This window comes from Prosopis cineraria, unplaced genomic scaffold (assembly GCF_029017545.1).
Source record: "Prosopis cineraria cultivar Desert tree isolate PC_DT_omini unplaced genomic scaffold, ASM2901754v1 PC7, whole genome shotgun sequence".
NCBI classification, from domain to species: Eukaryota; Viridiplantae; Streptophyta; class Magnoliopsida; order Fabales; family Fabaceae; genus Prosopis; species Prosopis cineraria.
Window position 1 is genome coordinate 28,467,287 of NW_026555338.1, and position 72,089 is coordinate 28,539,375.

The 72,089-nt window shown below is 30.3% G+C and overlaps 4 protein-coding genes and 1 long non-coding RNA gene across 16 annotated transcripts in view; all 5 read right to left on the reverse strand.

Annotated features, from left to right (window-relative positions):
* Positions 1 to 27,772: 27,772 nt before the first annotated feature.
* On the reverse strand, positions 27,773 to 30,724 carry LOC129315404 (basic leucine zipper 24-like). 2 transcript variants are annotated; one of them, XR_008594480.1, is made up of 3 exons: positions 29,270 to 30,698; positions 28,362 to 28,600; positions 27,773 to 28,218 (listed from the first exon to the last, which is right to left on the reverse strand). XR_008594480.1 is itself a non-coding variant. In XM_054959064.1 (3 exons), the coding sequence occupies exons 2-3, from the start codon at positions 30,043 to 30,045 to the stop codon at positions 28,576 to 28,578; spliced, it is 801 nt and encodes a 266-aa protein (XP_054815039.1). In that variant the 5' UTR covers positions 30,046 to 30,106; positions 30,629 to 30,724; the 3' UTR covers positions 27,773 to 28,575. The 2 variants fall into 2 exon arrangements, 1 of the variants encoding a protein (XP_054815039.1); XM_054959064.1 differs by having other exon boundaries at positions 27,773 to 28,600; positions 29,270 to 30,106; positions 30,629 to 30,724.
* Positions 30,725 to 35,056: 4,332 nt separating this feature from the next.
* Positions 35,057 to 44,369, reverse strand: LOC129316692 (putative disease resistance protein At3g14460). Its single transcript, XM_054961089.1, has 3 exons — positions 40,574 to 44,369; positions 39,610 to 39,901; positions 35,057 to 35,571 (listed from the first exon to the last, which is right to left on the reverse strand). The coding sequence occupies exon 1, from the start codon at positions 44,325 to 44,327 to the stop codon at positions 40,623 to 40,625; it is 3,705 nt and encodes a 1,234-aa protein (XP_054817064.1). The 5' UTR covers positions 44,328 to 44,369; the 3' UTR covers positions 35,057 to 35,571; positions 39,610 to 39,901; positions 40,574 to 40,622.
* A 4,751-nt stretch (positions 44,370 to 49,120) lies between these two features.
* Positions 49,121 to 50,337, reverse strand: LOC129316350 (uncharacterized). Its single transcript, XR_008594779.1, has 2 exons — positions 50,202 to 50,337; positions 49,121 to 49,676 (listed from the first exon to the last, which is right to left on the reverse strand). It is a non-coding gene; the product is annotated as an uncharacterized LOC129316350 (long non-coding RNA).
* Positions 50,338 to 52,014: 1,677 nt separating this feature from the next.
* On the reverse strand, positions 52,015 to 58,308 carry LOC129316349 (putative disease resistance protein At3g14460). Of its 5 annotated transcripts, none has more exons than XM_054960717.1 (4): positions 54,561 to 58,308; positions 53,620 to 53,910; positions 53,416 to 53,496; positions 52,015 to 52,833 (listed from the first exon to the last, which is right to left on the reverse strand). In XM_054960717.1, exon 1 carries the CDS (start codon positions 57,693 to 57,695, stop codon positions 55,023 to 55,025), a length of 2,673 nt encoding a protein of 890 aa, XP_054816692.1. In that variant the 5' UTR covers positions 57,696 to 58,308; the 3' UTR covers positions 52,015 to 52,833; positions 53,416 to 53,496; positions 53,620 to 53,910; positions 54,561 to 55,022. The 5 variants fall into 5 exon arrangements, with proteins under 5 accessions (XP_054816692.1, XP_054816693.1, XP_054816696.1 ...); XM_054960718.1 differs by having other exon boundaries at positions 52,015 to 52,838; XM_054960721.1 differs by lacking the exon at positions 53,416 to 53,496 and having other exon boundaries at positions 52,015 to 52,679.
* A 7,725-nt stretch (positions 58,309 to 66,033) lies between these two features.
* LOC129316351 (putative disease resistance RPP13-like protein 1) overlaps positions 66,034 to 72,089 on the reverse strand; it is a 6,570-nt gene continuing 514 nt past the window's right edge. Inside the window, exons 1-4 of one of the 7 annotated variants that reach the window (XM_054960724.1) lie at positions 69,465 to 72,089; positions 68,840 to 68,961; positions 67,885 to 68,725; positions 66,034 to 67,221 (exon numbers count right to left, since the gene is read on the reverse strand). The exon at positions 69,465 to 72,089 is cut by the window's right edge and continues 514 nt beyond it. In XM_054960724.1, coding sequence (XP_054816699.1) covers positions 70,174 to 72,089 — 1,916 coding nt within the window. In that variant the 3' untranslated portion in view covers positions 66,034 to 67,221; positions 67,885 to 68,725; positions 68,840 to 68,961; positions 69,465 to 70,173. Of the gene's footprint in view, positions 67,225 to 67,884; positions 68,978 to 69,464 lie in introns of all 7 variants that reach the window. The other 6 variants (XM_054960725.1, XM_054960729.1, XM_054960728.1 and 3 more) reach the window with 6 other exon arrangements.

Here is a 72,089-nt window from a genome sequence, read left to right on the forward strand (position 1 = left end):
ACTTTAATGATATGCAGATTTTTTAAAAAACTGTTTATATTTTGGAGTAAAAAAAGTATACTTTGTATAATTAAGAGATGAAATCCAACCTCCTATATGAAGTTAGTTGACCAAAAATATATTTTAAATTTTAAAATATTATAACGTTTGTATGGGAGTCTGCAACCCACGCTCCAACGGTATCTGTGATGAGTGTGGTGGGACCCAGTCTGTAAGACATCATGATGATCAGTGATTGGAGCGTGAAGTACACGCTCTGAGGTTTTCGGCTTGATTGGTTCATCATGTGGCACGGTCAATGCCCCTCCCCTTCTCCAAAACCGTAACTCTGAATTTTTTACCTGGAGAAATACTTAAATAAATTAATTGTGCGGCGTCATTTGTAATATGTTTAATAAAAATATAATATTTAAATAATATTTAAATATAAATTAATTTTAATATTAATGATAATAGAGAGAGAATGAAAAAAATTAAATGTATACTTTACTATAAAAATAAAATTAATTAAAAAATATCACACCAAATTTTATTTAAATTATTTTAAATATTTTAATTGATCAGACTATAAATAATGTGATCTAACTAATTTATCCAAATATTTCTTCTGTTAAGTGTCAACATATGACATATCATACTTGCTAGGTCTCAAATTATAAATTTTTTTTGAAGGTATTATGTTGTTCTAAAATATAAGAAAATTTAACAAATTTAAAGTTTTATTAATAATACTTTGAGAAAACATAATATTTGATCTCTATAATTTTATTAAGTTTTATTTGCAATCCTTATAATTTTTTTCAGTATTTTCAATCTCTATAAGAACTAAATCATAAAAAATAAAAGTTACAAGGACTTGAAAAATAAAAGTAACCCAATCTTTTTGATATTATAGAAACTAAAAATACTAAAAAAACTATAAGAATTAAAAAAAACTGGATGAAACTATAAATATCAAAAATTATATTTTTCTTAATACTTTTTAATATTATTCTTTAAGTAAAAAAGTTAAAATAATATTATAGTGTACTCCATCCCAACCATAATATAAAACATTGACAATTAATTTACTATTTTTAAAAAATATTAGTTGAAATTTTAATTTTTAAAACTATTTATATTTTTTTAATTTTACTCTTATAAAATTTTATATATAAGTGCTTTGATAATAATAATTAAAATTTTGATGCATCATTTAAAAAAAATAAATGAAGTAGTAATATAGTTAAAAAAATAATTATAAAAATTATCAAATATTATATATTTTGGATTAAGCAAAGATTTTAAAAAATATTCTATATTATTATTTGAAGAGAGTAATAATTAAATATGTAGGATTATTTTTAAAAGTTTATAATTTTATTTTGAAAAAGTAAATTTGTAAAGTAACATTATTTTATTGGTATGTGTAATCTAGCTCAAATTATTTTATAATTTGGGATGTTGGAGTACTAAATATTTTTAAAATGATCATCCCTATCACGCTATCAATCACATGTAATCCATTAATTTCAAAATATTTTGGCCAAAAAATTAATTTCAAAATAGCAGTCGTTTAATATTTTTATTTTTGTTACATTATTTTAATATTTTAGTATATGTATTAATAAATTTAATTTATATATTAATCACATTATTAAACTTGTTCGCAATTTAATACATTAAAATATGTACTCATAATTCATAAATAATAGTGTAATAAACGAATATTAATAAATGATGCTTTAGAATTCTAATAAAACAATATAAATTGAAACAATCTTTTTTTCTAAAAAATGATATTATAAATAGAAAGAAGTATTATCAATTTTGATAATTAATATTAGCATTGATTCGTAGATGTTATTATTCATGACTGATTGATATTAGTCATTTATAAATATTATGACTTAATATAAATTCTATATTACTCTATATATTTATATATAGATAAGGTGATATGATATGAAATGATTACCAAAATAGTAATATACAGTGCGTACTAGTAATAAATAAATAGCATTTTTGAGGTCAAAAAATGGATAGTAACTTTATTTCAAAAAAATATTAAATTTTACTTTAAATCTCATAATATACAATTTTTTTGAATTTTTCAACAATAAAAAATACAAGTACTTTTTCCTTTGTTTTGGTTGTGGAGGCAAGTTACTTTGACTCAAATTTTTATGCATTTGTTACTTATACGATGTAACTCAATATATGATTGACCTATATGAAAGTTTGACCCATCAGTTTCCCCTTTTATGCTGGTCATTTTCTGATTTAATTCTCTTATTTTGATTGAAAATATTCAAGAGAAACGGATCCTTTAAAATAATAATTACAAGGTTTAGTTTTAAATAATATTTACTCCCACATTTCCAAATTGCTTACGTGTTAGTGAATGTTATAATATGTTCTGACTAGACCGAAATATGTTAATTCAGTTATTAAAAATTTAATTTATAGTTTACAAAGTTGTAAATTCAAATCTTGTTAGTGATATAGGAATTTTGATGGTAGTTGATTTATAAATACCTTGCAAGTGCTTAACAAACCGAGATGCATGTCTCAATCCTAATAAACTCCTCACGTACCTAATCCTTTTGTTATTAAAAAAATATATTCTATACTAACTATAACAGTATTCATCTTTTTTTTATTGAATAATAATCCGTAGATGTTTGTGGATGACACTGATTTATTTATATTTAGTTTTGGGCATGCTTGGAAAATGTTTAAAAATGCATTCAAATCACATTTAAGATGTGTTATTATCAAATTTAATAAATAGTTGGATCTCTTAAATATTTTTTTGTTAAATATAAATTGAAATTTAAATAGGCACTTCATATTTTAATTTTATGATTGTATTTTATTATATATATTTTTTATTTCAACACTCAATGTCTAGGAAAACTTGAAAGTATTATCACATTTCACCCAAATTAATTTGAACCTCCATTGTGGGAGACCGTTACTTTCAACAGCGACCTCATGGATGCTTTGAGAATGTCATTGACATATTTATCTGATACGATTACATATCTTAAGGCTAAAATTTGAGAACCTATAATAAATTGGTTCAACTTCCTCCATCAGTGAAACCAACTACCCCTCACGATTTTTGTCTAATTTTAAAATTAGCTATCCAAGGTATATCGTTGATTTATTTTTGTCTAGTTTTATCAATCACTTTGAGCTTCACTTTTTGCATGTAAATAAATAAGTGGTGGGTACAGGAGAGAAAGAGAATGAACAGTTTCCTCTTGATGCTTCCCACGTGGGTGTGGTTTTTGTTTTAAGAAAAACTATTAATTGAGAAATTCAAACTAAAATCAATTATATTAAATAAAAAATAACTTTCAAATTGAAATTTTTGAACGTAACTTTCTTTCTTTCTTGAAAAGCATTTCCAGATATGCCAAGCGACATAAGCATACAACTCAATTAAATATACGTCGCTTTCTCCTCGTCTCTAGTATCCAGGGCGATTGTTTCCTAGTTGGAAAAATATCTACAAACATTAATTGCAACCTTATGAACTCTCTCTCTCTCTCTCTCTCTCTCTCTCTCTCACTTAAACAGTTAATTTGAGGATTATTTTATATATATGATAGAGTTTAAGTGTTGCTTGGTATTATACTATGCTATTTGGCATCTAAAATATGTACTAATTACTCTACAATTTTTATTCATAAGACAATAATTTTTTTAAGGGGTATAGATTTTTTCCCAATGTACCCAAGTATGGGTTGGATTAAACGCTCTTCTTAGAGGCATTGAAGCAAGATTAAAAAAAAAAAAAGAGTTTTTTCTAAATATAAGCTCTTATGAGTACACCCATAAAATAGTTATTTTAATAGAATCCTCTCTCTGATTCTAATTATAGAGTGCCTTTTAACAAAATTCTTTAGTTCTTAATATAAAATACCTGATTAGTTATTAATTACATTTTTCTAATATTATTACTATTTAAACTCATTAATTATAAAAAATATAATGTAAACTTGAGAATTTTTCATTTAAGTAAAGGTAAAATTGAAAGTTTATTATATTTTTAACCAAAATTAATAACTTAACTACCTCAATCTCATTAGTTCTTGATGAGTTAGTTAAATGTGTCTTATAATAAGGTTTAAGTCTAATTACTCAATGAGCATTTAACGTGACATGATAATAGTCATTTGATTTGATTGAATACCTATAAAAAAATTTTATTATATAATATTTAAAAAGTACTAAATTTTAAATTTTTAGAGGGAATTGGGAAGTACTAATCATGATAATTGTTTTGAATTTTTTAAGATAAATGTATCTTAATTGTTTCAATTATTGATGAAATTCAATTTCCATAATATGTGAAGGCACATGATTCAAAATATATGACACTTTTAACTAGATTCACAAAAATAAAGAAAAGCATTCAAGAGTGGTTAGCATTATTAAATAGGTAAAAAATCATCACTATCTTCCAAGATTAACCTCCAATTTAAATTAATTTATCGTAATTACCTTTAATTTCTGTTATATAATCAGTTTTAGCCCATTTTAACCAATAATAATTAATAGAAAATATTTTATATTTAAAATTTTGAACTTCTAGAGAATACTATATAAAATTAAACAAAAAAATATGTACTTTGAAAACGGGGGGAGTAAATATACATATAATAGGTGGGGGCACAGAAATCAAAAATGTGTGAACAAGGAAAGAAGAAGAAGAGAGGGGTGGGGGGGACAACATTGTATAAAGAAAAGAAAGGAGGGAAGAGAAGGTAGCGTTTGGACAAAACTAGGCTGCCCGTTTGCTTTGGCGTTACTCTTAAGTGCTTCTCTCCACTCTCCACACTTCGATCTTCTCAACTTTCTTGTCTTCTTTTCCTTCTCTTTTCCCTCCATTCTAGTGAACCAGAGTATAAAACCTTTTTTTTAAAAAATCTTATTTCATTCAAAATATAAAATATTAGTATTTAAGTTAAAATATAGAACATCGCCCAATATGTCACAAAACTATTTGAATTGAATAACGGAAGAGTTAGGCCCAACTTGGATAAAAAAAGTGGCCCCCAGTACAATAGAAAGTCATGATAGAATAAACATATTGAAATCCCGCCAACTGCAAACATTGAACTATTGGCATATAAAGACATGATCCCAAGTAATTTCAAAATCCTCAGACATTGTGTCCAAGTATCTCAATGAGCTAGGCTAATTGCCAAAAATAAAGAACACTGAGTAAAGACTGTGCCATGTTCTTTCACATTTCAATAAAAAAAAATCAAAGACACTTGTTCTACCAAATCTTGCATATCTTTTACATTCAAGTGAATTCTGGTAAAGGAATTTGGAATCCTTTTGTTATCAGTTGAAACTCAACGTATCTGACAAGTCTAGTATTTGTTATTAATTTACGAACAATTAGATTATTTTTTGTTCATTTTTTAACTATGTTTCTCCTTTATTTAAAAAATAATATATTAAAATTTTAATTGTCATTGTTGAAGTATTTATATAGAATATTTAGACATAATATAATCAAAAATATGTAAATTTTGTAAGAAATTAATGTTTCGGGTAACCTTTCTTTTTAACAAAAAACCGTGAAATAGCTATTATTCCCTCAGTTCTAATTAATGATTTTAGGTCTGAATTGTAATTAATAATTTTTAAAAAGACTCTTAATTAAGAGTGTAGTTAATAAGGTTTTTCAATTGAGAAACTCTATTTTTTTTAACAAAATAATAAATTTTTAAAATAGGAGTAAACATACAAAGATTGTTTAATTTTAAAAAATTAACAAACCTATGAAGAATGTAATTCAGTTAAAAATATCTTTATAATACTGATTGAAGTGAGTAAGTAATACTCTCTCAATCCCATATTATAAGACAATTTTAAAATAATTTTTTATCTTAAGATATAAGATAATTTAATAAAAATAATATTTCATTTTGCTTCTCTGGTATTACCTTTCAAGTGAAAAGATAATTGAAATAATATTATAATGTAATGAATGATGATTAAGTCTGTAATGACATTCCTATTTTTATTATATTATAAATTTTATAGCTATATTGAGCTAATAATTGTAATTGTAATTATTACAATATTTATGGAAAGAATTATATACAAGTCTTATACAAGACATTTAAATATAACAAGATTCATTAACAACTTAGTAAAGGGAATTGACCTTGTGGCATTTAAATTTATTGTGATTGTGAGGGATCTCCAAATAATTCTTTCATATTTATATTCTAAATTTTGCACTAAATCAGTATTAAATTATTTTTAATCCCTCAATTTATGCTAGTTGTCTCTTAATATACTTATAAAATATAAATTTTTTATTCATTATTTCACTTTAAAAAATATAACATTCGAGCAACCAACAAATTGTTAAATTTTATTTATTATGTAGGTGATCACTTAAAGTTTGTAGGCTTATGAACTTTAAGTCATATAAAAATATAAATATATAATTCCTTAACATAGCATGCTTCATTAACATTAACATTAACAGTATATATAAAAATGAATGATCAATGTTTGAAATATTATTCACGTAAACTTATAAGTTTAGAAGATTCATTATCACTTTTAATTTAAATAGTCAGAAAGATTGTACACACGTGATCTAAAATTTTTCAAAGAACACCAAATTAACTTCTCTTTCTAAAAAATCACATGAAACACTTTCTCACATCGTTTCATAAGTGTTCAAAAGTTTTTCCTCAAAATATAATTAAATAATAAAGAAGATAAGTATATTAATGGGGATCTCTTTGAAGGTTCACTCTTAATTTAATTGCATTAATTATTGTTGCAAATGCTTGTCAGCTCTTCAACATGAAAGAAACTGACATTCTAATCTTATAATTAAATTGGATTAATCACAGTTTAAGATCACATAAAACGACACAGTGACACACTCCCACATGCAGTTACAGTTTAAGTAATCAGTTTATATTAACTTTAAATCTAATCAAAACGATTCCCTGATAAAAAAATTATTATATATATAGCCATTAAAATATATCCATCATGCTTACTCGTGATCCCTAATGCCCCATAAATTATTAATTATTAAATTTTATATTTTTTTATTCCATTGCCAAGTACTCCCTCTATTTTATATGAAGTGTTTTTAATTGAATTTTGTATATCAATAAAATTTTGTTGTTTAATTAAATTCACATAAAAATACAATAATTTTTTAATTTTACCCCTAATAATATCATAATTATATCATAATGGTGGTAGGAAAAATATACAATTAATAATCTATTTTATTTTTTAAGATAAGGGTAAAATTGTCTAATTATTCAAAAACATCATTGACACTCCTTATAGTTAGGGACAAAATAAATTTCTAAAAAATGCCTTATATATTGAAATAGAGGGAGTATCTTGAGAAATGTAAAAATATTATCACCACTTGTTTAAATTAATAAAACCCCATTATGTGAGATCATTATTATTAATTATAGCCTCACGGGTATTTTGAGAATACCTTTAATATTTTTATTTAATGTAATTGCATATTTGCGTATCCTATAACTCAAACCTTAAATCCCAAGATAAATTGATCTAGCTCTATCGGCCAATGGAATGCATCTCGGTAAATCTTATAAATGACAGTAAACAAATATTTCACTGTTGCAGCACAAAGCCCCAATGACCCCCAACAAAATTAATTAATTAATACCAATAAATAAATTAAGGGGTCGTTTTGATACGGGAGCAGTCAGCAGTGTTATTATTTTCAGCTCATGTACTGTGTGCCTCCCCCAAATCTAAGAAAGCTATTTTGTTTTATTATTTTTCTAATTAAAGCTGCAGATCCACGGGAATAAATTAATGCTTCTGATTCTTTTAATACAACAAAATAATCCAAAGGGTTAAATAATCTCAGATACTATTTCAATAGAAACAGTCCAACGTTAACGATACAAACTGATTCATGTGTGATCTTTACCTAATGTATATTTAATTAATCTTTCCACTATCTCCTTAATTTCTAGCTTCACACAGTAATGGAGTCTAAAACTCTTTCTAACAGATGAGTAATTATTAATAAATAACCTTAAGTTCCTTGTGAATATTTGATCATTAGTAGCTGACTAAAACACACTATCATTATGCCCCTATTATTAATTTATTATAGCCAACCCTGCAAGTGCTACGTGCATGTGAATCATCTAGCCACACACGCGCGCGCGCGCGCTCGATCGGAGCGCTGGGCAATTTTTGTTTTAATAAAAAAAAAATGGCGCACACAACAGATCTTTAAATGAGTTGTCTTTTCCCTTTCTAATAATATATAGGGTTTGATGGGGAAGGTCAAATTTGGAGATTTAGTTTAAGTATATAAAATTTTGTTAAGATTTAATATTCAAACTTTCTTTTCATAGACTCTCAAAATTGTGAGATTTAATATCTGTATAATTTGCATGATGAATAGCTAGCGCAACAAATCACTGGCTAGTAATTAAGTAAAATTTGAATGCCTTATATTTGTTGAGGGAGAATTACTTTAATGTCTCATTCAAAATAATTAATTACTTCCTAACTCATTAACAATTGAGTTTTAAAGTAATTAATTATCTTTAATGAGACTTGTGTGTAATTCTTTCCATTTTTTAAGACACCAATTTTTTTACTAAAAGTAGCGTAGATTAATTTCTTTAAAAATGTTAACAACAAATAATAGAAGGGAGAAAAAACTTATATACTCAACCTTATATATTTAATATATTTGTTTTTAATTAAATCATGAAGTGTTGATCTTTTATAAATTATTTATTCTATAATAAATTTTTATTATTAATTTTATTAACACATTAAGTTTCACTTGTCATGATTTAATTGAATTTAAGTATCTTTAAGTATATAATACTAAACACAATAAAGTCTTATTCATAATAAAATTCCATTTATGTTTAGGTTAATTTGCTCAATACCCTGAGTTTGAAAGTTGAAATATAATTATTAACTATTTATATAAGATAATGAGAGTTCCCATCTTACATGTCAACCTGAATTGGTTATTTAACTTGTTTTTTTAATCACTATAAATTATAAATAAAACAAAATTTATAAGTTAAAAATAATACAACTCATTTTAGAAACTAGCCTGCATAATTTATATTTATAAAGATGTTTGATCGTGATAGATAATAAAAATCTTGATAGGAATTAAAGATCACATAATTGCTTGCTATTGTAATCGAACAGTTTAGAGATTAATGAAAGTCAAATACCATAATAAAAGCAGTGTCGTAGTTTCAAACCTTAGATTGAAAAAGATACTCCACTCTCCACGATTGAGGGTTAACTGGTAAGGAAAATTAATATTAAAATAATGAATACTATTAATTAAAAATAATGGATTCAATGTACTCAAGTCAAATTGTAAAGTACAGAGCTATTCAAAAAAAAAAAAAAAAAGAAAAATGAGAACCAATTTGGGGAATTGTAATCATATGAAGTTGATACCTGCATAATTACACTACACTCGAACTTTCCAAAAATCGAAAAAGATGCACTACATCGGCCTACAACATACAGTACAATCACGGTTTTACAGTGAAAAAAGTGGAAACAATATATATATATATATATAGAATTATAATACAAATAAAAATATATTTTATTCCTATACTTTTAGCGCAACTCAATCCTAAAAAATTTAACCAATCTAATTTATTCTCTTATGTTTCAACCGCATAATCTTTACATTTGTACAAAATCATCTCATTCTTTGAAGGTTAAGTTGTAATCTAATTCATGAAAAAAAATTGTAATCAAATTTTTGCTCAAAAAAATTTGTAATTGAATTACAAATAAATTGTAGAAAAGAACATATCAAATGGCTAAAGTTTGAAAGATTGAATTTCATGCTAATAAATTTTGTCCAAACGGAACAAAAAGCATGAAGACAAAAAGTGAAATAGAAAAAGAATCATGAGACTTAGGGTGTGCTTTAAAAACTATTTTTTATTTTTAAAAATAGAAGAATTTAAAAACTTATTTGGATAAGTGTTTTTTATTTAATTTTTTTTAAAACTGATTTTATTTAAAAAAATAAAAATAAATTCAATTTATTTTTATTTTTTTATTTTTAAAATACACTACATTTGATTTTTTTAAAATTATAGCTACCTTAATCAATTTCTATTATTAATTACCATCACTAACCATTTATAACCATCACTACTAGATTATTTTCAATTGACATAATCAAAATAATTTTTATTTTATTTTAAAAAATAATTTTAAAAACTTTATTACAAAATAATTTTTTTAAAAAATAAAGAGAATATAAACTAAACAGGCCCTTACACATTTTGTTTTTAAAGTTTTTTCTCTCTCTCTCTATTTTTTTTAATAAAAGAGCAATTTTATTAACAAGTGAAACGGAAATACCAAATCAAATGTTCAAAGCTTAATAATAAAAACATAAGTAGAATAAGAGAATTGTGGTTAGTATAACTATAACCACATTTCTAATAAGAAACATGAGTAAAATATTGGAGTATCTGTTTTATGTCTTGATGAACAATACACTGACTTGAGGGAGGAAATGAGTTTTTTTTGTTGAGTTTTAGCACCAAGTCACCAAATTGGATAGAGGAATTTCGATGATTTTGCTAGAAGCTAAAGATCCAAAGGAGTGCACTTTGAAGACAAACTACCATGAAGATGTTAAGTGCTATCAAATTAGATCCATAAAGCATGAGATGCTAAAGTTTTGTATCATTCAAGGAAGCGTTCACTGAACAGTAAGGTCTTTTTATTTTCTTGAACTTACATATGTGAATTTCCTAATATGGCAATGGATGCAATGATTGTCTCATCCTTTTATCATTTGCAAATTATGCATTCTGTATATGATGAGTAGAAAGATCCATAAAGCATTAGATGCTAAAGTTTTGTATCATTTTAAGGAAGTGTTTATTGAATAGCAAGGTTTTTTCATTTTCTTGAACTTACATATGTGAATTTCCTAATATGGCAATGGATGCAATGATGTTCTCATCCTCTTATCATTTGTAAACTATGCATTCTGTATATGATGAGTAGAAAGATCTAATCTATTAGCATGTTTCCAACTACAAGTAGATTAAATGAAGAGTAGATCTTCTTTAAAATCTTAAATAAAAGATCCAGCCATTTTTTTTCATATTTTGATGAAGGAAAAGATTCCTAAATAACCAAATTTTATGAAGTATGAGGAAAATATTTACTAACAACTTTGTTTCATGGTTTTGATACAAAACCTTTAAAACTTACAAAAATCATTGAGAGAGACCAATCTCTAAAAATGGATGTAAATCTGATAGATAGAGCTCCAAATCAAATAGTTTTAATGACTATACATTCACAGAAGAGATGATTTATAGTTTCTTAGGTGTAACATCCAAAAATGTAGTATTGAGAGCAATTTAAATGATGAGTATTTAAAATATCACTTGCAAGAATAGTCATGTGAATTAGCTTCCAAATGAAAAGCAAAATCTTCTAAGGAAGGTGTAATTTTCAAAGAAAATTTCAAATACATTCATTTGCATAAGGGCTAGTTGCTATAACAAGCGCTAGCTTACTAAAGCCCTCTTTAGTGAAATAATATCCTGTATCCCATATGAGTTTATCCTTTCTATCAGTGAATGATATTGAAGTGCTAAATGTGGACTTAGCAATTGCTTCATCGTACAAAGCTTTGATAATAAAACTATTCACAATAAGTAGTGCAAGACTTGGGATTTTTGACAATAAGATCAGACACTTATCAGCGTTATAATCCTTTAAAAGATTTGATTGAATGAGTTTTCACCAATAAGTATGAGTAAGAGAGATATCTTCTCCATTACTAACCTTCCAGTGGAGATGTTTTTTGTTGATGTTTGCAGTCTTGTAAATCCCTTTCTAGTACCATGAAGCATTATATAGTGATTTGAAACAAGAAGCATTAGTATTTGAGCAATACTTAAGTTTTCAAAGTATTACTAAGAAGAGAATTCTCCTCTCCTGTCATCACCATCCAAACCTGTTTAGCCAAAAGACTAATAGTTACAAGAGTAGTTTTCCTTAAATTGAGGCCTCCTAATTTTGCTAGGCTAACAAGAATATTCATTTTGGTGAGATGAATATTTTTCTTTTGATCACAAATTCCCAAAAAAAAAAATCAATTAACTTAGAATCAATCTTATTGTATAATCATTGGTTAAGTTTAACATGAGAAAGTGTATATATAATTGAAGCAGTAAGCACATGTTTGATCAAATTTAAAGTCTTCTCTTTAAAAATAAAGAGATTTTGAAGACAGATATTATCATTGTGAAAGTAACTTTTCTTTTCTTTTATTCATCCAAATACAAGGATATATGTAAAAAATATTTTTTATTATCTCAGTTTATTTCCAACCATTTTCTTTCATATTCAATCAAAGCATTAAAATTCGAGTACACGTGCTTATAAAGATTAAAAAAATTATTACACGCGCTAAACTTAAAAGCACCACAATTTAATCATAGTGTGAAGACACACTCATATATTAATGCATGCATCTATATATGCAATTTGTTCAAGAATTTCGCCACTAATTTACATCTCTCTTCTTAACTGACCATATATATATATATATATATATATAGTTATATTAGAGAAAGAAAATGTAGTGCCAGGACATGCACTCATTAACATGATGAACCAAATCCTTATTAATCACTTGAACTAGAACTAAATTGAGTTGAAATACTTAGACATTAAAGATGAGTCGGACGAATTTTACAACCACATCAACATGGGATGCTCATTAGTAGCTTAGACTGGACAATCTAGATTTGATTTAACTTTATTTTATATTACAAAACTTTTTTATTTAATAGCTACATACTGTAAAAATAATTTATTTTTTTTGAAAAGAAATTAATTTTAAATAATTTAAATCTCATCACAATCATAAACACACAAGCACAATAAACAAATATCGGGCCAAGTCGAACTGAGATGCCGTGAGGCGTACATGGGCAAGTGGAGTTGAAGTTGAAAACGAAGACATGCTTTGTCGGTTTGCGACTACAAATAATATCCAAATTCAGACATGCATGTATAACATGTACTGACATTTTTAATTATTTTTATTGTTATTGTGTATTTTCTTTGATTTAAAATACAAATAATTTTTTTAAAAATATATATACTAATAAAATTTTTCATTCTCATAAAAATATATTTTTTTATACTCGATTTCAATTATTAATATACTTTATAATAAATAAGAGATATATTCATATAAAAACTTAAATTAATAAATATAAATAATAAAATAAAAATTTTTATATTTTAAATTAAAATTAATTGACCAAAAATGCTTATATCATGGAGCAAAGAGCGTATAATCATTTTTTTTTTCTGACAAAACAAAAACAAAAACATATCTTTTACGCCATACAGATCGAGACATGCATGAGCCTGCAGGCTCCGCCAACTTGCATTTCCATGTCTTGTATTAATCCTCACCTCATTGCTTAATTCTATCCTTTCATATTTATATAATATTATACTTTTTACATCTTCTGTATCCCACTTTGTTTTATTGCTTGGACTTTTCCACACTTTGTTTCTTTCTTGTGTTAATTTCTCTTCATTCTTTTAATTTATATTTCTTATTAACAAGTTTTAATTATTATTTATTTTTACAAGTTCAATAGTAATAATTTCATAGATGCAAAATAATTCAATCCGTATCATCATATCAACTTTTTTTTTTTAACCAACATCATGATCAACCTATACAAATAGGAAAATTATGCGCAAGCTAAGCTAAGTCTAATTAATTGGCAATGTTGCAGGTGATTATATCAATAACTAAATACGCAAGAGTAGAATAGTTTAATAATTCTCTCATTTTTTTAGGATAAATCATTTTTAAAATTTTTTATTTTTTTAAGAAAAAGTCTAAATTACATTTTTTTTCCTTTTTATGGCTGTCTAACTGAAACAAGTTAACACTTGTTGATAGAAAAAGTATAAATTTCTAAAATTGAATTTATTAGGCAATTGGCAATACATCACATTCTAACCCTGCGTCTTTCTGAAAAATTAATTTTTGTTTGTCAATTTCTCTGAAGCGATGTGAAAATGAACAGACTCAGCAGAGACACCAATAAGTAATAAAAAATGCATTATTGAGCATGACATCGTGCGACCCACACAGGGATGAAAGGATAAGCATGACAAGACAAAACTGGATTTGGATTGCAAATACAAAGTAATGATACATGTACGACGGGACTTGAAGTAATCTTGTAGAAACATGTTGTATTAAATAATTGCACGTACAATATTTAATATATGTCATGTCATCATCGAAGTGAATGAGTCACGTTCCTTGAAATATTAAATATTTAATAACACTTCTGTTACAGAGATTTAACAAACGTTGTACATTCAAGCTTATTAGAATAAAGGTGGTGATCATTCCAAAAATTTCTAATATAGCCTGCAAATTCAATGGATAAGTGGCATTTGTAATGTAATTAAGATGTTAAAGACTGTATTTTATGAAGCTTTAATTTTTCCCCCTTTTGGCTAACTAGATTTTTTGAGGCTTTTTTTTTTTTTGGCCTTTTAGCTGTTAGATTTTGTGAAGCTTGAAATCTTGAATATATCAAACTTGTGCTTTTCTTATTATTAATATGACAAAAACTTGATTGAGATTGAAGTCGCATTGATCTTGTCCAAATTCCACTAGATATTATCCAAATGTTCATTTTCTTTATTTGGCATTACTTTATCTCCTTTTTTTTTACATTATATTAAACCATATGAACTTTATAAAATAATTTTAAATAAAAATATATATCAATAAAGTTTATTAAATATACTTTATAAATTTATTTTTTTAATATATATAAATTTTTAAAAATATTATTCATTTAATATAGAATTAAAGGACATTTCCTCTCTCAACAATTTGCTCGTGAGTGTCTCATATCATAAATTTATAAGTGATTTAATTTTTCCTTCTAACATTTAAAAATAATGTATTAAGTACTCTACTATTAAAAAAAGTTAACGTTAATTGTTCGTTAACTCAAAAAATTATAAAAAAATTTAAAAATTATAGAAAAAGACATATAAAATTATAAATAAATACTCTATAAGAAAATCAATATCAATTAAGTCTCTAAAATAGTGTGATAACTCATATAATATAAAAAAATCATTCATTTATAAATAACATATATATTAGTTACATTGTAAATTTTCAGAGAACATGTAAATCTAAACAATTAATTTATAAGTTGCATGTGAAGATTTGTAAAAAGAAATATAATATATTTTTAATTATTTATTGGTATTATTGCTAGCAATTATAATATGTTAATTACTCAGTAACTAGTCAAATTGGTTAGTCAAAATTGTATTTTAATATTTTATATGAGTAAGAAATAACATTTTGTATCTTGATATTTATATGTAATTTAGGAGATTTAATTTGTATTAGTTTTTATACGTTACTTATATGTAATATTTTAGATTATTTCTATAATTTTTTAGTTCTTTTCTACAATTTTTAAATCCACTAATAGTGAAAATTAATTTTTTAATAATAGGGTGCCTAATGTATCATTTTTAAATATTGAAGGAAAAAATTACTCCACATATAAGTTAAAAATATTTGCAAAAATGCTTTTTAACCCTTTAATGTAAACTTATTTATGAAATATTAGATAGAGAGAATATAATAAGGAGAGAAGATTAATATTAATCAAATAGATATAATTAATAAAATTTCATTTTTATTAAAATGTTTCATATTTTGAGACATTAAACCACCTTCAAAAGTATCTTATAAATTAAAATGGAAATTGTCTAATTTAAATTCAAACTGAAATAAGCTAGGCAGCTCTAGTCATGAAAAAATTCGTCTTATTTTTTTGCCATCGTCTTCTATAAAGCTTGAACTGGAGATTTTATTTAAGAAGTGTAAAGTCCTTTACTACTCACTAATTCATCGACATTAATCAACACCACATATGTTATAACTACATAGCAGCTTTTTTTTTTTTAACTTTTGATCTTGCGTGTTGATTTTGCATTTTCTTTTAAAATATCAATAATTAGCCTTAACACGCTATTCCAATATTGCGCACTTACATGTGTGTGTGTATGTTGATGTATTGTTCTTTGCATCTAGCTAGACACTCTCAATTCAGTCTTGTTTGATGTAAAAGGGGGAAAACTCACCATTCATTGCATTGAATTTATGAGCTAAAAAGTGAAACTTGAGGTGAAAAGGAAGCCAATAACAATGCAGCTACATGGGATCTCCTTTATTCATTCTAAAAGTTAGAAAAATAAAATAAAATAAAAGTAATGGTTCAAATGATGGTGGGATTTTTTAGAGTGGTTCCTGGGCACTCTATCACACTATAGTGGAACACTGCAGTTACATATGAGTGAGAAAAGTACAACTCCAAGTTAATACAATTAAATTAATAAGAATATGACCCATAATTTATAAAATTATGAATTTAACTCTCATTGTTGATATAAAAACTCTTTCAATAAATAATTTATAAATATTTTTATAAGTATTCTTTGAATGGGAAGAGATATTCTAGGTTAACTATGAGTTTTCAAGATTCAACTAATCTAAACTTTACTAATATAAAAAATATATAATAACACAAAGTTGGTTCAATTATTAATAATTTGACTTATATATATATATATATATATATTTCATATGGTTGTGAATTTAAATCTCGTTGTTAATATAAAAATCTTATTGATGAATGATCTATAAGTATATTTGCAAATGTTTGGTATTGATGAATTTCTGAAACTCAAATTATCTAAATTTTGCATGTATAAAAAATAAAAAGATATAATTAATTAATTTATGTTTCTAGTTTTTGTTGCTAAATCAGACTAATAATCATATATATGTGGGTTTTGACATGGCATAAACTGTATAGAAAAGGGGGTGTACAGTACAATGAGCTTAAATGTTCCTATGATAACTTATTTAGTTAGGATTTTTTTTTCACCCCAACTCTATTTAAATTTAGAAGAAATAAATTTGATTTATGTTTTTACTCTCCCTCCCTCTCAGCGATGAAATAAAATATGTGAAATAATATGTAACTATAGGTGTGCTTGTGTATCATGTGTGGCTGAGTCAGAATTGTGTGCCCGCACTTATGAATCCAGATCTATTTGTTAAAAAAGATTTGTATGTTTTAGACTTCTACAAAGGTTTTACATTTAACCAGATGATTTATATATTTTGAAAAAAGAAATTAATATATTTTTGAAATTTCGAAATTTATTGTTCACGAAAATATATGCCCCATGAAATGTGAGAACGATAAATCGCACTGCTTACATCATGTATAAACAATGCCACTCTCTATAATTTTATAGTGTACTTATTAATAATAATCAGGACTAATTGCATTTTAAGATCAAAAGATTTGAAATTTCAAATGATCAAAATTTCTTTAATAACCCAAGTTCAATAATAAATTTACTAAGATATCCTTATCAAAAGAGGAAATGAGTTGTGCAAACTACATCACAAGAAGTTACAAATCAAGAAAAATTAATATCAAATTCAAATCAGAGGAAGCAAAAAATTATAAAATGATGAATATTAGTTGCAAATTAATACCAACAAAGTTAAAAATTAGAGAAATCAAATTCATTATAAACATTTATTTGCAACTAATATTCCTCATTTTATGATAGAAAAGGAAAATTTAACCTGTCAATTTTTTGTCATCTCTTTGATTGGTAGCAATTTCCCCTCATTTTTACAGCCACACATTCCTACTTTTACAGTAAGGGTATTTTAATAATTTCGATCTAGATCATTTGGTCCTCAAATATCATTTCACATTGGGTATACATTTCACATGTATCTAAAATTGTTCAAGTGAAAAAGGATACGCATGCAAGGCAATCATGTAGTGGAATTTGAGCATGTGCACTGAAGCAGCATTGATGGGACAAGACTGAAGAAAGAGGTCCTATAAATCTTAAATAAAATTTTATACTTTATTTTTGGTGAGTTAATTTGAGATTAATTGCGATGCTGGGTCAACTCGCTTACCTCTCATTCATCAGCAGCGATAAAAATGTACCACGCAACGAAACAAAGTTAGTCAAGAACAAGTGCTGCCTGTGACAGACATGTCCTTCGTTAATGTCCATACTGAAAAAAATCGTTCAAGCACTACTATGATAAAGCTATATATAGGTGTAATTATAATTAATGGGTTGTTTAAATTGTATTAAACTTCTCTCAATTCTTGTTCATATATTCTAAACATAGTTGAATGATTATGGAAAAATGTTGATCTTTTATATATGGTTACATACTGTTTTCTTTCTTCTCATGAATACTATTTATATTAATTTTTTGAAAAGTCGACGAGCTGAATTGGAGAGTGTTCGTTGTTGTGTTGAAAATCAATGAAACCATTATTTAATGAAGATAGATAACTACTATATGTATTTTCTCCTATCCTTAATGTAAAGATAAAGTTTGAAAAATTTTTTAGTTCATATTTAAGATAAAGTTAGAGTAATTAATAATTTTTTTTCAATTTTATATCTTATTTATTGATTATCGTTAGAATTTTTAGACAACAACTTATTATAGTTATTGATTGCATAGAAATGTCATATTGAAAATTTATAAGTTTTTTTAATAATTTTAAGAATATAATTACATTAAACACAAAGTTGGTTAACTTTGCCTCATATTAAGGACTAGATGAAGTATATATTTAATTTCAAGTTAATTAGAAGCAACCAGAATTATGGCTTTGGTAGTTTGGTTGAAGTAGATAATTATTTGATTTTACAAAAACCATGATTTAATAGTTTTTAACATGAAACCAAACACAATTGTTTACTTTTTACAAAAATTATAGTTGTGATGGTTTTTAATGTAAAACCAATACACTCTGTCCATTTCCATCAAAACCATAGGTTTTTTTTTTTTTTATAGTTTTTAATACAAAATCAAACACAAACAATTGAAAACCCTCCGGCAATTGCTGAAGTGGTCGGTTATTGAAGGCCTCACCCCATACTTGTAGTTGAGTTTTAATATGATACTCCTTCTAATCTTAGTTATAGTGTAGAGCGACAACAATTTTTTTAATTTTATTTATAAATTATATTATTAAATTTTTATTACATTTTTTAATTCTTTATTAAATGTTAAAATGAAAAAATATATTATTAAAATATTCTTGTAGGGCTTTTCTTTAAAAGAGATTGGCAGACGTCCCTCTGAGTATTCTTGCAGGGAGGCCATTCAATATGCTCACCTTTTTGCTAAGCTTTTGCATGACATTTGTATTGATTTTTGTGTTTTTAATCATCCCAACTTTTATGCAGAAAATTGGTGGATGATGACAAGTTGTTTAATCTTATAAACTCTTGATACTGCTATACTCTTTTTAGTGGTTTAATATAGTTTTCTAGTTTTGGTTTTAAAAAAATCAAACACATAATTGTGATATAGAATTTTCTAACTAATTTTGTTTTGCCATTTCTAATACTCCAACTCAAACCCCATGCAGTGAAGCAATTATGGACAAACATTAGTGCTCAAGAATGGAGTCTTAGTTGTCAATTAAGTAACATTAAAAAATGATGAGTTGGTAAAAAAGAAGAGAGAAAGTGAGAGGGATGTTAAAAGTGAAAAGAAATAATGTTGAGAAGGACAAGACGGGGAGGTAAAGTTAATAAGGAAACAAAGGAAGCATCTGACGAAAAATAATAATAATAATAAAAAGCATAGTTACCAACAAAAATAGGCTGAGAAACCCATGTGCCTCACTCTTCAATTAATTTGTTCAATCTTTTTCAACTTTTTCTTTTTCTTTTTTCTTTTTTTGGTGAGCTCAAAATTGAAAAGCATGCTTGATTACACAACTATGCCCTTCTTATTTGCCCGTGAATACAAGCATCTCAGGAAAAAGAAAAAAGAAAAAAGAGTATATAGAAGATGAAATATTTGTGTTTAGAAATATGTTTGTTTGTCATATTTACACCCATGTTTCTAACCCTTATAACACGTAATTGGTTATATAATCATTTAGCTGTTAGGATTTTAATTATGAGTTAATTTAACTTGGTATGAGGAAAAAGTTACACGTGGAGTGAATGTATGTTAGAGAAGTAGCACTATGTAAGCAGAAAATATCCATAGACTCATTTGTTTGTATTTTCCTCAGAAGTCCATTTAAATTACATTTGTAATGTATTTTTTTCCAAATGTTTGATTCTTCCAAGTAGACTTTTAATTAGGAGATATAAACTTAAAACCTAACATGCACTCAATGCTTTAACTTTTGGGTTAAGATATATTATACCCATTTATATATGTTGGGTGGCTAATTCTCATGGGTTTCATCCTCGGGCTCAATACTAACTCAAATTTGAGCATTTTCGGTTTAATTAAAGACAATTCTTTCAAATCTTTTTCTCCATTTACACATGGTCAAATTTGAGATTTTATATTTAAGCAATCATAAGAAAACTTTGATTATATAAGGAAATATGCGCTTTGAAAAAAATTAAACAACCCATTTAAATTTAAACGAACAATTATAAAATTTATGCAATTTAAAATTGATATTTATGTTTTTGAATGATCGGTTATAATTATTTAAAATTTAAATAAAATAGAATATAAATTTCTTTTTTTTGGGGATAAATTTGAATATAAATTTCAATAACCCAAGCTAGAAGAAAGCTATCTTGATCTTATTTTAATCTAATACTCATGCCATGCATTATGCTCCTTTTTCCAAATTAATTATCATTTCTCTAACATCTTGAACTTGTTTAGTATTTAAAATAAAGGGAAATATAATTTTTTCACATAGAAAAATATCTTTATATTTATGAATAAAAATTGAGAAAATAACTATTGTGAAATAATAAAACAATATGATAAATTTGAGCAAAAACAATAATATATTATAATAATAAAAACATAATAAATGTTGTATAACACTCAACGTGTTGATGATAAGTTGAGTAAAAAAAAGAAAATGTATTGATAATAAGAATCGGTTTCCCTTGTCAAATGTAGTGTCTGTGTTGGACCTGGACGTGACTCTCTATCTCTCCATTTGTCCTTTTTTGTTGTTCTTATTCCTTTTCACCTTCCTTCTATTTCCCCTTCTAAATGAACTTTTCATATCTCACTACACTTTATTAGTCTTTCAATTAATTCCTCCACACACTGGTTATTTAAAATTTTTTAATTTATCAGTGGGTTCTAGATTTCTTATTTACTTTACTTTGAGGAATTTAGCCTCTGAAACATACTACAGAATATAAGGGGGAGGCCATATGTAACTTTATTAAAAGCTATACATATAAAAAAAAAAGTTAAGGATCATCCCTAGTTATTATGAACAATTTTACACTAACACTAATTATTGATCTAAAAAATATAGGGAGCTAAGGCAATTCCCCTTAATTGTAGTTTTAATTTTTTAATATAATTATTTAATATTTTTGATACAGTAATGCCATATTCAAGCATTGCCAGACTCAATTGGAATAATTTTTTATTCAATAATACAATTTTTAATCCCCAAAATTTTCTTCAATTATAAATTTAATGCTTAAATCTTGACTAAGTACAATTCTAATGAATTATAAGAACTGAATTTTACAAAGTAAAAAAATATAAGAATTGAGGTGTTCATAAATTATAGGGATAGCATTATTTCTTGTCAAAGTTTATGGATTGAATTAATAATTGAGAACAATTTCAAGAAGAAAAAAAATATTTTCCCTAATTCTTTTAATTTGATTTTTTTCCCCATACACAAGATTTAAACCTTTGATAACATTAGCCCTGGATTAATTTAACTTGAATCAGGTTGGATTATAATATTTATAATTGACAAATTTCTTTATAATTCTTTTTTTGGCCAAATTTTCTTTACAATTAACAGTATTGAATGCGATCCAGACTTTGCTTGAGCAAAACAATTGTAGACCCACTTAAATTAAGAACTATTTTGGTTTGCATGTGTTTCTATATGTCTTACTAAATGCACCTTTCCCGTTTATTTTATAAATATAGAGATCCCAATTCGGTCTGAAAATCTTTGTCTCATTTATATATTCTATCTATTTAATTTTATAATTTGAAATTCTCTTTGTTGTTTTAGTTTAATTTTGGTCTGAAAACTTTCGATTTCCCTCATGTTTAACTATCTTTAGCAATTATTGCCCCGAAAAAAGTATATATAACTATTTGATTAAATGATTGAACCTCCTTTTCATCTTTCGCCTCAAATGACGAAACCCACCAACCCTACATCAAAAATAATGGAGGAGCTTATCAAATATTAGCTTCTCTAATATATATATATATATATATATATATTCTCTCTTTTTTCTTTTTGTATGTGTTTCCATGTTCGTGTTTCATCATTTCACATCCACTACGTTATCTCCTTCAATAATTATATCTAATATCTATATTTTTTGTGAGATATTTTTGTGTTGAATCAATTCTTTCACACATGCTAGCTAGCTAAATAATTTTTGTCCCATTTGATTAATTACATGATTCGGGAAAATTCAACTTTATTAATTAATCAAATTAAATGCTTAATCAGTAACCCGGTTCTTTTTGAAAGATATATATAGAGATCCTTAAATTGTTAATTTAGTCATTGAGTTTACAATAATTTTACTTGCATAATGAATACAGGAGTCAGTTGTTTATAAGTTTTATGCGATTAAGTATTTGTAATCATATAATAAGAAAATGGATGAAATTAATTGATAGATCCAATCTCTCTCTCTGTACATTGTACAGAATATAACATTCATGAAGGGTCTAAATATTCATAAATTATGAATAATGATAGTGTGGCTTGCACCATATACTCGGTGTACTGTAAAGTACTTGACCCGCATTATAAAGTTCAAGAAAGAAAAATTGAATAGGAGTATATCATTTATGAATTATAATATAAGTAAAATCCAGCACGATTTAAGTATTGTTGGTTCAATTATTTTTTTTTAATGTGATTTTTTCTCCATCACAAGATTCTACTTATCGATTTTTCTTATAAAAGAAATTGAATTCCTTCACCCAACATGCTAATATTGCTAATAGAAATAGACTAGTAATACGATTTAAGAAAAATGACATTAAGGTCACAAAAGATCAATTTAATAAAAGTTAAATCGAAAAAAAAAATTGTTAAAAAATAAATTGCAAACATAATTTTAGACAATTGTTGGTAAGATATATTGTTAATTATGAACAATGTATTTAAATCTCACTAATCATTCTCAGTAATTCACAACTAAAATTTTTTGTGCCTAATTATAATTAAATTAATATTTTGGGATCCAAGTATAATTTCCCTTATGATTATAATTTTGGTTGAAAAGTATTAAAAAGTTAATTGAAGAAGAAATCGTGGTTTGACGGGGATTAATGGAATTAATTAATGCTTAATCAAGAGGTCATTTTCAAAGGGAGGGCATGATTATGGAAGTGTCAACATCACTGTTAAGTCACAGAGATGCCAAGTGAAACGGTATAATTTGTAAAACATATTAATATCGGCCCCCTAATTTCTTTAATTGCAAATCATTACAAATGGGACAATGATAGCTCCCTTGTATTGTATGGTCTTATGTCTCATCCAACTCACCCACTTCCATTACTTCTTCTTCTTCTTCTTTTTTTTTTGAAATTTTGCTCAAGCTTTAATTTTGACCACACCAACCAATTAAAGCTTAAAGCTGCTACAAGTGGAGAAATAATTCAGACCCATTAATTAAATTCAAGGTGCACTTATTTTACTTATCAAGAGAATTGAATCATTTCATTATGAAATTTGAATTAAAAGATATACATTTGCATTAAATAAAAATATTAAAAGCATCTCTTAGGTACTCATTAAGCTATCATTGTAATGACGTTCTCACACAATAACAGTTTGAATTAGTTTGGGTTGGTGGTGATAATACCCCTGGGTTCCTTAGAAAACTAGGTGATAAAATAAAAAAAAAATTCTGACAAAAATTCATTTTGATAAAAAAAATAAGTTAAAAATAATTTTAAATTTTCAAAGAGAAAATTCTTTTTTGAATTTATTAGACTCATTATAAAATTTTTGTGAAAATTATGTAATATAATTTGGTTCTATCGTTCTTTTTGAAATTTAAAATAACTATAAAAATACCCCAAAAATTATTAATAACTTCATTCTTCAAAAAGAATTATAATTTTTTTTTATAAAAATCTTAGTTTCTGTATGTAATTTTTTTTAATCATGAATACTCTTCGAACACGCAAAAAAAAAAAATCTTCTTTAGAAAAAATATATAAAAACTCCCATAAAAAATTTCCATGAAATTTTGGGAAAATGAAATGAAAGATAATGTTCATAAAGCGTTTTTGTTTTTGTTTTTTGTTTTTGGGGTATATCTTAATTAGATCAAGTATGGAATCTTGATAGATAAGATTGATACAAGTTTTTTGGTTCATTCATGAGCAAGCAGCTTAACATGGGATGCTTAAGTGAATCCATGAAATTGTTGCAGAGAGATTTGTGTGATGAAATCTAATAATTGAAAAAGTGATGAGATTGTAGTTTGTACACTTCCAGATCATCGTCACTCTGTGTTGGATCTTATCATATTCTCTTCTACCTTTTCATCATATTCCTCATTGCAATTATTAATACCCACACTTACATTTCATTCATTTCTCTCACCAAATTCAATAATAAATCAATAAATAATATCTTACGTCTCTGCATTAATTAATATCTCCAGATTAATTGTATTCATACGTTCATGTCCTCTATTTTATTTGTGCAAGCAACTTTTTTTAATTGTCATAAGGTCATACTTCATGTATATGCAGTTCCATTAATTTATTTATTGCAAATATTATACTTTTAAATCCCATAATTTTATTATTTTTTACTATGGTCCCTTGCAATATATTTATAGGTTTTTAATTGATACTCTGAATATGTATGTTTTACAATAACAATGAGGTGTTAAAACTACAAAATATATATAATAAACCAAAACTGATAACTCTTATATTTAATAAAATGTTGGAAAAAAAGGTAATGGCAAGAACTATATTTAAAAATATGTAAACAATAAATATCTAATTATGATTTTTTAACTATTAAAGTTAGCATAAAAAATTGAAATAAATTATACAATGTCGAAAATCATACTCTTTTTTTTGGCTTATATTCTTTGTAATCTACCATTCTTTTATTTGTTGAAACATGGTGATTTATTGTTAAACCTTCCACGTTTTGACCATGGAAAACTAGTCTAGCTAAAATTTTGTTTCACATGTCCTATTTATAGAGAAGAGAGAAAAAATATTTATTTTAATCTTATTTATATGACTTATTGATTTTTATGTCCACTTTTACTCTTTTGCCCCTATTAAATATTGAGAAAATTATTAAATGTTAAATAATTTTATTTGTAAAGTATGTATATTTAATAGAAGTAAAGTTATAAACTTATTAAATTTTTAGACATAGTTAATAAAGTTTAAGTTTTTCTTTTATTACAGTAAAATATGGTAAAAGTGACTTATATAAATAACATTGGAGGGAGCATATAAATAAGTATTACATGCTCATTTTCTTTTTAATATTAATCCTTTTTTTTTAGTTTAACAATTTACATGAGGACAAAAATTCAAAGGAATGGTTAATTTATGTATAGTGAAGAATAATGCATTCCCATTTTCACCATTGGACTAACCTTTCAAGATTAGTTTGGACTGATCAATCGAGAGAGAGAGAGAGAGAGAGAGAGAATGATGAGGAGACCAAAATATCATGTTTGTAGTGTTAATGGGACAAGAATTGTGGGAAAGAAGAAGAGAGGGACAAGAAAAGCTGAGACAGAGAGGAAGAAGGGTAGGAACCCCCATGTGCTCCGTCTTCTCTCTCACCATGTGCCCCCTTTCCTGTATTCACATGCATCAGTCAACCTCTCATTATTTTTATGGTCAACAATGTTTGAGACACACTATACTTCACTCAACCTCCATTCTCTACATCCTCAACAATATTCCTCCACCATGGCATCTCTCTCTCCCTGAAACTGACAAAAGATCAAGGATTTTATCTTAAAAGATTAGACAATCACTTTTGATTATATGTTTAGAAAAGTTAATAAATGTGCAGATTAGCTTGCTCTTCAAACATTTGATGATAATTAACACATTAAAATTTTTGATGATCCACTCTTAATGTATATAAATTGTATGAGCTTTGACATGACCTGATTGTAATCTCTTGTAAGGTTCTTTATGGCATTGTATTAAAAAAAAAAAAAGTGCATACACTGCAGTGAGAAAAAGAGAGACAAAGAAAAGAGTTCATGCTAGCCAGTGATTATGATATTTGAACTCCATGCTGAATCAGATCATATTATCACTCTTTTATTTCAAATGAATGTATAAAAACGGATCTTAATTTTCTATTGCAACAACACAACGTTCGAAGGGGGAGAGAGAGAGAGAAATTATAAGGGGTGCGTGGATGATGATTTTACCTTATTTATGGGGCCCATATTTATCTTATCCATTTATTTCTTTGCTTCAAGCACTGTGCTGTTACATCAAAGAGATAGAACCAAGAAGAGAGGATACAATTCATACTTCATCTTGTGAATTAGCACACACCAATCAAGCTCAATTGTTTCTGCAACCTTGGATTCATGTTTAATGCTTACTTTGAATGATGACATTTTATTATATTGCACTATTGTATTATTACTCAATTAATATTGATCATATTACTTGTAAAGACATTTCTTTGGTGTTAGTTCTTAAATGAATAAAAATGTACACTTTTCATTTACTAGATGGAAATAATACGAAAGTGAATCGACAATGAATTGATAATAATGGTTGATGGTGAGACCATGGATGGTAACGGGACAGAGTAATTATATCTAGTTGGGAGTTGACATTCTTTTGACTTAATCAAGGGAATACTTTGTCTTCAAAAATTTGCAATTATTCGTATTTAACAGTTTATATCTTTTATAATTAGTATTATTATTTTAATATAAAAGCACGTTCTTTTATTAATAAATTATTTTTTAATTCTATTTTGTAACTATGAATTCTTAAAAGCGGGACCAACGGCAAATAGTGATATGATCATAGGGCATGATTTGATTTGGACTTTTGAAGAAAACAAAATTGGGTTCCATTAAAAAAGAGTTCACTTTCAAAATCTGTTTTGGGCTGACAGAGTTTGCAAATTCGAACTTCAATTATATTTCCAAAAAGGGCAAAAAAATATTAGACCAAACACAATGTTCAAGCTTGGAATCATGCCAAAGGTCAGCTCAATTTCAAAACCGTTATTTTGGGGCCAAGATGTCCATGTTGGGTAAACATTTTCTGGGTCTTCTTTTGACTCCTGCCTTTCTTTTGTCTTAAGGCCTAAAAGCAAAACAGACTGCATTCATTTTCCAGTTCATTATTTTCGATTGTGCATCAATCTGGGAAATATAAAAATACTTTTGGGGACACATCTTTTTTTCCCCTTCTGTTCAAGTATCCTAAATCTTTGATTTACACTAATTCGATTGACAACTTATAGGTACTTTATAGACAATAGGGCTTGAATTCGAGATTTCTAGTTGAGCTGGATCAACTTCCTAGCTACCTAGCTGATCCAAACACCTAGTAGTTACAGAAACAAAATCACAAGCGAAAACACCATTACAATAATAAGTGATGTAATATTGAATTATGTACACATTCGATATATTTTTATTGAAAATCTTGATAGCAAGTGCTCAAGAATTTTTACCTAGCTTTTGTCCTTGGTAAAATTATCAGAGAAGAGTTCAAGGAATAAAACAACTATATACATAAACATGCGCATTGCACATGGTCTAACCAAAATTAGCCAGAATCAGCATATGCCTAAGAACGAAAAAAAATGGAATCCACCTTGAATTTGAAGGCTGAAGGGTACTGGATTAAGCGTGTGTTTGGGGTGGCGTTGAGTCACCTCAAAACGTGATTTTATGGAAAGTAGCCTTGAGCCACCCCAAACATGCTCCAAGACCAGCGAGTCAAATTTGGAGAGACAGGTCATTTTCAATGAGAATGAATCATAGGGGGAAATGACTGATGCAGCAAAACTGGCAAAACAAACGAATAAAAGAGAGAGAAGATAAAGTAGAAATTAGGATTACCGAAAGGGATGTAAATGAAGGTTGGCTTTAAAATTGCTATAATGAGAATGCAATAATGAAAAAGGCAATGAATAGTGATGAAAAAATACGTAGTTTTACGTAGCTGATAAATTCATAATGTTGAAGCTTTAATTCCAGTTCCACAAAGCAGCAGTTCAGTACTGCCACAAAAACTTTGTTCTGGTAGAATTCTGCAGCCCCACTCTTTCATTTCAAGCCAATGTCACTGTAAATGATTGTTTCCTTGTGTTTATGATTTCTTTCATGTAGAAAATGCTGCGTAAATCACCCAGGATAACGAGTTCAAGATTGGAGATAATTCACTTTCCTGCAGAACGTAGTAGTCAGCCTAACTTGAGATATACACCCACGAACAGAGTTAATTCAAGACTATAATCACTCGGATGTCCTTAGTTGTTCCAGGGCTTACTTCCCATATGATTTGAGAGTGTGTCAAAAATGAAAAATAACATACTTTTGAGAGGAGGCAAAGGAAAAGGCAACTTCTAGAAGCAGAGGCCAGTAATCAAGACCCCCATTTATTCCACTTTATCTTACAACATCAATATGCTTCACGCAATTTTCTTTTACAATGTATCATAATTAAAAACTGAGCGGATCTCAATTCTATGCAGAACATGAGCCCTGAATCATGTCAAACAACTGTGAAAGAGTATCAGTTGCTTCATCAACTAAAAAAATTGACACATTCACAAGGGTCTTTTCCTTTTACTTTCATTTGAAAAGAAGAAGCAAACAAACAAAAACTGTTTCCTTCTGTGATGCTGCCTGGTATAGTACACAAAATTTACAACTACTTCACTCTTAGATACAAGATTCTATAGTCATCAAACTATTTAGGGCAAATCCCCTAACAGAAAAACTTTTATGATTAACTATGGTTTGCTATGCATCACCTACGTCAACAACACAGATAAAAGGTAACGACAAGAATCAAACAGGAAAGAGCTCACAGAAGATATGTCCAGATAATTACTCATCTTGAGATGCAGATGACATCAAGTTATCCAATGAGTCCACAACTTGCCCTTCAGTATTTGACATGTTATTTGTGTTTGCTTGACAATTTACAGCGACAGGTTGACAGTTCCCTTCACATGGAATCATGAAATTTTCATTTCCACATATATCAACCTGAGATGGTAATCCTGCACGGTGATCAAAGCACTGAAAATTGGTCTCACACTGAAGACCAGTCGCATGGCCTGTGGGCAGCATATTGGTTTGCCCATCCTTAAAGATTGAAGAAGAGCTATTGCACTGCTTTTTATAAGGAAAAACACCCAACTCATTGTCAATTTTCCCTTTAAGGTCTACCAGAATGCTCCTCAACCTCAAGACCTCAGCTTCAAGAAGCGCATGGCCTTGTAGTTTCTTAACTAATTGCTGATTCTGCAGACGCAGTTTCTTAACTTCCTCCTCCAGGTGAGCTGTCTGTGCCTTCTTCTTCTCCCTATACTTTCGAACAGCTTCTCTATTACCCGAAGGCCGTTTTCTTTTTGAGTTGGTGTGCTCCTTATCATCTGTATGATCATCCTCAGATGCAATCACTTGGGTGTGTGTGTGGTAACATGTGTGGGTATGTGCTGCATCAGGGCCAGGAGGGTTGCAAGTGTGAGTATGGGTGCATGTTCTGGTGTTCCTCAAGAATTCATTGATTTTATTCATGGATGTTGGAGACTGAACATTGCTAGATGACTCTGGATTCGACAACAAGAAACTATCTGAAAGCTCAATATCTCCATCATCCATATTTTCTTTCTTTACTTTGAGTGATACTACTTAATGGTGGTTTGTCAACAGAAGAACATATCTGCAACAACCAATTTTAAAGTTAACAATTACTACGATACGGCAAATGAAAATGACACGCAAATGAGTTTGACTTTATGTTTATTCACACCAAACTCAGATATTTTCCCCAAAAGCAGAAACTTAATTATTGCCTTCAGTTGACATTACTCAAGGATATATTAAAAGAAGCACAGACCTTGAACAAAAATTTACAGTCCAATCTAGACATCATGACCTAGGATTCCAGAATCAGCTTACTGAACAATTCATAGATTATCCAGATGGATTCACTCCACCGTAATCCAGAATCATGAAGAAAGGCCAATTTTGATATTGAAATAATAATGTGCGGGGAGAGAATCCGGGCAAAAATAGGGACACGAAGACAGACAGATTATAAGCGCTGGAAATTAGAATCAGAATCAGAGACCAGAGCCAACAAAGGTACAAATCGATGAACAAGCTGAGAATTTGAAGCAGAACCGTAGACTCGGATAAGAAAAATCTGCTACTTTTAGCTCAAAGGAGCAAACAAACACACCTCCAGAAATCTGAATCGCCATGCCTCTGTTCTTCGGTCCTGGATTCTTCTAAACTTGCAAGTCAAAGGAACATGATGTGTTGATTGAGATTTTCCTACTTAAACTGGCCTTGGGCTTGGGCCAACTACGAAGCTCCATTAGTATTAAAGGGTGAGGATATTATATTAATTAAATGATTCTCGCGATTGTTAATTAAAGTTTTTGCTTTTATATTAGGGCTAAAATACATAATTTTTTTTTTAAAATTTAAAATAGTTGAATATAACTTTCTCATCTTAAAAATTTAAAAATAATCCCTAATTTTTAATTTTATTTTTTAAAACTTCCTATTATTAATTATATTATTTTTCATAAGGGTTAAAATGTTATTCAATTAAAAAATGTTATTAAAAATATTATATTATATAATTATTTATAATAAATTTTTATATTTTTTGAATAGTTGAGGTATTGATAAAAAAATTTTATTATCACTGTAAAATTTTTTAACTATTTATGTTTATATTAGTTTTATCTATTTTTTTTTGTTATCAATGGTGCATGATTTTATTATTTTAAAAGATAAATTTTTGAAAAAAATTAATTTTTTAATCCTTCAACTTTTAATTCACTTGTAACTCAATCATTCAACTATGACCCGCTGTAATTTAGTCCTTCAACTATAACTCGCGATGACTCAGTCTTTCAACTTTTGATTCATCTATAATTTGGTCCTTATTTTTTAATTTTTTTAAAAAAATTTCTTATCAAATAAGAGGGATAAAAATGCTCATATACTATTTTAAAATACCCTTCTCTTGTTCATTAACGTGAGATATAAGCTAACATGAAAAAAAATTAACAAAAGTTCAGGGACTAATTTGTAAGTGATTCAAAAGTTGAGAGACTGAGTCATAGGCGAGTTATAATTGAGGGACTGAGTCATAGCGAGTCATAGTTGAGGGATTAAATTATAAGTAAATTAAAAGTTGGAGGATTAAAAGATTAATTTTCTCTAAATTTTTATTTATTTTTTCATGTTAGATTGATGTAATACACATGGCTAAAATATTTAAAATTTTAAGTATTACCATATTAGATTAATTTATCTTTTAATAGTAGAAAACTATGCACCATTGATAACGAAAAAAATTAAAAAAACTAACACAAAAGTAAATATTTAAAATTTTATATGGTGATAATAACATTTACTTTGGCTATTATCAATGACTCAACTATCCAAAAAATAATAACATTTACTTTGGCTATTATCAATGACTCAACTATCCAAAAAATATAAAAAATTTATTATAAATAGTTATACAATATAATATTTTTGTTTAATAACATTTTTTTAGTTGAATGACATTTTAACTCTCATGAAAAGAATAACATAATTAACAATAAAGGATTTTGAAAAATAAAATTAAAAATTAGGGGGTTAATTTTAAATTTTTAAAAATAAGAGGTTATTTGCAATTATCTCAAATTTATAAATATTTTATGTATTTTAACCTTATATTAACAAAGTTTGGCAAATAAGACTTCGATCCATAATTGGATACTAAGATTCCATATCCAAGAGTAGGAATTATAATAAATTTCTCTTTGTCGCATTCAATTATAGTGTCTTATAACTGTTTGATCAAAGTATTATAAAATAAGGTTCATGTTAGGTATAAATAAATTTAAAAAAAAATTAAACTTTTAATCCTTCAACTTTTAATTCACTTATAATTCAGTCCTTCAACTATGATTTGCTGTGACTCAATCTCTCAACTATGACTCGTCTATGACTCAGTCCTTCAACTTTTGTTAATTCTTTTTTTTCATCTTAGCTTAGATCTCACATTAAAGAATAAGAGGAGGGTATTTTAGAATAATATATAAGCATTTCTTTTATCCCTTTTATTTGATTTTTTTTATTTTTTTTAAAAAATAAAAAAGTAAGGACCGAATTATAAATGAATTAAAAGTTGAAGGATTGAGTCACAACAAGTTATATTTAAAAGACTGAGTCGCAGTAAGTTATAAGTGAGAGACTGAGTTATAAGTGAGTTAAAAGTTAGAGGATTAAAAGATTAATTTTTTTTAAATTTAATTTACATATGGTTTTTCATAGATTGTATTGAAGATAAGATTACTTCAAGTATCTTGATCAACAAACACAAAATTATTACGACACAAAATGTGAAAATAACACGTGAAAATGACATGAATTGGAGTAGTAAGCTAGTAATTTAATTGGATTAGACTTAATTCAACTCAAACTTATTTAGATTGATTTAAAATACCCCAAACACATAAAAAAAATTATATAACTAAACTTGGTTTTAACATTTTGAGCTTTCAAGCTCAAATTATTAAATATTATTTTATTTTATATTCAACTTCAATTTTTAACTTTTTTTAATTTTATTTTATTAATAATAAACAAATTTTGAGTGTTCGGTCTAATTTCATCTGAGTTTGAGTTCGGTTCATATTTTATCAAGCTTATTCAAATGGCCCAAATATTTTTTTTAAAAAAATTCTCAAACCCAAAACTAAAATTTCTCCCAGCTTATTTTGTTTTAACTGTTGGTTTTCACGATCCTAGGGCGAAGAGGGAACAGTATAGCATATTGTGGGAAGTTAGATGACTCATCACTACTTTATTTGTTGAAACGTATGAAGGTTAATGGTTAAGATGCCAACATTGAGGCCAATGGGATTCATTGAACTTGTTGGACAAGAATGTTTTTATTTTAGTCATTCCAATCCTAAATTTAAGAGCTGGATAACTTGTCTACAGAGATTTAGAAAATTAGTTAATTTGGTTATATTTCTAAGAAATTTATATTGGTTTTAATAAAATACCTTTTAATAATTTTCATAGGAAACTATTCCTATAGATGAAAGTCTCCCTTTAATATGTGCAATCAATAAGATAGTTTGAGAAAAAAAAATTATAAATTAAAAGGTAAAAAAATATAAATTTAAAAGATAAATACATTGAGATCTTACATTTAGAAATAAAGCAAGCCCTACAGTAAGCTTCTAAATTTAAGAATTAAGATAGGAGGGAATAACATTCATCTATTTGAGAGTTGATAATGGTGACAAACAATAAGCTCTCTTGGATGATTCTTGGATGAGAAATGTAGTGATTTTTCCTAAGGCTTAGGATCAAAGAATATTTTTACCTTTCAACTATTTATTTAAGAGCATATGATATCTTAAAATTTATGGTGCAATTTTTCCTTTCAACTCTTGAAAATGGTGCATTGAGTATCATATCCTTAAAAAAGTTAACTTTAATTATTAGTTAATTTTATAATTATAGAAAATGATTCATAAAATTACACACAAGTTCCTTATTAAAAAAAATGAATTTCAATTAAGTCTCCTAAATTACATATAAAAAATATGATACAAATATGATTTTGTTGCCCATGTAAAAGGTGAAAATATAATTATGATTGACCATTATTTTAGGGACTTTATTGATATCAATTTCTTATAGAGTAATTGTTTACTATTTTATGGGTCATTTTTTATAATTTTTTAAGTTTTTTTTGGGTCAACTAATAGCGGAATGCTCAATATACCGTGTTCAAAAGGTAAAAGAAAAATTACACTACTACATGAAAATTTAGGATATCAAGTGCTATGAAAAAATAGTTTAGGAAAAAAAAAGCCATTTAGCCTTTATTTATTTATTTATTGAAGCATACTCTTGCTTCTATTGGATATGTAATTTGTTTAATTCTCTGCATGCAGCAACCATCATAGTAGCATCATTGCTGTGGACAATTTGCTGAAATTTCCAGTTTTCAAAAAGTTATTTGGTAGAAACCTAAGTAGTTAGCTTTGATACATGATCACATTCTATCTTTGACTGAATTTGGTCCCTAATTTTCTTCTAGTCATGAAATTCCCGAAATATAATTGTTAGTTTTTCTTGATTCTTAAGCATTAATGAAGATTAAAAAAATACAGGCAAATGTTCAGGTCTATGGCAGAATCACCTGGTAGACCGAACAGGCATACCAATGTTTTGAATTTTGAGCTTGAACCAAACTATTGTTGATAATTAAGATGCAGAAATTTCAGATTTCAAAACTCAATATCACTGTTCCTATTTCAGCATCACCAACAAAATAACACACACAATATCATGAAAAATCGCCATATCCTAGACCTTCCAAGAGGTTCCATTTCTCTGGACAAATAACCCAATTGGAATTTCCGTATTGATAGTCATGCTTATTGAACTTACAAGCCTTTATAAGCATGTCTGTATGGTGTCACATCGTTATCATATACATATACATATAGTGACTAGAAAATCCTGTATAAGAGAACCTTGAAAAGCAAGGAAGCATATTGCATATTCTTCCATCATGCATACTAAATAGAAAAAACAAGATCTTTTAGCATGGGGCGTGCTATAACAGTAATCCCAATAACCCAAAATAGGCACAATCCATGTTTACAACTTGTTCTAAAAGCAAACTAAAACAACTGCATTTACTATTTTTTTATTCCAACAAGAAGGGAAGTTGATGCCACAAGAATGAAACCTTTTGATTCCTCTTTGCAACCATAGAAAAAGAAGTCTTTGGAAACAATAAAGTGACAGTACGAGAATGAGAAAATCTCAGATATAGCCAAGATTCAATAAGAACGCAGATTTTGGCAGCTTTGAATGTACTTTGCCAACTGGAACAAAAGTTCCATAGAAGTTTTTGTGGTGGACGGATTTCATGTTGTTGGAGAGCTTGAATTCTCTCACCAACCTCCTAGCCTTCATAATTTCATGCCATTGGTGGCTTCCGATATTGGCTTCTACCCTTTTGGGATTTCATCACTAGGCAGTCCAGTTCTGCTGCTCAGCTGCCTTGCCTTGACAAGAAATCTGTCATCCTTCAGAGAGAAGATCAGGCCACTATTCATGTTCTTACCAAGAAATATGGACTTACTGCAAAAAGATTACTTGTTTCATATAACATGACAGCTAAGAAATGTCATTTTGCTATTTTGCATTTATCTCCTGCACTTATGTACACAAATATAAAACAGTAAACGATCAGTTAACATCTCCAAAAACAGGATTAAATATTAAAACAATGTGAAAATACAATTGTTGGTTCCTATACTTTTAGTGTGTTTTAGTATTAGTCTCTATAATATTTTCATTGTCCCAAATCTCAAAGTTTCATTCTTTTGCAACACTAGTTCTTATTGTCACTAGTGGAATTAACAATGCTGATATGTACATAACCCCATTAAATACAGTGCTAACTTGATAAAGTTATGATGAGTTGGATATTGTGTAACAATAAAGACTAATGATGAAATTTAAGGGATTACAAACAACAACAACAACAACAAGCCTTTATACCACTAGGTGGGGTCGGCTACATGGATTGCAAGACGCTATTGTGTTCTATCATTTACCAAGCTTTTAGGAATATTATTAATTAACAGATCGCGTTCAATAACTTCCAAAAGTGTTCTCTTAGGCCTTTCTCTACCTCTCTTAATCAGACTCAAAGTTATATTTTCCACTCTTCTCATTGGTGCCTCTCTTGGTCTTCTTTGTACATGCCCAAACTATCTCAACTGATTTTCTACCATTTTTTCCTCAATAGGTGCTACCCTCACTTTTTCACGTACGTGCTCATTTCGAATTTTATCTTTACGTGTATGTCCGCACATCCATCGTAACATTCTCATCTCTGCTACTCCAACTTTATGCTCTTGTTGTCCCGTTAGAGCCCAGCATTCACTACTATATAACATTGCCGGTCTGATAGTAGTGCGATAAAACTTTCCTTTAAGTTTATTAGGCACCTTACGATCGCAAATAACTCCTTTAACTTTTCTCCAATTAAACCACCCAGCTTGAATTCTATGTGAAATATCTCCACTAATTTTGCCATCATTTTGAATAATGGCTCCCAAATATCTAAACTTTTCCACTTAAGGTATAATTTGATCTTCCAATTTCACTTCCAAATTATTATCGAACAGTCTTTTACCAAATTTACAATATAAATATTCTGTCTTACTTCTACTCAGATGAAAACCTTTCGACTCTAATGTCCTCCTCCATAACTCAAATTTGCAATTAACCTCTTCTCTTGTATCTGCTATAAGAACTATATCATCCGCGAAGAGCATACATTTCGGAATTTCCCCTTGAATATGTTCCATCAAAACATTTAAGATCAAGTTGAACAGATAAGGACTCAAAGATGATCCCTGATGTAGTCCAATCTTTATAGGAAAATTCTTTATTTGACCACTAGGCGTTCTTATACTAGTTTTTACCCCCTCATATATATCTTGTATGGCTTTAATATAAGCAATCCGTACTCCCTTTTTTTCTAACGCTTTCCAAAGCACTTCTCTTAGTATACGGTCATAAGCTTTTTTCAAATCAATAAAAACCATGTGTAGATCTTTATCTTTACAACGATACTTTTTCATTAATCCCCTTAGTAGATAAATCGCCTCTGTAGTTGATCTACCTGGCATAAAACCAAACTGATTCTCAGAAATACTTGTCTCCAATCTCAACCTGTGCTCAATTACTTTCTCCCACAATTTCATTGTGTGGCTCATGAGCTTAATCCCTCTATAGTTAGTACAATTCTGAATATCTCCTTTATTTTTATAAATAGGAATTAATGTACTTCTCCTCCACTCATCAAGCATTTTCTTAGACTGTAAAATTACATTAAATAACTTAGTTAACCATCTTACCCCTTCTTCACCTAAACATTTCCACGCTTCGATAGATATACAATCAGGTTCGTTGGCTCTACCATTTGCCATTTTCTTAAGAGCTTCATTTACCTCCTTATCACGTATTATTCGATAGAATGAAAAATTTTGTTCTCCTTCACCAGTTACTAAATCGTCCAAGTTACTAGATGAACCCTCTCCATCATTGAAAAGTTTAAAAAAGTAAGTCTCCCATCTATTTTTAATTTCATCATCTGTAACTAAAGTTCTTCCCTCTTCATCTTTAATACACCTTACCTGTTCTAGATCTCTTGATTTTCTTTCCCCACTCTTGGCAATCTTATAAATATTTCGCTCTCCTTCTTTCGTCTCAAGGCTCTTATAAAATTCTTCAAAAGCTTTAAAACGAGCTTTACCCATAGCTCTCTTAGTTTCCTTCTTAGCCATACGGTACCTTTCCCAATTTTCCTCACTGTTACACAAATGTATGGCTTTAAAACAGTTCTTCTTATACTTGATTTTGTCCTGTACACTATTATTCCACCACCAAGACTCCTTATCTCTCGGACCAGAACCTTTTGATTCTCCCAAAACTACTTTTGCAACCTCCCGTATCTTTTTAGCCATATCCTCCGACATGATGTTAGCACTTTTCTGAGATTTTCAAATTCCTTTATCCAAAAGATTTCACTTGAAAATATCTTGCTTCTCACCTTTTAATTGCCACCACCTAATCCTTGGTGCTACTACTTGTCGACGTTTTTGGATTTTACTCATAATACACACATCAAGGACTAGGACTCTATGTTGTGTCGTTACAGCATCTCCAGCGATCACCTTGCAATTTTTACAAAGTCTTCTATCTGCGTTCCTAACCAAAAGAAAATCAATCTGTGACCTTGAGGCTCCACTTTTATAAGTGATGAGATGCTCATCTCTCTTCTTGAAACAAGTGTTGGCAATCTTAAAATCATACGTCAATGAGAAATCAAGAAGAGTTTGTCCTTCATTGTTTAGCTCTCCAAAACCAAAACCACCATGCACCCTCACATACTGACCAGCTTCCCTCCCGACATGCCCATTAAAGTCTCCTCTAATAAAAATATTTTCACTCTGTGGTATGTGTCAAATCAACCCCTCCAGATCCTCCCAAAATAATTCCTTAAGACTAGCTTCTATCCCGACTTGTGGCGCATAAGCGCTAACAATATTAACAGTCTCACGTCCAATTATCAATTTTAAGGAAATAATTCTATCTCCAATTCTGCTAACTTCTACAACGTTCTTCTTCCACTCCTTATTTATAATGATGCCTACTCCATTGCGGGCACTTACTTTTCCTGTATACCAAAGTTTGAAACCTTGAATATCCTTAGCTTCTTCTCCACGCCATTTTGTTTCTTGCAGGCAAAGGATATTGATTTTCCTTTGAATCATAACCCCGACAACCTCTACAGATTTACAATTCAATGTCCCAACATTCCAAGTACCAAATCTAATTTTGCTCTCATGGACTAACTTCTTTAGCCGCGTGCGTCCAGAATGATGCGGTAGCACTTGCTCATTTAACACTACATCCGGGCGCCGATGCAGCGATTCTAACTCACTTATCACTATACTAGCCATGCAACGCGTTACTTACGGGCAACGACCTAGCATTAACATTATAACGTCTATTGTCCATGTTCATGATAGATTCAACAAAGTTTTACATTGGCTGTTGATGGCCTAACACAACCCTCCTCCTTTACCCGAGCTTGGGATCGGCTATAAACATAGGCGGAGTTAAGGGATTACAAACAACAACAACAAAAATATTATAGAGACTAATACCAAAACACATTAGAAGTATAGAACCAATGGCCGTATTTTTCCTAAAATATTTTAACCAAAACAACGGAAAGCTAGATTGCAATTCGGCTTTGTTCAACAAAAATGTATGTCTTCAGCCCACATCTTTTTGAACTCAAAATTATTATGAACCAATATATATAAATATGTGCGCGCGCACACGCAAATGGACATTCAGGTAAAAAAAGGGGGAAGTCACATTCAAGCTACGAATTCCCCTATAGTTAAATACATGTGGGTAATCTATTGCAGTGCACCGGCATGCTTTTCTGCCCTTTTGCTAGCCACAAAAAGGAAGTTTCCCAAAATTATCAAATGACATAGAAAATTGAAGAATCAAGAACCAAAAAAGCATCATTCAAACACAGAGTGCACAGAGTTTTAGGATTTGAAATTCTTGTGCTAGAAAGTGTACCTGATACTTTGCTAAGAAATTAGAGCTGGTAATGATCTCATTGATGATTTGTGACTCCAAATCACTATCAATTAGTTAAGCAGAGAATGTGATTTCTTCCCCTATGCAAACATATCTTCTTGATCAATGAACCAAATATTATAGCCTCAAATGTGCAGACTGTGTTCACCATATAAGAATAATATCAGAAGAGTTTGTCTGTCCATTGCACCATTTATGAGAGTTTGTCAATGGAAAGAAAGGTGACTAATGTTGTTCAGGCCCGGTAAATGTTTCTCTTCAAAGTTGACAACTGTCAAAGATTTCAGCTAAAGATTAGTAAATACATATTCTATAGTATCCTTTGCATGCTAAATTTGGTAAATATATAAGTTCATATGTGTTTCAAACATGACAAATTATATGGATCTCGTGCCGAATTAATACATGCATGAAAGGATATTATAGAATAGAAAACAAGGTAACAACAATCAACTCCCGAACGCAAATTAAACCATATTATTTCTCAAGTTAGAATAATATTCATAAGATAGAAATCACATTTGTGTTAAGTATCTTTAATATAAAATATAAATTTTATAGTAAGCAATACTATAAATAAAATAATAAATTATTTAAATTTCATGCGGTTGCCTAAATGGATGAATATTATTTATAATAATTCAAATTTTATTCACAAAAATAGTTGTATAAATTTAAAAAAATAAAATGTAAAGTAAAAAAGTGTTGTGAGAGGGAATTTTTAAAATTAAAGTGATCGCGTGGCAATGATTTCCCCTTGTCTCCTCTTCAACAAGACACTTCTCCATGGCATGATTTCCATTTTCCAAGGCTAGATGCTTCGCTTTTATTCCCTTATTTATTTATTTACTTATTTGATTTTTTCCTGTAAAATTGGTTGCATGTGAGTGCATAGTAGGTGACCGGCGGAGAGAGGGGAAAGCAGTAAAATGTAAATTCGAACCTGATGAGGCTACCCAATTTGATGTTGAAGACCCTTGTGATTGAGCAATTCAAGTGAGTACATCATCATCAAAAGTAATGAGGGGGATGTGAGCAATCTTTGACCACTCTCTGCCTTTTTTCTTTTGGCACCGCTTTTTAAGCTTTGGACAGATAAAAACAAATAGAGTATGAATAGAAGTGGGCAAACCCTCCTTTGGGTAGCATTTGAGTTTAGGACACACTAACAGATGTAAATCCCGCAAAGCTGACAAGTGGCGAAGACCATTATAATCCAGAGTTTTAACATTGAAACACTCCTCAATAATAAGTTCAGTAAGAGTAGGTGGCAATAAGTCCGGTTCGGGAAGACACTCGGCTTCTTCATCTTGAATTCTCAAAGATTGTAAGCAAGTACGATTATGCAAGCCCCACTCCCTTCGAGACACCACCAGTTTCTGGCTTCCCTTGATAAAAAGAACCTTCACATTCCTTGGCAAACCCCCCTCAGAAAATGATTCCACTCGTGGGCAGTCCAATATATGTAGAATCCTCAATGCTGGAAAGAGGATGTGCATGCGCTTTGGAAGTGATTTTAAACTCTGTAGTCCTTCCACGTGAAAGTAGCCCAACTTGGGGGCAGAAATTCCTCCTTTCGGAAATGATTCAAATTTATGGCAATCGATCAGTTCCAAAGACAGAAGGGAAGTTAGACGATGATCTTGCCCCTCACCAACAGATAATGTTTCAAGTTTACCACATTGCTCTAATTCTAATTTCTTAAGCCTGGGGAATAAATCAAGAGGGAAGGTCCTTAGGGAGTCACAGTTGCATATCGATATTCTTTGAAGGAAATTATGACCATGCGGCAATGGGAATCCCAGAGAAGAGCAATCTGCAATCACCAAGTTTTCAAGGCAAGTATGGGCAACCATATTCTCAAACATTTCAGCCGAAAAGCATTTTGTGAAGGGTTCCCCGATGCGGAGATCTTTTAGAGTTGATGGAAGGCATTCCAATTGCACCTTTCCACAGTTTAATAGCATCAATTCATGAACGGATGGAGCCCGCAAAAGTGCAGCCACCAGCTGCTTGCAATTAGAGATGATTAGCAACGTTAAAGAAGGAAGTTGTGCCGGAATGTGCAGCTCTCTCAACTTGGGACATCCTTTTAAATAAAACTCTTGCAGACATGGGAAAGAACCATGGACATCTTCACAATTCCATTCCTCCCTTCCCTTCATTTCCTCAAATCTAAGGATCTCAAGGGATACAAATGGAGTCGTACAAGAATTATTCCCACAAAATTCAGGACCAACGGCCACAACACTATCAAGGCCCACAATTGAGAGTGACTTGAGAGTTGACAACAGACCCAATGATGGCAAGGATGAACAATATTTACAATCCATCAACTCTAACGACACTATAAATGATAATGTATTATCTGTTAACCAACTTGGAAAATTGGGACTTTCAAAGTTGCTAATTGACAACTTTTTTAAGTTTCGGGGAGGTTGGAGATTCTCGAGCACGTCACTTTCTTTGTGTGATTCTTCATTCTTCATGCTCCACCCAAATGCTAACTCCTCAAGGTGTCTTTTATTTTTCAAATTGGCAGCTAAACAGTCCTTGGAATCTGTTACATTTTGTAAATCTAAAATAGACAATGCTCCTCCCAGATCAAGATCTCCTAATTGCCTGATGTCAGTCTCTTCGCAATCACCCACAACAAATGATGAGAAAACTTGAAGATTTCTCAATTCCCCCATTCTCTTCGGCATATTTTTCACCTTAGTTTCACAGAAATCAAGGTGTCGCAAATTTATGAGTTTGTGCAAGTTATTCGGCAATTCTTCCAAATCCTGACAAAACCCCAACTTCAGCGTTTGCAAGTTATAAAGTGAGCATATTGAATCGGGTAGTCTTTTTATACCGGTTTTTGAAAGATTCAAATAACGTAGATGCTTAAGCTTGCCGATAGACTTGGGCAATTTAATGATGTTGCTATATCCTGACAAATTTAAGACATGCAAGCACCTAAATTTGAGCAACAAATCTCGTATCATACTGTTGGACAAAAACAACAAAGGATCAGACGGCAAATCATGCATGAAAGTGCGCAATCTCTCCGCATTGCATATAACATCAAATTTTCTAGCAGAATCACCGAAACTCTCTTGAATATATGAAAAGTGGCGGGTAAATTTCGAGGTGTTTTGTGCTTTAGTTTCTTGCAACCTAAAACAAAAGTCTCCAGAAGCATTCTTTGCCAAATCATGAATAAGATCATGCATGATGTAACACGTTTTATCTCCACTTGACTGTTGGAAAAATGATCTTGATAAAAGATCATGAAACACTTGATCTCCAACAACCTTCAAGTCTTTCCTTTGTTGTGCACTAAAAAAATTCTCAGCCATCCACAGCTCAATGAGATGTTCTTTCGAAAATTTATAATCTTTAGGAAATATGGAACAATAAGCAAAGCATCTCTTGAGAAGAGAAGGAAGGTGATGATAGCTCAATCTTAAAGCCGGGGGAATAATATCTTTATCTACCTCCCATATTTCACTTCCCAAAATGTCTTTCCATTCCTTAATAGATGACTTTGTTTTCAGTAATTTTCCAATTGTCTTTAACGCTAAAGGCAACCTCTTGCAGTTTTTAGTAATTTCTCTGCCAGTCCCTTCAAAATCAACATTTGGAAAATGAGCATCTCTATTGGGCAGAGCATTTTCTTTGAATAACGACCAACTATCTTCTTCTTTTAATTTGTCCAGTGAATGTGTTTTAGTTGAGCACATAGTTGAAGCAACAATTTCACTACGGGTGGTTACTAGAATTTTGCTTCCAGGAGCCGTAGATTTGAAAGGAGTTTTTAAGGCCTCCAATTGGACACTATTTTCATTCCAAAGGTCGTCCAAAACAAGAAAGAATTTCTTACCGGTTAACATCCCCTTCAATTTATTTTGCAGTACATTTAAATCTTTACTATCATCACTGGAAAAAGTAATTGCCTCAATAATGGCTCTAGTCACCCTTGTAATATCAAAGTCATCAGAAATGCATACCCATGCTTTGAGCTCAAATCCATCTTGCGCCCTCGCATCATTGTAGACGTACTTGGCAAGAGTGGTCTTACCTAACCCTCCCATCCCCACTATGGAAAGGATGGATAACTGACTGCTATTGTCATTTTCTGGTAGCAACAACTCCTGAATGATCGCTTCTTTATCTTCATCTCTACCATAAATTATAGGTTCATCCACCAAAGAAGTTGTCGGAACCTTGCTCACGGATCCTACACTTGCGCCTTGGCCTTCCTTCAATCCTAGCTTATCCTTTCGATTTTCAAGATATTCTAGGGTGTGAAGGACTTGTTTGATCCTTGATTGGATTTCCTTGTCAAATGAACTAGCAGAACCAGTTAAGAGGTTTCGTACCTTGCGTATGACAGAACCAGATTGTGATTTAGCTTCCACCACGCGCTTCGTCTCTTCGTAGTCGATCTCATCAAGGACATCCTCAGCATCGTAAACAGCATGTTTGACCATATCAAGCCAAGCTTTCACATGTGGATTGGTGATCTCCTTTTGCTCTGCATCGTCAATCGCAGCATTGAGGGATAACATACAGATGTTCAACTTGTCCAGCAACGTCTCGTCCAGTTTCCTGCCTCGGAAGAAGTCAAGCACTTCCCGGGAAGCCAGCCTTTCAAAAGCCACCTGGAGGAAAGAAGAGATAACAGCACCGCCAACTGCTTCAAGAGCCATGGATGATTTTGCAGAGAAGAAACTAGAGGGAGGAAGTGATAGTAGAAGAAGAAAAAGCAGGCGAGGCCAATGTGTGGGGAAGGAGGCTTCATAGACACATGTTACATGACTGACGCAAATAATTGATGAAGGCCAGCTAGCAAATTCAGAACAAGAAACAGAGACATGTTACTCTACTGAACTCTCATGGTCCTACGCCCAATTGTATTAAATGAGACAGAAATCGAAATTTACTGGTGATGGCAAGTTGTGGTTGATATGCAGATTCATTGATGTAGGAAGACTCGGTCTGGGAGCTCTTGGTCTACTCTGATGTCAAGTAGCAGAGGTCTCATTTGTATTCAATGACTCCACCTAAATTTGTTTCGAACGGACGTTTTCTGGCGGAGCATTTATCTAAATCAAATGCCAATGGGCTGCCTCATCATAAATCATAATATATACTCGTTCCACATTTTTGAACTGATTTTTACTCATCAATAAAATAATTATTTATTTTTAAATTAATTTTATCTTATCATATTTATTTCTATTTAATAGAGTATTTCACTTTAAAATAAATATAAAATAATTTATTTAATAGGAATAATTTAAAAAGAAAAGACAATGGTTACACCTTAAAAGATAAAAAATATCTTACATTTTTTAACATCTAATCCCTCAAAAAATATTTTATATTTTTGAGCTGATGAAGTGTATATACATATATGTGTGTGTATATACACACACACAAAACAAGCTTACAAAACCGTGAATATCAATATTAATTATCAAATATTTGTGCGTGTAGGTGTGACATTACAAGTGCATCTATATATAATATGTGTAGTTCTAAGAATTCTCCTCACTTGAAAGTGACAAAAGAATTGTACATATATTTCGATCGGCAAAGAAAAAAGAAATTGAAAATGAGAAAAGATGGATAGGATGGAACTTCAAATAAGGACTTTCAACATAATGACTTTTATTCTTCTTAAAAATATATCAATTTTTTAAATTATATATATTTTGTTTAAAAATAAAAATAGTTTGTACAATTTTTTGTATAGATTTTGCAGATTCTTATCTTTAGTGAGTAAACTTGTTACCTTTACTCTTTATTTTAGAGAGAAACTTTGGAATTTTTTTAAAATATTTAATTAAAATTTTAAAAGAAAATAAAGAAAATTCATAATTTGGTCTATATAGTTTTAAGTGGATTGCAACTAAGTTCCTAAATTTTAACTTAATGTGACCCAATCCCTAAATTTTGATAAAATTAATCATAAGAACTATGTTATAATAAATTAAAGCTCAGATTGTCCCTAAATTTTGATAAAATTAATCATAAGAACTATGTTATAATAAGTTAAAGTTCAGATTTTTAATTTGGTAAACAATATAGAAAATAAATGATTAATTTTTTTAAAATATTAATAAAAACGCACTTCGATTCATGAAAAGACAAAAAAAAAAAAAAGCCTTAGAATTTGCCAAAGTTACTAGGCGAAATGTTGATATGAAGTTGAATATGTAATTGGGACTATGGAGGCAGCAAGTACAGCTTATGTGACCTTTAATTTGCTCATGGCTTATGTGAAGGTGAGAAATCAAATATCTCTAACTAGTTTTTGAATTCAGATTTCCGGAAATAATAAATTAATTACATATGTGGCATAATTTGAAAGAGATAAGTGAAATAAAAATGAGTATACCAAGAATAAAAAATAGCAATGGTATAAGAAAAATTATTTAAAAATCACAAGATCATATGATTTATTCATTAAATTACGTGGTGTTCAAAAATCACTCAATTGCTAATAATTAATAATAAAAAAAGAGTTATTATTAAGTATTGATTATAAGAATATGATTGATATTTTCCATCTCAAATGTCGTGGAATGAAAAATGATTGTCTTTTCTTATTAACCTAACAGGGCCTAAACAAACATTTTAGTATCCCTTATGTACTAAGTTTTTTAAATATTAAGTTCATTTATGTGTCGAGGAGATTTCCATTTAAGAAAGCAAGTCCTGTGAAAGCTTTGAACATGTCACTTTTTAATTGAGTTTTGAAGTTTATGACAACAAAAAAAAAACTACTGTTGGAGAGAGAGATATTTTTAGCATGGTATAATTATTCTCAATGAGTTAGTGGGGCAATCAATTTTATTTTAAATACCAACCTTATAGCATATGTGATAGTTTGAATCGTACACGTAAAACTTACTGAGTTGAGATCAGAACTTATAGTCTTTTAGTTATTTGTAATTCTGACCATCACAAGTGGGCCAAATTTTTTTTTTTTCCTATCACAAGTTTGAGTCTGACTAACTGAGCGGAGAGAATTATTTTGTTATATATTAACTGTTTAGTTAATTAGTTAATTTTGGCAATTTTAGTGGGAGTTATAAGTGGTTATAGAAGATTTCTAACAACTAAACGTTCATGTCTTCTCTTGAGGCTTGAGCGCTCTAGCATAACTCCATGGCTCTCTCATCTGACTAGAGTTCTGTCTCTCTCTCAATTATTTTCTGTTATATACACAACTATTCATTTGATTTAAATTTCATAATCTCTTATTGTTTCAAAATCTTGTCAGGCATCATGTCAAGAGTTAAATATTCAAATGCCACATACGTTCTCCGATCTGACCTTTATAGATATTGATGATGATGTCTGTTCCAGTATTTTTCAGGGGATCCAGAACGACTTTCACACCATGGGACCATATACGGGAAATCAGAAGTATAGAATATAAGTCTGTTAAGAAAATCATGGGAAATTCATAGTAAAAAAAAAATTCATACTAAGATAATACTCTTATTAGTCATAAAATTAAAATAAATAAATAAAATATCAATTAAAAAAATTATTTAATTTAAAATTTAGCATCATTAAGCTGAATATGTAGAGAATGAAGGGAACTGAGCAAACCCTCCATTGAGAAGCACTTGAGTTTATGACACCTAAATAGATTAAATTCTCACATAGAAAACTATCTCTATTGATAAAAATCTCCCTTTGAGATTTTACATTTAGAAACAAGGCATGCAAACCCTTCAATTAGCTTTTACATTTAAGATCAGAGGAATAGCATATTCATCTATTTAAGATTATGTAATGGTGACAAACAATATACCCTCTTGGAGGATGCCTGGGTGAGAAATGTAGTGATTTTTTTCCCCCTGTTGAAGCATGCCCTTGCTTTTATTGGATATTTAATTTGCTTAATTCTATGCATGCAGCAACCATCATAGTAGCGTCTTTTCTATGGGCAATTCCATACTTAGGAATTTCCAGTCTTCAAAAAATTATTTGGTGAAGAAACCTAAGTAGTTAGCTTTGATATATGATCGCATTCTATCTTTAATTGAATTTGGTCCCTAATTTTCTTCTAGTGATGAAATTCCTGAAAAATAATTGTTACTTTTTCTCGATTCTCAAGTATTAATGAAGATTTAAAAAATACAGGAAAATAATGAGGCCTATGGCAGAATCACCTGGCAGACCGAACAAGTATTGCAATGTTTTGACTCTTGAGCTTGATCCAAGCTATTGTTGATAATTAAAAGCTATAGGGTGTCTTGTATAGCAAAGCTTCTATAAGCATACGTCAGATGTCTAGGATCTGCTTGATTTTTTAACTTTCATAGTCCCAAAAGTATTTTTTCATTTTTGAAACATGGAAAATCATTGGAATATGTTTTAATATGGAAAATGAACTTTTTGATTGTACTTTCTATAAGTGGGTAAATGCAGATTTTGACAATATAACTTTTGGAAGTGTTTGGAGCTTACATTTAAGTTTGGATATTAAATAATGGGGTTAAATTTATACCTAATTCTTTATTTTACTATATTACCCTTTTCCTCTTATGTTTCTCTCCTGTCCCTTTTTTTATTCATCTCCATTCAACCTTTTTTTATCCTTATAATGTCTATAGATAATACTTTTTTAAAAAAAGCAAAAATTCTATTAATAAATATTCACATAGTTTTTTTTTTTTTGATTTCATGTTGATTTGGTTATATTATATTGGATTAAAAAATTAATCACTGCAATAAAATATTAAAAACTCTTAAATTTGCCCTTGATATGTAGAAAACTTTACTCCTGAACTTAATATTCAGCGTGTCAAATTTTTATTTAACAAATCAAATTTCATGTTATTTATCACAATTTTAAAAACTTTTAAATTTATTACATTTATGTAACAAAAATTATAACTCATCATAAATCAATGTCCTTTTTAGTAATTATATATTTAAAAAAATATTTTATTATCATAATTCAAACAACTTTCAATTTATTAAACTGATTTTTAAAAAAATATATTTAAATACACATTTCATTATAACAATTAACTTTCATTTATCAAATGAACTTTTAACAAATGGAGTTTTGGTAAACTAAAAACTAAACACCCATTTAATCTTTTAACTTTACATAATAGTTTATTTTTTATTAATTTTATAAAGTGTTTTTCAGTTTTTTAACTCTAATATTGTTAATTTCATCATAAAAAAATTACAATAAATTTTTTAAATATCAACAAAATATTTTTAAATATTGACATATTAAGTTTAATTTTTCTTCCAAAAAATAACAATGACTGTCACAAAAAATAAGCATTTGAAACAAATTATGTTAAAATTAGAGGATTAAAAAAATACTTTATAAAATTAAAGAATTAAATTGAAGTCCTTTATAAAGTTAAAAGATAAGAAATACACTTTAGCTTACATATGTATGAGTGTATGTATTTGTGATATATCCGGTAGAAAATCATGCAAAGGAGAACCTTGAAAAGCAAGGAAGCACATTGCATATTCTTCCGCCATGCATGCTGAAGTAAATAGAAAGAACAAGATCTTTTAGCATGGGGCGTGCTATAAAAGTAAGCCTAATAACCCAAAATAGGAACAATCCATGTTTACAACCTCATCTAAAGGCAAACTAAAACAACTAATTGCTGATTCTGCAGACGCAGTGTCTTAACTTCCTCCTCCAGGTAAGCTGTCTGTGCCTCCTTCTCCTCCCCATACTGTCGAACAGCTTCTCTATTACCCGAAGGCCGTTTTCGTTTTGAGTGGGAGTGGGGGGTGGGGGGTGTGGGGAGTGTGGTAACATGTGTGGTATGTGCTGCATCAGGGCCAGGAGGGTTGCAAGTGCGAGTATGGGTGCATGTTCTGGTGTTCCTCAAGAATTCATTGATTTTATGGATGTCGGAGACTGAACATTGCTAGATGACTCTGGATTCGACAAGAAGAAACTATCTGAAAGCTTAATGTCTCCATCATCCATATTTTCTTTCTTTACTTTGAGTGATACTGCTTAATGGTGGTTTGTCAACAGAAGAATATATCTGCAACAACCAATTTTGAAGTTAACAATGGCTACAATACGGCAAATGAAAATGACACGCAAATGAGTTTGACTTTATGTTTGTTCACACCAAACTCAGATATTTTCCCCAAAAGCAGAAACTTAATTATTTCCTTCAGTTGATATTACTCGAGGATATATTAAAAGAAGCACAGACCTTGAACAAAAATTTACAGTCCAATCTAGATATCATGACCTAGGATTCCAGAATCAGCTTACTGAACAATTCATAGATTATCCAGATGGATTCACTCCACCGTAATCCAGAATCATGAAGAAAGGCCAATTTTGATATTGAAATAATAATGTGCGGGGAGAGAATCCAAGCAAAATAGGGACACGAAGACAGACAGATTATAAGCCCCGTAAATTAAAATTAGAATCAGAATCAGAGACAAGAGCCAACAAAGGTACAAATCGATGAACAAGCTGAGGATTTGAAGCAGAACGGCAGACTCGGATAAGAAAAATCTGCTACTTTTAGCTCAAAGGAGAACAAACACACCTCCAGAAATCTGAATCGCTGTGCCTCTGTTCTTCGGTCCTGGATTCTTCTAAACTTGCTAGTCAAAGGAACATGAACATAATGTGTTGATTGAGACTTTCCGACTTAAACTGGCCTTGGGCTTGGGCTAACTGCGAAGCTCTATTAGCATTAAAGAGTAAGGATATTATATTAATTTAATGACTCTCGCGATTGTTAATTAAAGTTTTCCCTTTTATATTAACAAAGGTTGGCACATGAGACTTCAATCCATAATTGGATACTAAGATTCCATACCCAAGAGTAGGAATTACAACAAATTTCTCTTTGTCGAATTCAATTTTAATGTCTTATAGCTGTTTGATCAAAGTATTGAAAAATAGGGTTCTTGTTAGATATAAATGAATTTCATTTTTATATGGTTTTTCATTAATTGCATTGAAGATAAGATTACTTCAATTCAAAGAATGTGAATTCTTGCTTCCCCTATAATCTCATATCTTGATCAACAGATAGGAGATTATTGTGATTCAAAATGTGAAGAGAACACATGAAAATGACGTTCCTTATTAAAGAATTAAAGCAAAACTAATATTTCGAGCAAGTTAGCTTCAATTTAGGCAGGCAGAACTTATTTAAATTAATTTAAAATATCAAAATATATAAAAAAATTTATATAACAAAACTTGATTTTAACATCTTGATCTTTCGGGTTGGCTTGAATATCAGAATTATTAAATATTATTTTATTTTATATTTTCTTTTTTAATCCAATTTCAATTTTATATTAAAAATTAATATTTTTAATTTTTAACTTATTTTAATTTTATTTTATTAATAATAAAAAAATTTGAGTATTTAGCTTAAGCCTATTTAAATTTGAGTTTCATTTGAATTTTTTTAGGCTTATTCAAATGGTTCATTTTTTTTTTCCAATTCTCAAACCCAAACCTAAAATTTTTTCAAGCTTACTTAGTTTGAACAGTTGGTTTTCACGATTCCTAAGGTGAAGATGGAACAGTGTAGCATATGGTGGGAGGTTAGATGACTCATCACTACTTTTTGTTTGTCGAAACGTATGGAGGTTAATGGTTAAGATGCCAACATTGAGGCCAATGGGATTAATTGAAGTTGTTGGACAAGAATGTTTTAATTTTAGTCATTCCAATCCTAAATTTAAAAGTGAAAAGAGACATTACACTACATGAAACTTTAGAATACTAGGTTCTCTGAGAAAATAGTTTAGGAAAAAAAAAAAAGCCCTTTAACCTCTTTTTTTTTTAAAAAAAAATTGAAGCATATTCTTGCTTCTATTGGATATTTAATTGGTTTAATTCTGTGCATGCAGCAACTATCATAGTAGCATCTTTGCTTTGGACAATTTGCTGAAGTTTCCAGTTTTCAAAAAGTTATTTGGTAGAAACCTAAGTAGTTAGCTTTGATATATGATCGCATTCTATCTTTAACTGAATTTGGTCCCTAATTTTCTTCTAGTCATGAAATTCCTGAAATATAATTGTTAATTTTTCTCGATTCTTAAGCATTAATGAAGATTAAACAAAATACAGGAAAATGTTGAGGTCTATGGCAGAATCACCTGGTTGACCGAACAAGAATACCAATATTTGAATTTTGAGCTTGAACCAAACTATTGTTAATCATTAAGATGCAGAAATTTCAGATTTCAAAACTCAATATCACTGTTCCTATTTCAGCATCACTAGCAAAATAACATACACAATATCATGAAAAACCGCCATATCCTAGACCTTCCAAGAGGTTCCATCTCTCTGGACAAATAACCCAATTGGAATTTCCATATTGATAGTCAAGCTTATTGAACTTGCAAGTCTTTATAAGCATATCTGTATGATGTCATATCGTTATCACATATATATACATATAGCCACTAGAAAATCCTGCAAAGGAGAACCTTGAAAAGCAAGGAAGCACATTGCATATTCTTCTATCATGCATGCTAAATAGAAAGAACAAGATCTTTTAGCATGGGGCGTGCTATAACAGTAAGCCCAGTAACCCAAAATAGGCACAATCCATGTTTACAACTTGATCTAAAGGCAAACTAAAACAACTGTATTTACTTTTTTTTTTTTTTATTCCAACAAGAAGGGAAGTTGATGCCACAAGAATGAAACCTTTTGATTCCTCTTTGTAACCATAGAAAAAGAAGTGTTTGGAAACAATAAAATGACAATACAAGAATGAGAAAATATCAGAGATAGTCAAGATTCAATAAGAACACAGATTTTGACAGCTTTGAACGTACTTTGTCAATTGGAGAAAAAGCTTCATAGAAGTTGCTGTGGTGGATGGATTTCATGTTGTTGGAGAGCTTGAATTCTATCATCAACCTCCTAGCCTTCATAATTTCATACCATTGGTGGCTTTTGATATTGGCTTCTACCCTATTGGGATTTCATCACTAGGCAGTCCAGTTTTGCTGCTCAGCTTCCTTGCCTTGACAATAAATCTGTCATCCTTCAGAGAGAAGATCAGGACTCTATTCATGTTCTTCCCCTTTCTCTGGTTTTGAGCGTTTACCAAGAAATATGGACTTATTGCAAAAAGATTACTTGTTTTATATAACATGACAGATAAGAAATGTCATATTTTGCTATTTTGCATTTGTCCCCTGCACTTATGTACACAAGAATAAAACAGTAAATGATCAGTTAACATCTCCAAAAACAGGATTAAATATTAAAAAACTGTGAAAATACAATTGTTGTTTCCTATACTTTTAGCTTGTTTTAGTATTAGTCTCTATAATATTTTTTCATTGTTCCGAATCATTAAAGTTTCATTCTTTTGCAACATTAGTTCTTAACGTCACTAATGGAATTAACTATGCTGACACGTACATAACCCCATTAAATACAGTGCTAACTTGATAAAGCTATGATAAGTTGGATATTATGTAACAATAAAGACTAACAATGAAATTTAAGGGACTACAAACAATGAAAAAAATTAGAGAGACTAATACCAAAACACATAAAAAGTATAGAACCAATGGTTGTATTTTCCCTAAAACATTTTAACCAAAATAGGGGGAAACTAGATTGCAATTTGGCTTTGTTCAACAAAAATGTATGTCATATGTCTTCAGCCCACATCCTTTTGAATTCAAAATTATTATGAACCAATATATATATGTGTGTGTGCGCGCAAATCGACATTCAGGTAAAAAAAATAAAAATAAAAGGGCAGTCACCTTTAAGCTGAGAATTCCCCTGTAGTTAAATACATGTGGGTAATCTATTGCAGTGCACCGGCATGCTTTTCCACCGTTTTGCTAGCCACAAAAAGGAAGTTTCCCAAATTATCAAATGACAGAGAAAATTGAAGAATCAAGAACCAAAAAATACAGAGTGCACAAAAGTTTTAGGATTTGAAATTCTTGTGCTAGAAAAGGTACCTGATACTTCGCTAAGCAATTAGAGCTGGTAATGATCTCATTGATGATTTGTGACTCCAATCACTATCAATTAGTAAGCAGGGAATGTGATTTCTTCCCCTATGCAACCATATCTTTTCGATCAATGAACCAACTATTATAGCCTCAAATGTGCAGACTGTGTTCACCATCTAAGAATAAATATCAGAAGAATTTGTCTGTCCATTGCACCATTTATGAGAGTTTGTCAACGGAAAGAAAGGTGACTAATGTTGTTCAGGCTCGGTAAATGTTTCACTTCAAAGTTGACAACTGTCAAAGATTTCAACTAAAGATTAGTAAATACATATTCTATAGTATCCTTTGCATGCTAAATTTGGTAAATATATAAATTCAAATGTGTTTAAAACATGACAAATTATATGGATCTCATGCCGAATTAATACATGCATGAAAGGATATTACAGAAATTAGAAAACAAGGTAACAAAAATCAGCTCCCGAACACAAATTAAACCATACTCTTTCTCAAGTTAGAATAATATTCATAAGATAGAAATTACATTCGTGTTAAGTATCTTTAATATAAAATATAAATTTTATAGTAAACAATACTATAAATAATATAACAAATTATTTAAATTTCACACGGTTGCATAAATGGATGAATATTATTTATAATAATTCAAATTTTATTCACAGAAATAGTTATATATATATATATATAAAATAAAATGTAAAGTAAAAAAGTGTTGTGAGTGGGAATTTTTAAAATTAAAGTGACAGCGGGGCAATGATTTCCCCTTATCTCCCCTTCAACAAGACACTTCTCTATGTTATGATTTCCATTTTCCAAGGCTAGATGCTTCGCTTTTATTCCCTTATTTATTTTTTCCTGTAAAATTGGTTGCATTAGTAGGTGAGCGGCGGAGAGAGGGGAAAGCAGAAAATGTAAATTCGTACCTGATGAGGCTACCCAATTTGATGTTGAAGACCCTTGTGATTCAGCAATTCAAGTGAGTACATCATCATCAAAAGTAATGAGGGGGATGTGAGCAATGTTTGACCACTCTCTGCCTTTTTTCTTTTGGCACCGCTTTTTAAGCTTTGGACAGCTCATAACATGTAGAGTATGAATGGAAGTGGGCAAACCCTCCTTTGGGTAGCATTTGAGTTTAGGACACACTATCAGATGTAATTGCTGCAAAGCTGACAAGTGGCGAAGACCATTATAATCCAGTGTTTTAAGATTGAAACACCCTTCAATAACAAGAAGAGTAAGAGTAGGTGGCAATAAGTCTGGTTCGGGAAGACACTCGGCTTCTTCATCTTGAATTCTCAAAAATTGTAGGCAAGTATGATTGTGCAAGCCCCACTCTCTTCGAGACACCACCAGTTTCTGGCTTCCCTTGATAAAAAGAACCTTCACATTCCTTGGCAAACCCCCTCAGAAAATGACTCCACTTGTGGGCAGTCCAATATCTCTAGAGCCCTCAATGCTGGAAAGAGGATGTGCATTCGCTTTGGAAGTGATTTTAAACTCTGTAGTCCTTCTACATAAAATTCATTCAATTTGGGGGCAGAAATTCCTCCTTTCGGAAATGATTCAAATTTGTGGCACTCGATCAGTTTCAAAGACAGAAGGGAAGTTCCACGATGATCTTGCCCCTCACCAACAGATAATGTGTCAAGATTATCACATTGCTTTAATTCTAATATCTTAAGCTCGGGGAATAAATCAAGAGGGAAGGTCCTTAGGGAGTCACAGTTGCATATCGATATTCTTTGAAGGAAATTATGACCATGCGGCAATGGAAATCCCAGAGAAGAGCAATCTGCAATTACCAAGTTTTCAAGGCAAGTATGGGCAACCATATTCTCAAACATTTCAGCCGAAAAGCATTTTGTGAAGGGTTCCCCGATGCGGAGAACTTTTAGAGTTGATGGAAGGCATTCCAATTGCACCTTTCCACAGTTTAATAGCATCAATTCATGAACAGATGGAGCCCGCAAAAGTGAAGCCACCAGCTGCTTGCAATTAGAGATGATTAGCGATGTTAAAGAAGGAAGTTGTGCCGGAATTTGCAGCTCTCTCAACTTGGGACATCCTTTTAAATAAAACTCTTGCAGACATGGGAAAGAACCATGTACATCTTCACAATTCCATTTCTCCCATCCCTTCATTTCCTCAAATCTAAGGATCTCAAGGGATACAAATGGAGTCGTACAAAAATCATTCCCATAAAATTCAGGACCAACGGCCACAACACTATCAAGGCCCACAATTGAGAGTGACTTGAGAGTTGACAACAGACCCAATGATGGCAAGGATGAACTATATTTACAATCCATCAACTCTAACGACACTATAAATGATAATGTATTATCTGTTAACCAATTTGGAAAACTGGGACCTTCAAAGTTGCTAATTGACAACTTTTTTAAGTTTTGGGGAGGTTGCAGGTTCTCGAGCACGTCACTTCCTTTGTGAGATTCTCCATTCTTCATGCTCCACCCAAATGCTAACTCCTCAAGGTGTCTTTTATTTTTCAAATTGGCAACTAAACAGTCCTTGGAATCTGTTACATTTTGTAAATCTAAAATAGACAATGCTCCTCCAAGATCAAGATCTCCTAACTGCTTGATGCCAGTCTCTTCACAATCGCCCACAACAAATGATGATAAAACTTGAAGATTTCTCAATTCCCCCATTCTCTTCGGCATATTTTTCACCTTAGTTTCACAGAAATCAAGGTGTCGCAAATTTATGAGTTTGTGCAACTTATTCGGCAATTCTTCCAAATCCTTACAAAACCCCAACTTCAGCGTTTGCAAGTTATAAAGTGAGCATATTGAATTGGGTAGTCTTTTTATACCGGTTTTTGAAAGATTCAAATAACGTAGATGCTTAAGCTTGCCGATAGACTTGGGCAATTTAATGATATTGCTGTATCCTGACAAATTTAAGACACGCAAGCACCTAAATATGAGCAACAAATCTTGTATCATATTGTTGGACACAAACAAAAAAGGATCAGACGACAAATCATGCATGAAAGTGCGCAATTTCTCTGCATTGCTTATAATTTCAAATTTTCTAGCAGAATCACCGAAATTCTCTTGAATATATGAAAAGTGGCGGGTAACTTTCAAGGGGTTTTGTGCTTTAGCTTCTTGCAACCTAAAACAAAAGTCCCCAGAAGCATTCTTTGCCAGATCATGAATAAGATCATGCATGACGTAACACGTTTTATCTCCACTTGAGTGTTGAAAAAATGATCTTGACAAAAGATCATGAAACAATTGATCTCCAACAACCTTTAAGTCTTTTCTTTGTTGTGCACTAAAAAAATTCTCAGCCATCCACAACTCAATGAGATGCTCTTTGCTAAATTCATAATCTTTGGGAAATATGGAACAATAAGCAAAGCATCTCTTGAAAAGAAAAGGAAGGTGATGATAGCTCAATCTTAAAGCCGAGGTAATAATGTCTTTACCCTCCTCCCATATTTCACTTCTCAAAATGTCATTCCATTCCTCAATAGATGATTTTGTGTGCAGTAAGCTCCCAACTGTCTTTAACGCTAAAGGCAACCCCTTGCATTTTTTAATAATTTCTCTGCCAATCGCTTCAATATCAACATTTGAAAAATGAGCATCTCCATTGGACAGAGCATATTCTTTGAACAACAACCAACTATCTTCTTCTTTTAAATATATCAATGAATGTGTTTTAGTTGAGCGCACAGTTGAAGAAACAATGTCACTGCGGGTGGTTATTAAAATTTTGCTTCCAGAAGCCCCAAATTTGAAAGGAGTTTGTAAGGCCTCCCATTCAATAAATTTTTCATTCCAAAGGTCGTCCAAAACAAGAAAGAATTTCTTTCCTGTTAACATCTCCTTCAATTTATTTTGTAGTACATTTAGATCTTTACTATCGTCATTAGACAAAGTAATGGCCTCAATAATGGCTCTAGTCACCCTTGTAACATCAAAGTCATCTGAAACGCATACCCATGCTTTGAGCTTAAATCCATCTTGCACCCTCACATCATTGTAAACATACTGCGCAAGAGTGGTCTTACCTAACCCTCCCATACCCACTATGGAAAGGATGGATAACTGATTGCTATTGTCATTTTCTGATAGCAACCACTCATGAATGATCGCTTCTTTATCTTCATTTCTACCATAAATTCTCGTTTCATCCACCAAAGAAGTTGTCGGAACCTTTCTCACTGGTCCAACACTTGCACCTCCGGCTTCTTTCAATCTTAGTATATCCTTTTTACTTTCAAGATATTCTAGGGTGTGAAGGACTTGTTTGATCCTTGATTCGATTTGCTTGTCAAATAAACTAGCAGAACCAGATAAGAAGTTTCGTACCTCGCGTGTCACAGGACCAGATTGTGATTTACCTTCCACCGCACGCTTTTTTTTTCGTAGTCGATCTCATCAAGGACATCCTCAGCATCATAAACAGCATCTTTGACCATATCAAGCCAAGCTTTCACATTTGTATTGGTGATCTCCTTTTGCTCTGCATCGTCAATCACAGCATTGAGGGATAACATACAGATCTTCAACTTGTCCAGCAACGTCTGGTCCAGTCTCCTGCCTCGGAAGAAGTCAAGCACTTCGCGGGAAGCCAGCCTTTCAAAAGCCACCTGGAGGAAAGAAGAGATAACAGCACCGCCAACTGCTTCAAGAGCCATGGATGATTTTGCAGAGAAGAAACTTGAGGGAGGAAGTGATACAGCAGACGAAGAAAAGGAAGGCAAGGCGGCCAATGCGTGGTAAAGGGGGCTTCATAGATATGTTACGTGACTGACCAAATGCGATGAATGCCAGCTAGCAAATTCACAACAAGACAGAGACTTTTATCTGATTCTGCTCCACTTCCAAAATGGCGTCTCTCGCCTCCTCCCACTTGCTGCCCCGATGATCTTACCATTTTTTTTAGTGACAATAAAAGCTGATTTTCATCACTTGAAAGTGAGAAAAGAATTGAATATTCTAGCAAAGAAAAACGAAACTGAAAATGACAAAAGAATGAAGGAAACTCCATTCCAACATTATGACTATTATGATCTTGTTAAAACTAGCATCTCCTCTTCCTCCATGCATTGATTTTTATTCTTGTTAAAACTTGCATTTTCTTCTCTGTGCGACGCTCCAAAAAATTCTGATGCCAAAGCTGTTTTCATACACCCAAACATGCTTTGAAACAAATGTAATGCTATTTGTCAAGGTAATCACTAATACTAAATTGCCCTGCCAAATATTTAGCCAAGGCAATATATTACGTGCAATTTGTCGATGTAAAAAATTAGTAAAATGTAACATTCGATATTTATGCCCCCTCCCCCTCATTGCTTCTTATAAATTCATAATGTCTCTTGTACAAAACATTCATTGCAGTTGATTTAGCTAGGTTCTTACTATCAAACAAAATTATCTTCAAATTTTTATTTAAAATAAAAAATAGTTTGTACATTTATTTATTTATTTATTTATAGGGTATGCAGCTTTTTATCTTTCCAGGTATAAGAAAAATTATTTAAAAAACTGTCCTAATTTTCACCAGATAATATAATTTATTCACTAAATTATACGTGTTTAAAAATTCACTTAATTGCTAATAAGTAATAATAAGAATAGTTCTCATTAAGAATTTTAGCGAAAAAAGGAGCACAGGTTGGAAATCGAAACCAATCCAACATCACGATTGTTATTCTTATTTAAGATTATATCTATTTTATATTCAATCTTTCATTTGCTTAGATTATGCAGATTTTTTTTTCCAAGTATATTTGAATTTGTTCCCAAAATAAAAATTAAATTACACAAATTATTGAAATTTTGTTTAAATTATAAAAATAAATTCAAGAATGGATCATGTTTTTTATTCTTTATTTTAAATATATGTTTAGTACTTTTTCAAAATAAACAGTTGTGTAATTTTAAAGATATGTTAAATTCAAGATTAAAAAAAATAGTTAGTGTATATAATATACTCTGTCAAGAAAACTAGAAACTTAATATAGCGAGGTGAGGACTCTCTTCTCTAGGTTTGGATGCTGAGGCACCAAGTGATGGCATTGGCTAAATGTTATCTTGATCTGCTTTGCTTTGTTTGTAATGAAAGTCTTGCACTGTTTTGAATTTTAATGAAAGTAACCATTGGCATATATATATATATATATATAGTGAGAATTTTTCATATGTAAATAGAGTATGGTCACGTTTGGTTTTTGAAAAAGAAGATAACAGAAAAGAATGAAATGATGAGGAATGGAACGGAAGGGAATGATCATGACTGTAAATTTGTTTGGTAAAATATTTAAGTATGTGGAAATAAAGTTTATTTATATTATTTTTTATAAGATTAAAAATATTGTAAATAAAAAATAACAAATAAAATGAAAAATAAAAAGGTGGTGTGATTTACAGGGATATTTTTGTAAAAATATATTGAATTTAAAGTGGGTAACATAGTTCCTTCCATTTTTCAAAGACTTTTCTATTTTTAAAAATATAATAATCTATATTCTTAAAAATATCATTCCATATCTCTTACAAGCAACCAAACATAGGTGAGAGGAATGGAGACATGATTATCATTTTATCGGTCAAGATACCTGTGACCAAATGGGATGTGTATTTTTTTGATTCTGACCCCGAAATGAAAATTGGGAAAGAACCAAAATCTCAAAAGCAAAAAATTACTTTCTCGGTTACAAAATAAAAGATATTTTTTCTGAAATAGGATATTAAAAATTATAAGATATTTTAGTTCTTTCAATATATAATTAATAAGATTTTTTTAAAAAAATATCTTTAATTAGAGATGTAAAAAATAATATTTTTTAATTAAAACACCTTATTTATAAATAAATATAAAAAAGAGTATATAATTTTAGCAATAATTAATGAATTTATTGGGAATATGATTTAGTTAAATGTGTTATATTGAGGAGGAGTACTCATAAAAAATAAAAAATAAAAAGATGTTTTAGAATATGCCAACACGTGATTCGGCGACTACTAGTTGTTAATTAAGTTTGAATATCGGGGCTCGTGAGGCAGCGAGTGGATTTCTTTGATTTACACAAAGGGCAATTTCAATTGAATATAATTAATTATAAAAAATTAATAAATATAATTAATTTTAATTATAATTAATTATATTATAATGTGATTATGTTTAAATATTATTTTTTTAAAGTTAATTTTGACATAATTGAAAATGTTTGAATGTTTTAGTTTAAAATTAATTTTAAATGTACAAATTATTATAAAAGACATTATGTTTGAAAATTAAAATATTAATAAAATTGTATATAATATTAAATTTGATCAACTTTATTTAAGAAATAAAATATATTATTTAACTCATAGACTTGATTAATTATATAAATTTAAATTTATTTAAATTATTAATAATTTTATAATTTTATTCTTGTAAATAAAATTAAAAAGAGTATATAATAGTGATCCATTTAATATGTTAATAAAAAATAAATAATAAATGCGGATGAAAAGTGGATGATAGAATAAAAATAAAATACATGGTGAGAAATTTTTAAACACATTTTGATCAAGGCAAGAATAATTAAAATCATTGAAAGCAAACATATTTATAAATAAATACTATAAAAGAATAAAAAATATAAATAGAGTAAAAAATGAAGAATGAAAGTGTAAAAGAGAGGGCATTAATTGCTCATTTTGAAATGGCTGCAGGGGCATATTTGGGATGGGACAAAATCTGTCAACTCAAGGGACAAAATCGATCTTTAAAAGCTAGGAGGGAGTAGCCTGTTGCAGAATCGATTTGGAGGGGTAAAATCGATTTGCGAGGAAATTATGCTGTCATACTCATTCAATAATTGATCTTGGTCCAAAAAATCGATTCAAAACCCTATCTAAACAACTGAAATTATATTTCAAGTTTGTTTGGTTCACTTGACGAGGTTTTAAAGCATAGAAAGTTGAGCTTTGTGCTTGCTTTTTTGGAGTCCATAAACAGTTGTCCTTTCTTTGGTTAAAAAAAAAAAAAAACAGTTGTCCTGTGCATTTCAGCGTACAGGTATATGCTATGAATAATAAAAAAAAAATTTGATATATAAATCACAGTCAAATCTTTTAAAATATTATAATTTTTTTAAAATTTTTATGTACTCCTTTCGTCTTAAATTATAGAATATTTTTTAAAAAATTTTTCATCTTAAAATATACGACACTTAAATAGATTAAAGTTTTATTAAATATGTTAATTTTAATATTATCCTTTCTCTCTTTATAATTAATTTTTGTTCCTTTTTCTTTTCAATATATTAAATGATAGATATTTTTTTAAAGTTTATATTTTTATTTTAAAAAAATAAGATTTTTAGATGTATTTAATGAGGTTTATTGATATATGAGATTTTGTCTAAAAGTGTCTTATAATTTAAAACAAAAGGAGTATCTTTTTTACATTAATAATTTTAAATTAAATGACAAAATTATCCTTTATTTAAAATAAAAAATAACGTGTTTACGTGGAAAGAATTAATTTCTTGTTTAATTATTGTGATTTACATAATAAAACTTGTGATTGTTCAAACAAAAGTTGTAACTGATTATTTTTAGGAAAAATGGCACTAAGGGCCTTAAAAATAAACTTTATTACAATTTAAGCCTAAATGAATATGATATTACTCTGCAGACCTTGGGGCCCTTATTGTCAATTTTTTTGAAACCAAAAGTATGATTTTGTCCTTTGTTTAATTTGAATTCAAAACCTGCGTGAACCTTCGAAACAACAAAATAGATCATGCACGACACAATATCCACAATTCACAAGACGATGCCCACACATGCTTAACAGAAAGTTCATGCATTTCAAGTATTTCACTAGCCTTGGCTTTAACAAAAATGACTAGGCAAACTATGTACGACACAACATCCACTATGTATAAAACAATGTCCATGCGTGTTCAACAAAAAAAATCAATGCATTTTCAATATTTCACTAACCTAGGCTATAATAAAATGACATTAGGCAAACCATGCATGACACAACATTTACTATGCACAAGACGATGTTCATGCATACTTAATAGAAAGTCCATGCATTTTCAATATTAAGAAGGACAGTTACATTAGATATGAAAAATTTCATGTTGATATTAGTCTAGATACTAAAACAAGTGCCCACATGAAATTTGATATAATATTTCAAGTCTTATATATACAAAAAGTTAGTCACTATGTCCAAAATATCTAACAGTTGCTTCTCTATATATAAATAAAAAATATCTGTGATTTCTAATTACCCAAAAAATATTACTTGAAAATACTTTCATAGACATAATTATAGTTGCCTATGTACAAAAAAGAAGTACAATGTAACTACTTCTCATGATGGGTTAAGATTCTTGCATGTCTTGCGACTGTGTTCAACCTCTTCATATTTTGAACAATGATAAATCTTCTTATTTTGAAAGACTCTATCCTCCTTGTTTGTGGTCTCTCAGGAGGATGGCTAGTTAAAGACGGTTGTAAGAAAAGAAAGTTTGTAATATATTCTCACCTGAAAGTCTATGTGATTTCAATTTATCATTATGTTAGGTTTAACAAAATATTGAAGTTGGGCAAATAATGCATAACACAATATCCACTATGCATAATATAAGGTTCATTTATTCTCAACTAAAAGTTTATATGATTCTACTTTATTAATAGGCTACGCTTAATAAAATGCACAAGTAAGCAAACAATGCACAACACAATATCCACTATACACAACATAAGGTTCATATATTCTCAATTAAAAGTCCACACGATTCTATTTTATCAGTAGGCTAAATTTAACAAAATGCACAAATAGACAAACAATGTATAACACAATATCTACTATGCACAATATAAGGTTCATTTATTCTCAATTAAAAGTCTATACGATTTTACTTTATCAGTAGGCTGGGCTCAAAAAAATGCACAAGCAAGCAAACAATGCATAACACAATATCCACTATGCACAATATAAGGTTCATATATTCTCAACTAAATGTCCATATGATTCTACTTTATCAGTAGGTTAAGCTTAACAAAATGCATAAATAAGCAAATAATGTATAATACAATATCTACTATGCACAACACAAAGTTTATATATTCTCAACTAAAAGTCCATACAATTCTACTTTATCAGCAGTAGGCTAGACTTAACAAAATGTACAAGTAGGCAAATAATGTATAATATAATATCCACCATGCACAATATAAAGTTCATATATTCTCAATTAAAAGTCCATATAATTCTACTTTATTATTAGTAGGCTAGGCTTAACAAAATGTACAAGTAGGCAAACAATCTATAACACAATATCTACTATACACAATACAAGGTTCATATATTATCAACTAAAAGTTCATATAATTTTAGTTTATCAGTAGGCTAGAATTAACAAAATGCTTAAGTTAGGCACACAATGTGCAACACAAAATTTACTGTGCACAATATAAGGTTCATATACTTTCAACTAAAAAGTCCGTGCGATTTCAGTTTATCAGCAAGCTAGGCTTAATAAAATGTTCAATTTAGACAAACAATATACAACACAATATCCACTATGCACAACACAAGGTTTATATATTCTCAACTGAAAGTCATATTATTTTGAGCTATCACAGGTTTTGGGTTTTAGGTTCAAAACAAGGAGCACATTAGAGCTTTATTCTACTGTAGGCTAATACAAAGCAAAGATTTATTGCCTATTAGCACAAAGCATAAGTTGAAAGAGGAAAAACTAAATGTTAGCATTCTTTTCTGGTGATATGCGAAGTAAGGGAAAATGAAGGAAAGAACTGACGAGAATGCACAATAAGGGAGGAACAAGGAAGAAGAATGAATGGAGAGGAAGATCCCGACTGGCATAGTCCTCCTCCAACGATAGCAAAGGGCTGAATTTCAGGGGTCACAGTGATCAATAGCAATCAATAGCAACTCAATGCAACGAAAGAGATGAAAAATCATGATCTGTGGTTGAAGTATTAATAGCCAAGACTTCTACACTCGTCCACACCGTCGATAGTCAACAATGGCAGAGCGACGACTGAAGAAATGAGAAAGAAGAGATAGAATTCATTGCTTCAAGTTTTTCATGCAGGTTTTCTGAATTCAAATCAAACAAAGGGCAAAATCGTACTTTTGACTTTAAGAAAATTGGCAACAAAGGCCCCCAAAGCAATAACAGATTTGTTTAAGTCCAAATTGTAATAAAGTTTATTTTTAAGGCCCTTAATGCCATTCCCCGTTATTTTTAAAACTCGAACTTCAATAATAAAAAAAATTTCATGTGAAAAGTTGTAATTTCTTGTTCAACTTTTACTATTTGTGTAATAAAAGTTGTAATTATTTAAATAAAGTTATGATTGGTTATTTTTAAAACTTGAACTTTTTTTTGGTCATGTCAGAACTTGAATTTTAATAATAAAAGAAATTTCATATATAAAGTTATAATTTTTTATTCAATTTTTACTATTTATATAATCAAAATTATGATTATTTAAATAAAAGTTATAATTAAGACTGATTATTTTTAAAACTTATTTATTCATTATAAAAAAATTCACTTAAAAAGTTATAATTTTTTATTTAATTTTTATAATTTATAAAATAAAAGTTGTTATTGTTTGAATAAAAATTATGATTGGAAAAATATAACCAAAGCCTGCATGTCAGCGTGCAAGCATATGTCATGAATCACTGGAAAAATAAAAAAGTTAAAATAATAAGAACCAAAGTAAAAATGTTATCAGGTGAGAAGTTATTATTATTATAATGAAGTTGAATTATCAAGACTTTGGACTCAGCAAGTGATTTGTTTGATTCACAGCAATTATAGTTCATGCCTCTTGTTGATGACTTACGTGGACGTGAAAAATATGAGATTTCTACCTATTTCTTGATTTCATATTTCCCCTGATAATGAATTAATTACATTTGGTAGTAGTAAGGTATGAATATAATCATAATGAACCTATTCCAAAAGGATTACTTGTTACAATATATGAAAAACTAAATGTATGTTCGGTTATAACTTTTAAAAACTATTTTAACAAATAATTTCTTAGATCTGTTAAGATATTTTTTAAAAGTTCATTTCAAAAAGCAAAAAATTAGTTAAGTCTATCTAGAAATGTAATTTTAAAAATACCTCAAGAAAAAAAAAAAATATGTGTACGTACATGTATATGCATTGCAATTTGGCATTTCTCCCCTTGCTCTAATTTTGCACAATATAATTAAACAGGATGCAAATTGGCATTATAAAACACATAAGAACAAAAAAATGACTAGATTAAATTCGAGCATTTTTATGAAATAAAAAAAGAAACATAATGATAATAAAAAAATGATATATATATTTTTTATTTTGACTATCCAACTAGATAAAATTCGAGCATTTCTATAATGAAATTTAAAAAAAAGAAAGAAAGAAAGAAAGTGAGACCTGCCGACATAAGATATGAAAGAAAACTCTGTTTTGAAGGTCTTCTTTTATTGAAAGATCAAAGTAATATGGATAAGAACAAGCTTCAGAGTTAAGCTTGTTCAGGTTTTGGAGATGTAGCACAAAACTAGATTGTGTCTCGAAGAATAACTCTGATGGTATGTGACCCTTTGAGAGAATGTTTGCAGCAGTCAGGTTTGCCCCTCTTCATACTTCTCTATAATGTCAACCCTCATAAAAAGATTCTTACATAAAGTCCTTCTCAACATATATTAAGAATTGAAAGCAGCTCCATCACTATTTTTATCAGTTTGCTAAAGTCACTGTATCATGATAATGGCTTCATTTCCCTCCCTCCGGAAACAATTATTGAATCTCTGTAAATCTGCTAAAAAGCACGTAAGGTAAGAACATTCAGAGTCAAAACTGGAATCTAACATTATCTCAAGCACAAAGAGACTTTGAAAAAGGAGTAATTAATCAAAATACAATCAAGAAGGCACTCAAGCACACTAACCCATTATTCACGTGTACAACAAATTAACTAACCATTACTCTCCACAACCGAAGCTTAAGGCAAATTTTTTGGCTGAGAACCCAGTAAATATCTTGCAACATGGAGGCCATGAACTTCTATACAACCTCTTCTTCTTCTTCTTCTTCTTCTTCTTCTTCTCCTCCTCTTTTTTCTTTTTTGAAAAACAAAAGACAAAATGAAAGGACGTTGATGCTCACAAGACTTATTCACAAGTTTAACCACTAAATGAGTGTATCCAATGAACGACAGTACAAGAATAGCACAATCTGTGTGATTGTCAAGATTCAGTAAGAAGATGGATTTTAACAGCCCTGAATGCACTTTGTTATCTTGATCTTCAATGCTTGATGGGATTTCATAGCTAGGCAGTCCAATGGAGTGGCTTACTCTCACTTAAAAACAAGATTTCATTTTCTTTCAAATCAATTTTGGAATTTAATTCCATCCACATACAAGACTATTTGGAGGCTAGGATGCCTCGCTTTAAGCAGAAATCTATTTTCCTTTAGAGCACATTAGGTCTGCACTCATGTTCTGCCCCAACTCCTCTGGTGTTGTTTTTACAGAGAAATATATGGACCTGCTGCAAAAAAGATTACACGCCTGAGAATACATGACAACTAAAATAATATACACAATATTGTTAAAAGCCACCTTATCTGAGACTTTCCAAGAAGTTCCATCTCTTGAATAAATAACCCAATTAGAATTTCCAGATTGAAAGCCAAGCATGTTGAATTTATATGTACACAAGACTACAAGGATAAATTCTTCTGCATCCAAAGCTACTGTGGCTTGCATAGCAAAACCTTCGACACAAAAACAAATGACATGGCTTTGGGATTTTATCATTTTTCTTCGAAAAGGATTTATAAGCATATCTGTATGATGACTTATTATCATATAATGTGTGCGTGTGTGTATTCACTAGAAAATCTTGCAAAGGAGAACCTTGAAAAGCGAGCAAGCAAGCACACTGTAATTCTTACGTGCGTCATGCATGCTATATAGAAAGAACAAGATTTGTTAGCATCAAGCGTGCTATAAAAATGAGCCCAAACCCAAAATAGGCACAATCCTTTAACAGATCGTAACTTTGATAGGTATAGAAAATGAGGGGAAATTAAACCAATTTTTTAACAAAACTAGTGCAGAAGAGGAGAGAGAGAAATAAGTGAGAGAAGGGCAGATTTTGCATTGTCATTGAATAATCCAGTTGTTGGAGAACTATGAATTCTCTCACCTTCTAGTGTTCATATTTTGAGACCATTCATGGCTTTGGATCTTGGCTTCTACCTTTTGCATTCTTGCCATGCTGCAGCGGCCTTCTTTTGAGTTTCATAACCAGGCAGTGCAGTTTCATCGCTGGCTTGTGGTTTCCACCCTTTAGACATAAATCTTTCTTTCTTCAGAGCACATTCTTTGGTTTTGAGATTTTACCAATAAATATAGACCTATTGCAAAAAGATTACTTGTTAGATATTTTGTTATTTTGCATTTGTCTCTTGCGCTTTTGGTACAGTATGAACTGAAGCTAAGTGGGCTTTTTAAAGCGCATAAGAATAAAACATAAACTCAGTTGACATCTCCTAAACCAGGATCAAATATTAACACATTTTAACCAAAGTAGAGAAAACTAGATTGCAATCTGGCTTTGCTCAACAAAAATGTATGTCATGTGTCTTCAGCCCACATGTTTTTGGATTCAAAATTATTATGAATCAACACATGGTACTATATGCAAAAATGGAAATCCAGGTAAGAGAAGAGAAATCACCTTTAAGCTGGGAATTCCCCTGTAGTTCTATACAGGTGATAATCCAAATTATCAAAAATGACATGGTAAATTGAAGCATCAAGAACCAAAAAAGCAATATTCAAATACGTAATGCACAAAGTTTTGGATTTGAAATTCCTATGCCAGAGAAAGTACCAGAAACGTTGTTAAGCAATTAGAGTCGGTGATCATCTCATTAATGATTTGTGACTCCAATCACTATCTATCAGTAAGCAAGGAATGGGATTCCTTCCCCTATGCTACCATGTCTTCTTGATCAATGAACCAAAGATTATAGCCTGAAGCCCTGAAATGTGAAGAGAACAATTGGGAATAAGTAGACCTTCCTTTGCAAAACATCGGAGTCTCTGTGTTCACAAATCCAAGAATAATATCAAAAGAGTTCGTTTGTTCACTGGACCATTTATGAGAGCTTGTCAATGGAAAGAAAGGTGACTAATGTTGTGTCTGAAGAAAATGGGTCGCCAGCTGCTCCTTCTCTTCACAGTGTCATGCATAAATGTTTCTCTTCAAAGCTGACAGCTGTCGAAGGTTTCAACTAAAGACTAGTGAATACATATTCTATAGCATCTCCTACATGCTAAATTTGGTAAATATATGACATCATGTGTATTTAAACATGACAAATTATATGGATCCTTGCGGAATTAATACATGCATGGAAGGATAATATAGAAAAAAGACAAGAATCAGCGGCCAAACACAAATTAAACCATATTTCTCAAATTAGAATAATATTCACAAGATAGAAATTATACTCCAATTAAGTATCTTTAATACAAAATGTAAAACTTATAAAAAACAATACTGTAAATAATACAACTCATTATTATTTATAGCAAACCATATTTCAACGAGGTGCTTCTCTAGGGCATGATTTCCAAGGACAACAACATCCAGGGCCCTTGTGATTTGATGCTTTACTTTTATTCCCTTATTTATTTATTTCTGTAAAAGGTGTTGCATGTGAGTGCATAAGAGATGAGCAGTGGAGAAAGGGAAAAGCAGAAAATCTAACTTGGTACCTGATGAGAGGCCATCAAATTTGATGTTGAAGGCCCTTGTGATTGGGCAGTTCAACTTAGTACATCACCATCGAAGGCAATTTGGGGGATGTGAGCAATGTTTGACCACTCTCTGCCTTTTTTCTTTTGGCACCGCTTTTTAAGCTTCGGACTTCCCCAAACGAACAAAGTATGAATGGAACTTGGCAAACCCTTCTTTGGGAAGCATTTGAGTTTAGGACACCCAAACAGATGCAATTCCCGCAAAGCCAATAAGTGGTGAAGACCCTTATAATCCAAAGTTGCAAGATTTGAACAATCGTAAAAATAAATTGTGGTAAGAGTAGGTGGCAACAAGTCTGGTTCAGGAAGACATTCAGCTTCTTCATCTTGAATGGCCAACGCTTGTAGGAAAGTATGATTATGCAAGCCCCACTCCTTTCGAGATGCCATCAGTTTCTGGCTACTCCTGATTTCAAGACCCTGCAGATTTCTTGGCAAAACACCCTCAGAAAATGATTCCACTTGCGTACAGCCCTCTATCCTTATAAAACACAACGCTGGAAAGAGGATGTGCATGCGCTCTGGAAGTGATTTTAAACTCTCTAGTCTTTCAACACGAAATTCAACCAATTTGGGGGCTGAAAATCCTCCTTTTGGAAATGATTCAAATTTATGGCACTCGATTAGTTTCAAAGACACAAGGGAATTCATATGATGATCGTGCCCCTCACCAACAGATAAATGTTTCAAGATTACCACATTGCATTAATTCTAGTACCTGAAGATTGGGGAATAAATCAAGCGGGAAGGTCCTTAGGGAGTCACAGCCATGTATCCGTATTCCTTGAAGGAAATTATGACCATGCGGCAATGGGAATCCCAGAGAAGCGAAATTTAAAGTGATCAATCTTTCAAGGCAAGTATGGGCAACCATATTCTCAAACGTTTCAACCGAAAAGCATTCTGTGAAGGGTTCCCTGATGGCAAGATCTTTTAGAGTTGATGGAAGGCATTCCAATTGCACCTTTCCACAGCTTTGTAGTACCAATTCATGAACAGATGGAGCCCGCAAAAGTGAATCCACAAGCTGCTCGCAATCGACGATGACTAGCTTCATTAAAGAAGGTAGCAGTGCTGGAATGCGCTGCTCCTTCAACTTGGGACATCTTATTAAAGAAAACTCACGCAGACATGGGAAAGCACCATCTACATCTTCACAATTCCACTCCTCCCATCCCTTCATTCCCTTAAATCTTAGGATCTCGAGAGACGCAAATGAAGTTTTACAAGAATTATTCCCATAAAATTCAGGACCAACAACCACAACACTATCGAGACCTATGATTGAGAGTGACTTGAGAGTTGACAATAGACCCAGTGATGGCAAGGATAAACAATATTTGCAATTTATCAACTCTATCGACACCACATATGATAATGTATTATCTGTTAACCAATTTGGAAAATTGGGACCTTCAAAGTTGCTAATTGATAGATTTTTCAAGTTTTGGGGAGGTTGGAGATTCTCCAGCACATCCCTTTCTTGGTGAGATTCTTCATTCTTCATGCTCCAACCCAATGCTAACTCCTCAAGGTGTCTTTTATTTTTTAAATTGGCAGCTAAGCATTCCTCAGGATCTAGTACATTTTGCAAATCTAAAATAGACAATGCTCCTCCAAGATCAAGATCGCCTAATTGCTTGATGTCCGTCTCTTCACATTCGCCCACAACAAATGATGATAAAACTTGAAGATTTCTTAACTCCCCCATTCTCTTTGGCATGTTTTTCACCTTAGTTTCACGAAAATCAAGATGCCGCAAATTTATGAGTTTGTGCAAGTCATTGGGCAATTCTTCCAAACCCTCACAAAACCCCAACTTCAGCGTTTGCAAGTTATAAAGTGAGCATACTGAATCGGGTAGTCTTTTTATACCGGTTTTCGAAAGATCCAAATAACGTAGATGCTTAAGCTTGCCGATAGACTTGGGCAATTTAATGATGTTGCTATATCCTGACAAATTTAAGACACGCAAGCACCTAAATTTGAGCAACAAATCTTTTATCATATTGTTGGACACAAACAAAAAGGGATCATGCCGCGAATCATGCATGAAAGTGCGCAATTTCTCTGCATTGCATATAATTTCAAATTTTCCAGCAGAATCACCCCAACGCTCTCTAATATATGAAAAGTGGCGGGTAACTTTCAAGACGTTTTGTGCTTTTGCATCCTGCAACCTCAAACAAAATTCCCCAGAAACATTCTTTGCCAGATCATTAATAAGATCATGCATGACATAGCACGTTTTATCTCCACTTGCTTTTTGAAAAAATGATCTCGATAAAAGATCATGAAACAGCTGATCTCCTACATCCTTTAAGTCTTTTTTTTGTTGTCTCGTGAAAAAATTCTCAGCCATCCACAGCTCAACAAGATGTTCTTTACTAAATTCATGATCTTTGGGAAATATTGAACAATAAGCAAAGCATCTCTTGAGAAGAGAAGGAAGGTGACGATAGCTCAATCTTAAAGCTGGGGGAATAATATCTTTACCCTCCTCCCATATTTCACTTCTCAAAATGTCATTCCATTCCTCAATAGATGACCTTGTGTGCAGTAAGCTCCCAATTGTCTTTAACG

Coding starts and splice junctions, on each gene's coding strand:
- LOC129316692 (XM_054961089.1), bottom strand. CDS start 44,327: ATGGCTCTTGAAGCAGTTGGCGGTGCTGTTATCTCTTCTTTCCTCCAG.
- LOC129315404 (XM_054959064.1), bottom strand. CDS start 30,045: ATGGATGATGGAGATATTGAGCTTTCAGATAGTTTCTTGTTGTCGAAT. Junction 28,601..29,269: donor TCATCTGCATCTCAAGATGA/GTAATTATCTGG, acceptor TACGTTCTGCAG/GAAAGTGAATTATCTCCAAT.
- LOC129316349 (XM_054960721.1), bottom strand. CDS start 57,695: ATGGGAGGGTTAGGTAAGACCACTCTTGCGCAGTATGTTTACAATGAT.